The sequence below is a fragment of the Pectinophora gossypiella genome, chromosome 15, assembly GCF_024362695.1.
Source record: "Pectinophora gossypiella chromosome 15, ilPecGoss1.1, whole genome shotgun sequence".
NCBI classification, from domain to species: domain Eukaryota; kingdom Metazoa; phylum Arthropoda; class Insecta; order Lepidoptera; family Gelechiidae; genus Pectinophora; species Pectinophora gossypiella.
In genome coordinates, this window is record NC_065418.1 from 911600 (window position 1) to 974012 (window position 62413).

Genomic DNA, 62413 nt, shown 5'->3' on the forward strand with positions numbered 1-62413 from the left:
TGATACGAAGTCCTAAGATGGATATGATGAACCTTATGGTGATAAGGGATCAGCCTATCGCCCATAACATTAGTCCATCATGTTAGAGGACGCAATCCCTCTGTCGGTTTTTACGAAAAGTCTAACAACAAATAAAAAACCATTAAATAGGAAACTGACCAGGCTGTATGGATTTTAGTCCCTTGCCTTCCGCAAATGAGACAAACGAAAAAAAAAAACAATATCTCGCGAGATCTTCGCCTACAACTATCATAGAGCAACACGGACCTCCGCGGATATTGCTCTTTGTCGCCTATCTACCAAACTATAGGTCTACCAGAATCTGATGGCATAAAAAAGTAAAAAAAATATTGATTGTAATATTTTTTTTTTTTTTGTTTTCCCCGAAGGGTAAGGCAAAGGGAACTATGCCCATACAGCCATGTCTTACGTATTTTTTTTCTTGATGATTAATGAAATGATGAAAGGTGATGATGATGAAACCTAAGCCCCCACCCTCGGAGTAGACTCCTACTCCGAACCCCAAACGAATTAACTCAAAAGTCCGCATAAACTTTTGAGTTATGAAGCGGCTTCCTGGCACGAAGCGAAAATAGGCAGATACACTTTGTTTATTGAATACTCCAATATAATAACACTCGCGAATGTCTTCCGACTAACTTAATGCGATCATTAACCACAAAACACCACTTCGTATTAATTATTTAGATTATTCAATGAAGAAAGCAACTGTCCCGTTCCCGTTTCCCGCCAAAAAGCCTTGTAATATTAAACTGTCCCCTGTCAAGTCAAAGTACATGTTTTGTCAAAATAAATACATTAAATCTTTTTGTCAGGAAACTTCTTGATGAAATGTCATGTAGCAAAGTCATTCCACGTAAAATCTAACACGCGATGGACTTTACATATTTTATATAATATAATTTTTAATATTTCGATTATTTACATGTAATACATGTCTGGCTCCGAAGAAAAAGAAGATTACTTCAAAGACGAACGTGATTTAACGGACTTATTGGTAATTGACGAGAAAATGAGTCTTCTAGATGACTTTCCGGTTTTCGAGACGCTCCTAGGGATCGATCTTCGGAGCGCAGTATTTATAATAGCTGCTCTTGGCATTGTGAGTATCAACAAATACAAACTGTGGCATAAATATTATATCCTGCCTCCGGATTTTCGGAAAACAAAATATATACATCAGCAGGGACGCTAACACCTTGCCCCCCGTGCCCTGATACCTGTACGCGAGAGGAGCTGATGAATGCCACCGAAAATTCTGTCCGAGTGGCAAACTACTTGGGCTGAAAAAATCTGAATGCTATCGAAACGACAAGAAGAAGCAAGGACGCTGATTTTGAATCGTGAAAAGATTTCCGTCCAACCGTTTATTTAAATTTCAAAAAATCTGGACGCAGGATTTTAAACCCCAGCCCAAAATTAGCCCGGGGGGGGGGGTGTTTAAAATGTCACATCGAACTAATTCATCTATGTAAGCAATACTGCAATTTGACATTTGCGCATATAGAAGTAAGTGAGCAATGCAAACAAATGTCAAAAAGCAATATTGCTTTCTTAGATGAATTGGTTCAATGTGGTAATGTTAACTCCCCTGAAATTTTTAGCAGGGTAGGCAGAGCTAGAAGTCACCAGCATTTGGTAGCTTTTGGTAGTTGGTACGGAAACACGTCGACGTATCGTCATACAAGGTCAAGGAACTTGCAATGGATCGACAAATCTGGAAAGAGCTCCACCCACAGGAACCCTAGCTTTTAAATTAAGAACCAATTAAATATTGAACTAATTACTTCGGTCTTACTAGTTTCCATTCGTTCGTGTGAAACTTTACTATTTAAACAATACAAGTTTCATAGAAACTTTGCCACCCCTTTTTACTTTGTTAGGGGTTGAATTTCACAAAATCCTAAGTGAGCACTTTCGTCCTAAAAGAAACCCCTATACAAAATTTGAGACTTGTAGTTTCTGAGATTTCGTGATGATTAAGTCAGTAAGTCATTGACCTTTCGCTTTTGTATGTACGTATAGATAGATAGTTTACCTATCTCTGGAATGTTCTAATTTTAAATAGCCCTTGCCGTTGTTTTCAGGTGCACCCGTTGTTTTGTGGCTGTACATGCTTCATGCCGCTCACCTACCTGATGGTCACGTTGTGGGTCCTAGTGGCCTTATTCGCTGGAGCCAGCGTCATGCTCCTATTTGGAGTAGTAAGGGTAGGCTTTAATTCCATCAAGTTGCTTAAGTCTCTGCGGTCCTGTGGTTTACCGTTTCTGTCAAAGCCACGGGGCCCAGGACCCTCAGTCTTGGGGGGTCCCGAAAGACCGAAAATTTCTCCTACACATTTTATTTCCAAAAAATGTCGGTCACATTAATGATTCATGTAGCGACTACGTACTTACATACATTCATACATGAACTCACGCCTATTTCTCACGACTATAGGATTCCATTTGCTTCGTTCCTGACATACTTCTCTTGCTTCCTCCACTTCATCGTTTCATACACGCACGCTGGTTTAGAATAGATCTTACTGAGCCTTTTCTAAGGACATCTCCAATTTGGTCAATGTACGTACTTACATCAGCAAGTAACAACCGGGACCAACAGCTCAAGTGCCTTCAAATCAGCTTACTTTCGGACAATCGGGTGATCAGCCTGCAGTGTCCTAACCAAACTATTACGGATAGACGGCGATACGGCTACCAACCGCAGCGGTGGCGGCAGTCACCTATCATCATCATCATCATCAGCCGTACGACGCCCACTGCTGGGCATAGGCCTCCCCCAATGATCTCCACGACGATCGGTCCTGCGCTGCCCGCATCCACCGTAGTCACCTATCACGTTGGTCTAATAGAAAGCTCGGTGAGGTTTAGGTACTGAGTTCATCTTGCGATGGATGTACCTCTTAATACCCCAACTGTGATATATAGTGAGTTTGTTTATGTTAATTTGTGGTTCCAGGAAGACTCCCAACTTATCCAGATATGGATTTGGATTGCGCTCGTGTATGTTGTGCTTATGCTCTTCATCATGCTCATCTCACTTATAGTTTTCTTAGTAAGTTGTCACTTTGACAGAGTGATATGTGTCACTATCTGCATTCTTTGGTATGTTTGTAAGTATCGAAATTTATTATGTTATTAGTATAATAATAGTACGGGAGGTGATTACATTACTCAATCCACCTAGACCGATGCATCAAGGTCACATCGAGCCTGGGAAAATAGCTGCTATTAGACTAGCTCGAGATCGTGGTTACCATGGTTACGCCCGACCAATTTGCACACGATCCTGATCGCCGATCGCCGCCGCCGTAGCCGTGGTAGCCCAGCTGGTAGAACACTTGCCTCACACTTTGAGTTGGCAGGTTCGAATCCAGCACTGGACTAAAACAATGGTTGTCGAATTTGTTTCCAAATTCATGTTTGGATCTTAAATGATTGTCACGTGCTCATTGGTGAAGGAAAACATGGTGAGGAAACCCACATTCCTGAGAAATGCATTTTCGGAGGTTTGTGACCTAACCTGAATTGGGCTGGTTTTGATAAAAAGATAAGGAGTAAAGAGCGCGCAGACTGTCTCGCACACAGTTTACGCGTAAGGGTTGAGATTTTTGTGTAGAGTGTTCGGGGTGTGGTCTGATTTCTATGATTTTTTTTCCATTCCAGTGCTCCTGTATTTCATATTCATTGTGAACAGTTACCGAAAGAAATTAGGACAAGTAAAAACTCTTTCTGATTATGTAAGCGAAGATATGGATTTCCAGCGAATAAAAGATGACATTAATATTAGGTAAATATTATTTTTATTGCTTCGAACATTAAGTATAATATTCCATTAAAATTTGGAACGCGATCATAGTTTTGAAGTTACTCCACTAACTCGCAATGGAGCAGCGTGGTGGATGTGTGGTATCCCTTCTGGTTGATTGAGGGGAGGCCTGTGTTTAGCAGTGGGCCATATAGGGGTTGTTTATATTAGGTTATGATAGGATTATTAGGGGAGTTAAAAAGGCCGCATCGAGGCAATTCATCTATGAAAGCAATATTGCTATTTGCATGTAAAAGTAAATGCGCCATGCAAATGTCATATAGCAATATTTCTTTTGGCCAGTTTAACCCCCTAAATGTCAAAACCCTAGAAACTATGACTGCATCCTTGTTATTTTTCCCCTCTTGGTCGTTCGTTTTATTTATCCTTACAATACTTGGCACTGACCCCTTTTCCGTGGAGTATATAGAGCGTACTCCACCACGCTACTCCATTGATGGTCAGAAAAATACCCAGACCCACCAGTCAATTTACATTACCTAAAGACCAGATCGAGAATCGAACTCAGCCCCCGCGGCACAGCAACCGCACCGACGTGAATTTAGTCGAAGGTTTCGACCAATAGCTGTACGATGTATATCTGCGTACCTAGATAGTACTCGCTGCGTCTACTGGTCGAAATCGTTGATTCTTCCGCGGGGGCTGGTATAGAAAGTTTTCCACCTAGTACGTCAAAGGTCATGACAGTAAACTAAACTTTTTAATAGTAAAGATACTGGCTGTTGTTTTTTTTTTTTTTTTCAAATTGTTATTTCTTGTGTTTTTGAGATAGGAATATTTATGAAATGTAGGGCTCTTTTTACAATACTTTTCCGCCACTTTACTTGTCACTCTGGGAATATTCCCAGGGACGGCACAGGGCCTTGACTAAAAAAAATCTGTTTTGATTTTAGTGCCCGACACATTCTCGTTGACAACAGTGATATCTAAGCTTGGATGGTGCCTGGTTCCAAATAGTTTGGATTCCATTATGATCGCGTTCGTCATAAAACATAGAGACTACAGAAGAAGTATGTACCTGCTTAATTTTTTAAAATTACCTTAACTAAGTTATATCTATCATGAAGGAGGCTTTGTTTAGCTCTAGTTGTTGGATCGATTGAAAGAAAAAAAGAAGAAAACTAATAAAAAACATTTCTGCACCTCAAATGGTGAGCTATCTTCTGTATTCTCAGTGTTTTGTGAGTTCATGACTTCATGACACAACATCCAGTAATGGTCTTTCTTTGTCATGACTTATCGTAGTTTTGCCTCCAACGGCATTCACTACTTGGCCGGACAAATGGGGACCGCTGACGGCTTTCACGCGGTACAAAATTTAAGACAAACCTGAAGGTGAAGAACGCGAAGACATCGTCTAAAAGGATTATGTTTGATGGGCCGATAGCGATAAGTTTTGAACGAGGGAAAACTTCGACCACGCCGGCAGGGTCGATACCAGTCAGTAAATAATTAAATATCCCAGCGGTAGATTAGTGGCGGCTACAGCTTAGGACGTGACTCCTCGCTCCGAGTTTCTGCGCTCATCTCGTGCTCGTATCTTCTGTTTCAGTTCACGCCAATACCCAAACACAACGAGCAGTCCATACGACAGAATACCTACAACAAGACTTCCGTCAACAAAGGTATGGTTACCTCAATCATAGTGCATACAGGATGTTAGTGATATCGTAACGAATACTGAGGGGAGTGATTCAGATCATGATTCTGAGTAAATATCAAGTGGAATTTTCCGTCGCAAAATTCATGATTTCTTTTTAGTTTTTTAAAATTATTTTCAATTCGATGGAAAATTCCACTTGATATTAACTCGGAATAATAAATTCAAATATCCCTCTCAGTATTCGAGTATTATATGATCTGTGGTATTCGTTACGATGTCATTTACACCCCGTACAAATACGTACTTACAGGTAGCCATACGAGTAAGTATGGGTATTAGTGACACCGTAACGAATACTGAGGGGGATGATTCAGACCATGAATCTGAGTTGATGTCAAGTGGAATTTCCTGTCGGAAAATTCATGAAAGTTTTATACATTTTTTTATTATTAGGTATCAGTTCCATACTTTTGCGACGCAAAATTCTACTTGATATCAACTCAGAATCATGGTCTGAATCATCCCTTAAAGTTTTCGTTACGATGTCACTAAAACCCTGTATACATATTATGGCTTAGCATCATAACCAGTCATGTCCCGTTCCAAGGAATGTTCCCGTTGTAAATACTTTTTTTATTTTATTTACTTTTTAATAGTGAGAACACTGGCTGCTTTTTTTTTCAAATTGTTCTTGTATTGGTTAACTGATAAAGCTTTTTACATAATTTCTTTTTACTGTCGGGAACATTCCCAAAATGGGAAAATTCCCAGAAACGACACATCACTGATCATACTATTACATCACGCGTGTGTATAGTATATACACCCACTTCTCGCCAGCTATGTTCAAATTGTTCAAGTCCCATGTAATAAGGTGCGAGCCTATTGCCGTTAACAGGGCGCAAATCCTGGAAACCACGTGATTATTAATGGTCCATAATCCAAATATGAATTAGTCATGAAGTCGAAATCAGTGGTTTATAGCCAAAGCCGGGAATCGAATCCGTAACACTACGACGTAAGCTGGGTGAGGTGTGGATACTTAGTTCATCTTGCGATGGATGTATTTCTTTGATGTCAAGGCAATTTTATTAATATATTTTTCCCACTTACGCAGTTTCACGCGGTGGTTAATGAAAATAATATCCCAACAAAAACATTTTTATGTAAAATGTTGCCAAGACGAAATCATATCGATCACAAAGTCAAAAAGTCATATCTCATGTAGCGCCAAGTTTCTAACTCTACACGTCCTAATTACGTATATACTAACTATAAGTTCACAAACTCTACACGTTAGGTAAAATATGTCGCTTGGCCATTTCGCTACCATCACATGAACTTAAGGTGAAAAAACTATTTCGCTATCGCCATCATAAGTAACAAATTTATTGACTGTTCATTGCCATTCTGTTTTAACGTGCTTCTTATAGTAACGTGTAAAGAAATAATGTCTAGGCAATTTTATTAATACATTTTTTTCCACTTACGCAGTTTCGCGCGGTGGTTGATGAAAATAACATTGAAGATGATGATGACGATTAAATATATATTATACTTATATTAATTTACGTTTTGTCTTTTATTTTCGTAATAAATAACGTATACAGGTGTTAGTGACTTGTGTGGTTCTACTTGATATCAACTCAGAATCATGTTCTGAATCATCCCCCTGAGTACCTGTTCCTTATGGTGTCACTAACAAACAACCATACGTACTCGTATGGCTACCTGTACGTGCTTGTACGGGGTGTAAGTGATATCGTAACGAATACTGAGGGGGATGATTCAGCTACCAACCTACTCTGAGTTATGAACCACATGTGAGGCAATTTTGATGTCCCATATGTGGGGCACATTTTTTCTTGCCATAGTGTGTAAATAAATTCTAATGTACGTATTTGTCGATAAATAACAAAGCACGTGACCGGCGATATGTAATTTTCAGCTACACAGTGTACGTGTTAAAATATCAAGCTGCTCAGCTGAAGCCGAGTCGAGTGGATGCCATAGCTTTTTTTTAGACGTTACTTATTGTAGATTTGCCGCAGATGGAATTAACTACTTGGCCGGATAAATGAGGAGCGCTGAAGGCTTTCACCCGGTACAACGTAAGACAACAGGCCTGAGGGTGCCCAGATGGGCGCGAACCTCGGCTCAAGGCGTCGTCTGAGAGGAAAGAATTAATCGCTGATTGAGGGAAATCGTCGACCACGCCGGCGGGGTCGGTATCGGCGTGAGGAAGTCAGCATATGGCTGTTACTCTGAGTAAAATACTTGCACGGTAAAATAAGTTTTCTTACCAATAAAAATAAGGCATATGATTAGTGTCACGATCCAAACCCAAGATTCGACTTTAGGGGCGTAAACAGCAGTAAGTATAATCAACATTATGAAGGTCTCAACCACCCAAATGGTCATCATCACCAGCCATACCAGAACGATGTTAGATCTCCGCTGAAAGTACAACACATGTAACAAACACTTTATAGGGTATTAGTGACATCGTAACGAATAATACTGAGGGGGATGATTCAAACCATGATTCTGAGTTAATATCAAGTGGAATTTTCCGTCGCAAAATTCATTATTTATTTTTAGTTTTTTTTATATATTTTCAATTCTGTACTTTTGCAACGGAAAATTCCACTTGATATTAACTCAGAATAATGAACTGAATCATTCCTCTCAGTATTAATTACCAATTATCTATTTCTCCCATCAGGTGTCGCTACTGTTGAGTGTTCTTAAATTATGTCAGTTCCCCATACTAATTGAATAAAGAAACATTAAAGTTTTGGTTATATTTTTACACTATAACCCTTTTCGCAGCGTTTAACTGCGAAATCATCAAAAAGATCGGAAAAATTATAATTAGAAAAACTTTTTTCAACCATAACTGTCTTTTTCCAACGGATGGCTGGTTTTCTTTTTCGTAACCCATCCTTCAGACGGGATAGACTCCACGTTGCTTCGCAATTTATCACGAATTTTAACTGGACAGTATGGGGAACTGTCAAAATTTTCGAACATTCAACAGTGCTGCCTACATTTGAGCTTCTATATAGTTTTTATCCTCATTAAAAAGGTACGTACATAGCCGAGTTTCAGTGCTGTCACGGCCCATATGAACGCGACACATAATAGAGCCATAAATATTAAGTACAGGAGCGAGAGAATTGAAACGGCAAACAAATTTTTATCATCATCATTCAATAAATAGTTGTCGTGTTTAGTTACAGTTCCCACTTTGGCACCAGCGAAGAAGACGCTAACTATCATGATGATCTGAAACCAAACATATTATAATCTATGTTATATATTTATGTTAAACAGAGTGTTAGTGACACAGTAACAAGTACTGAGGGGGATGATTCAGACCATGATTCTGAGTTAATATCAAGTGGAATATTCCGTCGCAAAATTCATATATTTTTTTATGTTTTTTAAGTTATTTTCAATTCCGCCAAACCTTCATTGTTATTTTTTTTTTGTTTTCGATTTGTGTGGTAAATAAATAAATATGTACTGATGATTACAAAAGCTTCTTTCCCTAAGTAAGTAATGACGGTTAAACTAGGTATTGTAATTGGCAGCCTTCAGACGCCTTCAAAATGTAATCAGCCAGACTTAATATTTAATTTAAAACACGTTGTTGTTGTTTAAATTCGCCTTAAGTAAGACAGGCAAAGATCTGTGGATCATACAGCCTTAACTTTAGTAAATTATTCATTCTTCGAAGAACACGTTCAAATAGGCCTAAGCCTGGTCTTCAGTTTTCAAGGTCCGTTTTTCCGCGTCTCTAAGCGTTGATTCCCTAGTGGGTGACTCTCTATGATATTGATGTACTTAAGTATAATAATATATGTGGCAGCCCAGTCGGAAGAACGCTTGATTCTTTGAGGCCGCAGGTTTGATTCCCAGTTCTGGCCTAAACTAAAGATCGTTTGGATCATAAATCAGCGGTGACGGAAAACATCGTAAGGAAATAGAAATTACCAAGAAATGTGTTTCGGAGCTATGTGGTTTTCTGTTCGGGTTTGAAAGTCAGACAGGCAGTCGCTTTTGTTATAAACTGGACATGTCAAACCTTTAGTGTAGGTAAACGGACCTTGTGAAAACGAAATAACGCTAGGGCCAATGAGTGGCTTGACGTCGTATCGGTGTTCGACGTCAACGAAAAAGTTTGCCGCCTTTACAATTATATCTCCGGGGATTACATAAAAAAAGTGGAAAACTCTAGCCTTCTCACCGGAGTTAACTTTGAGTGAAACCTTGAATCCCCAAACGATAGCTAAGAACATTATTTCAGTTTCAGCGTTAGCCGCAGACGGTGCAAAGATTACCTTTTACTGTGACTATGCAACTGTGTGGTCGAAGTGCGGTAAAAGGGTCCTAACAGCCAAAAGAAATTCAACTGGTTTATACATTGTCCTAATTTCTTTATTTATTGCAGAACAACATGCGCTAGTGGTAGGTATATATATATAATGAGTTGGAAAAACAGATTAGGGCAGGCAGTTTCAATCCTTCGCTGTTCGCATCAAAAAGAAAGCGGCGCACTATGGATCGAAAAATGGCTTTCATAGACATAGGGATTTCAAATTTTAAGTGGCGCACAGTGGATCGAAAATCGAGTTTCATAGACATAGCCCCTTATTTAGAAAAAGGTCTTCGTTTTTGCTGGAAACCAACATAAAACCCTTAGATAAGCCCTAATAATGTCATATTTATTCATCTGTTACGATATAGACACAAAAATATTTTTTTCAAAAAAAAAAATGTATGGGAGAAAACACAAAGTATTTTTTTTCTCCGCTTTCGAGCGAGTGCCCGTTATATCCTCTGGCATGATTAATGTCCTATTTTTTTACTACCCTCCCACATATTTCAGACATGGGGCACGCGATGGACTTCTAGTGAAAAAAAATAAAATACATATTTTTATTATTATTCGTGCTTATTCATCATTTAAAGTATAACCATGTATTAAAAACTTTAAAAACATAACTAAAATATATCCAATACAAAATTACTTTTAGAAAAGAGGTAATACAACGGACTATCGTGGTCATGGCTTTAATAAATAAATTATATTTCTCGGAAATCTTAATTTATTGACAATGTGTTACTTTTAAAAATTATTTTACCACAATTTATTACAAACAAACCAAAAATCTCGAAGTTACACATAATATGTATCTACAACATACAATTTACAAAGTTAAAACAATCGATAATGACATTATTCATCAATTTCGTAATCTGTATCCAGATCTGAATTATCAGAGTCAATGTTACTTACATCGCAGAATTCGATGTCATGCTGCTCGGAATTTACAATTATTAGCTCTAAAGCTTCGTTACTTATTTTTTTCTTATAAGCTCCACTAAGTGTTTGTCTAGTAGAAGAAATGTATGGGTCTGATGACAGAAGCAGCATATTAAGTATGTCTTCATTGTTATTAACTCTACTTGTCTTCCGAGCATGAGATGGCCGGTATCTGCGAAAATCCTTATTCCTAGCTTCTGAGGCTTCTTCAGAAAGCTTTCTGATGGGTACAATCGATGCATTGACTATGTCAGCACCATGAATAAGAACCAACTGCACAGCTCGATATACCTCTCCACAGTTTTTTTCTTTGAAGTGTACCTTCATTTAGTTAAATGATCGCATTTCTTTCAATTAAGGTTTCCGAGACATATTACTTCTTTATTTAACTACGATTTACGCTATAACTTATAATCACGATCACTATGATGGTTTTTGTTTTCTCCCCTTTGTAAATGTAAAAAGTTTATCGCATGTATTTAATATATTATACCCTTTATTATATACTTTTAATTAAGTACTGGCACTTTAAATGATGAATAAGCACGAATAATAATAAAAATATGTAATTTTTTTTTTCACTAGAAGTCCATCGCGTGCCCCATGTCTGAAATATGTGGGAGGGTAGTAAAAAAATAGGACATTAATCATGCCAGAGGATATAACGGGCACTCGCTCGAAAGCGGAGAAAAAAAATACTTTGTGTTTTCTCCCATACATTTTTTTTTTGAAAAAAATATTTTTGTGTCTATATCGTAACAGATGAATAAATATGACATTATTAGGGCTTATCTAAGGCTTTTTTGTCGGTTTCCAACAAAACCGAAGATGTTTTTCTAAATAAGGGGCTATGTCTATGAAACTCGATTTTCGATCCACTGTGTGGCGGTTTTTTTGCTAGATATAGCTTCTATTGTCTATTACTATATAGGAAAATGATACCCGAGTTGATTCTGTGCAAAAGCGGATGAATTATATTTTTTTTTATTTGTCAACACATAAAAATATTATAATTCATCCGCTTAAAATTTGAAATCCCCATGTCTATGAAAGCCATTTTTCGATCCGTAGTGCGGCGAAACGTTTAGTGCAGATTGGTGGTATATCCACACAACATAAGGATGAAATGCCCACAGACGCCTAGTCCGTAGATGGAATGGAGTGGATGGAATTAATACTTTGAATACAAACTTACAAGGTATATAATTGCCCAGATAATTGATCCTTTTTTCAAACGCAAACAACCACAACAAGTTTTTGGAGTCCACATATTTATTTATATAGTTTTATGTTCAAGGTTATATAGATTTAGCTATTTTGGCTAACGAGTCAACAATATGACAAAGATCGTGGCATGGCCTTGTGGATTCGCAATTACTCGTTCCAATCATAAAGTATTCGGTTTAGGTTCCTTAGTAACCGGGTTGGCCACCTGATACGACACGATTCATTTATAATAAAACATTATAGAAGGAAAAATTGAAGGGAAGAGAGGAAGGGGTAGACTTAGAAGAATATTTATGAAACAAATAAAAGAGAAGGTGCAGGTCGTGTCGTATCGGGAGGTGAAGGATTTGGCGGGAAGAAGAGAGGAATGGCGGTTACTCCACCGACAAGAGCGCAGCTCTTAAATAGAGAGAGAGTAACCCGAGAGAGGTCCCCATTTGTCTGGCCAAGTAATGAATGCCTAAGGAAAATTTACAATAATTCAAGTACATTTTTTTTTCTATAGCTTGCCTTGCCCTCTGACGCACAGATCGGTCTGATTTGATCAGTCCTAACCGGGATTCGAACCTGAGACCTCCGGATCGTGAGCCCAACATTTAGCTACTCGACCACGGCCATTACGAATGAGTAAACAACATAAGCCCGCGACTATATCCCAATTGTAAAAGCCCGAGGTACAGTCATGAGCAATATAATGTACCCACTTTAGGACTCTGTCGTACTAACATATTTGACATTTAGTGAGACTTACAGTTCAATTTGTCAAAAAAGTTAATGTGACATGGTACCAAAGTGTATACATATTAATGCTCGTGACTGTACATCCCTCGCAAGATGAACTATGTACCCACACCTCACCGAGCTTTCTGATAGACCAACGTGATTAGTAATGAGCCGTATCGCCATCTATAATGGTTGAGCCAACTGTGTTAGTGAAAACTGCATTTAAGATAAATTTATAACTCATTGGTGCAAGTACGGTACCGGGGTTCGAACCGGCACAGGGCCACAAAATTAATGGTAATTAAATCGGGGAGGAGCTCGGTGGCGCAGCGGTAAACGCGCTCGGTCTGCGATTGTTGAAGTTAAGCAACTTTCGCAAAGGCCGGTCATAGGATGGGTGACCACAAAAAAAAAAGTTTTCATCTCGAGCTCCTCCGTGCTTCGGAAGGCACGTTAAGCCGTTGGTCCCGGCTGCATTAGCAGTCGTTAATAACCATCAATCCGCACTGGGCCCGCGTGATGGTTTAAGGCCCGATCTCCCTATCCATCCATAGGGAAGGCCCGTGCCCCAGCAGTGGGGACGTTAATGGGCTGATGATGATGAAATCGGTAAATACTTCTTCTTCTATCATGTGGGTTGTGAGGTGGATTACCAACCCATCAACCCTGGTGTCAGGGATACTATTGAGCCGCCAAAAGCCCCTCACATGACTCATGTAACGACTACTAACTTACATCAGTAAGTAGTAACCGGGACCAACAGCTTAACGTGCCTTCCGAATACGGTAAATACTTACTCTTTATTTTTTCTCAGTCAGTGTAGGAGGCTGTTCAGAAGGGTTCAGTCTTTGTGATTCTCTTCTTTTGTCTTTCAGTTCATACCAATATGCTAGAACAATCACCAAGCCGTACGCCAAACAAACTGCAACAAAATGTTCGAAGACGAAATACTTATGTATTTGGGTTTAAGTGACATCGTAACGAAAACTTTGCGGGATGATTCAGACCATGATTCTGAGTTGATATCAAGTGGAATTTTCCGTCGCAAAATTCCAATGTTTGTTCGAACTGACGAGGTCGATATTGAAGTTGATTTATTTTTGATTTTTTTGACGTGACTTATTGTAGATTTGCCGCAGATGCCATTAACTACTTGGCCGGCCAAATGGGAAGCGCTGAAGGCTCTCACCCGGTACAACGTTTAAGACAACAGGCCTGAGGGTGCCCAGTTGGGTGCGAACCTCGGCTTAGGGCGTCGTCTGAGAGGAAAAATATTTGAAAGAATTAATCGACCCTAGTGGGTCGATAGCGATAAGCGCTGATTGAGGGAAGTCGTCGACCACGCCGGCGGGGTCGGTATCGGGGTCCTGAAGTGTTTGGTGTCGCGAGCTGATTGGCTACCTCTATGGCTAGAGTAATCGGGTCGTCGGGATCGTATATTACGTCCTTTGATATTGAAGTTGTAGAAGCTGCTACGTTATACATATTTATGATGTAAGTATGTTAGAATTAAAAAAAAACATTTACGTACAAATAGTAAGAAGTCCGAAGATGAAGCAGAAGACAAAACTGACGAGGTCAACGTCGAAGCTGTAGAGGCAGACGAGCACAAACAGCAGGCAGCAGACTTCAGACAGCCACATGGCGTAGATCACCAGCCATGACAGGATTACGTTGGACTTCTCCTGCAACCATACACAAAGACAACTTGCAGCCACTGTTGATTATGCCCAAAAATACGCTGCCCTGCAAAACTAAATAAGACAAGTCCGGGATAGATGGTCTTTAAGGAGCAATAGCTAATCGAAAAACATCATAGAACTGTTGACCAGCTAACATGCGTACCGTGATAAAATTATCGATCGATTAAATAAATTTTGTCGAAATCGATAACTTTGTTTTTCCCCTAACATGCTAAATCTACAGTTGTTGTGAAATGGCTCCGAGAAAGTCATAAGGGGGGTTAAAATTGCCACATCGAAGCAATTCATCTAAGAAAGCAATATTGCTATTTGACATTTGTTTGTATTGCGCACTTACTTTTTACACATAGCAATATTGCTTTCTTAGATGAATTGCTTCGATGTGGCCATTTTAACCCCCCAGCACACTGTGCAATATGGCGCACAAAAGACTGATGATCAAACTCCATCTTGCCCCAACAAGGTCATATAGTTTACCATCTGAACACCCCAGAAGAACCATAGGCAGACTGCCAGCATGAAGATACAGTAGAGCAGCTGAACGATGGTAATCCCGTAGGCATTTCTTCCGACAAATTCCTTCACTGACCACTTCGCGTTCGCCATCATTGCCACCTGGACTGTCGCCACCACCAGACATATTAATGTCACGATCTGAAGCAACGACATTCCGTCACCATTGTCTTCTTTTATCGTATGGGTTGTGAAATGAAAGGCCAACCTCATCAACCACCATCTATCTCTAAATTCAAATGTATTTATTGCATTGCTACAGGTCAAGAAGGTTTTAAACAATATTACATACATCCACTGCAACATACCAGTCTAGGTGTAAAATTTTTAATTCAGATATATTTAAATTACTAGCATTATCCCGCTTGATTCAGACCATAATTCTCAGTTAATATCAAGTGGATTTTCCTGTTTTTTAATTATCAATCAATCAATCAATAATACTTTATTGCACAACAACAAAACAAAGGACATAAACATACGAATAAAACATAAGCACAATAGGCGGCCAATTATATTAGGCGGTAATTATTTTCCGTACCATACATTTGCGTCGGAAAATTCCACTTGATATCAACTCAGAATCATTGCCTGAATCATGCCTCAAAGTTTTTGTTACGATATCAGAAACATCCTGTATTTCTTTTTTGAGAATATTGAGTATTCGATACACTTACAGCCATTACTGCTCCTACGATTTTAGATCCCAATTTAAGATTGCGTCCGAAAAATGTCTTCGGCCACCACATGTTGTAAATGTTTGTATTTAGACCTTACTATAAATCTTCTTCTATCGTGTGGGTTGTGAGGTGGAGTACCAACCTCATCAACTCACTACAAAAAACAACTTTAATCAATGTAAATAATCAAACTTCAAAAATCACGGCCCTTTGGATTTTAATGGTGCATAAAAGGACCCATGTAGGGAATTTTCCCAATTTGGGAACGTCTCCGTCAGTAAAAAACACGCAAAACTTATGGAAGAGCTTTATTATCTAACTTTTAGGTAAATAAGAAGAAGAAGTACAAGAAAGAACAATTTAAGGAAGAAAAGAAACCTATGGCTCCGATTCCTGCAGACATATCCTAACTTTATTTTAAGTTATACCTGTCATATTCTTATCCATTGAAAAGGAAAGGGACGGATGATTGACAACCTATTAGTTCAAAAAATGAATGACCGTCGAAGATGTGTATCATATCCTGGTGGAGTGCGTCCGGAACGAATCTTTTAGGAGACAAATTTATAATAATAATTTATTTTTGGAGGTAGGAGGCTGCAATTGTGCTCTGGCAGATCCGCTTAGCGAGGACGCCAGATCACTTTACAAATTGGTAAAATTAGGTATTGGAAGTAGAATAGCTAGATAGCTACTGAATAAATTGTCAATTATATTAATAAGCCAATGTAAAATAATTCCTATTTACTGTTTAATTACGAGGACGACATGGTCGTAATTCTTGTACCAAGTCCTTTATTAAATAAAAGATTAAAAAAAATGAATGAACAACCCGGGCGAATAAAATAAGTATCTCGCTCATATGCAACACGTTTGACGTGTGTTAACTTAATTATGTCGGGTTATCGGCCAATATAAATTTTGGAAGGGTTTTTTAAATTTCAGCTTAAAATTGACGTGTGTTCCATAAGTTTTATGCCTGTCGATTACCCGTCCCTTTCTCAGCGGATAAGAAAATGACAGGTCCATATAAACTTAAATCACATGGTGTGTACAGGAATTAGCTCCATTATATGATTATTTTATCTATTTTTTTTTCAGCCCTTTCTTTTTCAGCGGATAAGAAAATGACAGGTATAACTTAAAATAAAATTAGATGGTGTGTACGGTCACGAGCATTAATATCTATACACTTTGGTACCATGTCACATTAACTTTTTTGACAAATTGAACTGTAAGTCTCACTAAATGTCAAATATGTCAGTGCGACAGAGTCCTAAAGTGGGTACATTATATTGCTCATGACTGCACAGGAATCAGCGCTAGTGTTCTTACTATTGAAGAGTTCTTACAACGGGAACATTCCCACTTTGGGAAAATTCCCGAGAACGGCATATCATTGAATAGGATGTTGTTGGCAACACCAGTACAATATATTAAAAAAATATATAAACTCTGCTATTGTCGAAGTCCGTGCCGTGCTTCGGAGGGCACGTTAAGCAGTTGGTCCCGGCTATTAGCCGTAAAAATACCTCCACCAACCCGCATTGGAGCAGCGTGGTGGAGTATGCTCCATACCCCCTCCGGTTGATTGCGGAGAGGCCTGTGCCCAGCGGTGGGACGTATATAGGCTGTTTATGTATGTTATGTATTGTCGAAGTCACTACCTGTAACATTCGTTACGATATAAACTGAACGCTCTCTTTGCTGGTCCGCGTCTTTCCACTTTTTTTTCACGTGACTTATTGTTATTGTCAATTTGCCGCAGATGGCATTAACTACTTGGCCAGACGACGTCTTTCCACAAAAAAAAAAATGGGGTGTTAACAAGGCCACATTGAAGCAATTCAACTAAGAAAGCAATATTTCAATTTGACATTTGCGCATATGAAAGTAAATGCGCAATGCAAACAAATGTGCTTTCTTAGATGAATTGCTTCGATGTGGCCATTTTAACGCCCCTGAATTAAATTGCGAGGAAAATGTGGCTAAACTTGCGGCACGCTAGGTGGTGAGGATATGGTATCCCGACGTGCCGGCAGAGTAGGGGAATGATTGGTGATGACGGTGATAAATTAGAAGCAAGCAGCAAGCAGGAATATATACAGTTTATTAAAAACACTTCACAAACAGGATAGAATATACATAGTTCACAATATACACACTTGACAAAAGAATCAAGACTTAGGTATTAGAGGGCACGGCCCTAAACAGTATAATACACTTGTTGTTTTTATGAAGGTCGGGGATGCAGTGAGACAAAAGAGAGTAAAATGAAAGGAAATGCGAATGGAATGGAATGAGAATTTCGTAATTTAAAATGATGATGGTCAGAACAAAAGGCCAGTATGTGCAGAGTTTGTACTCTGCTACAAACTACTAAAACTTCGACATACCGCTGAGCACGTGATAATCATTTATGAATTTTATGATCAAAACATGAATTCGAAAACTCGGTATTCGTTACGATGTCACTAACACCCTGTATTCTATGGCTAAAGTTACAAAGATGGCTGCCATCGATAAATCTCCTGCAAACCTGTAATTTATCATGCAATCTAGAACCGCCTTATTGTTCACGGAGTGGAGATTCAAGCCTCATTTTGTATTTGAGTGGTTGAGAGAACTCTAGTGTTGCGAGATGACTGTCGATAATATTTTCCCTACTAGGCCAGTGGTGAAGCGTTGGGCACAAAATTCAGAGGTTCCAGGTTCTTATACCGGTAAGGACAGATCATAAAAATCACTTACTTAAAACAAATTCGACAATCGTTGTTTTAGGCCTGTGCTGGATTCGAACCTGCGACCTCAAAGTGAGAGGCAAGCGTTCTACCAACTGGGCCACCACGGCTCGCATTAAAAGTGTTTGCAGATCATTCTTAGATTGCTTGTGGCTGATATGCGCAAGTTTATGTACTTATCTTTTTAAGTTATCAACGGCCTCTGTGGTCCAGCGGTTGAGCGTTGGGCTTACCATCTGGAGGCCTCGGGTTCGAATCCCGGTGGGGACATAATCACAAAAATCACTTTGTGATCCCTGGTTTGGTTAGGACATTACAGGCTGCTCACCTAATTGACCGAAAGTAAGATGATCCGTGCTTCGGAAGGTACGTTAAGCTGTTGGTCCCGGTTACTACTTACTGATGTAAATGAGTAATCGTTACATGAGCTATGTCAGTGGCCTTTGGCGGGGTAATAACCCTGACACCAGGGTTGATGAGGTTGGTATTCCACTTCACAATCCACACGATAAGAAGAAGGGGATTATCGTGAGAAAAAATAACTACACTAACTTTTTTTTTACGTGACTTATTGTAGATTTGCCGTTGATGCCATGAACTACTTGGCCGGAACTACACTAGCGTTATCGATGAAACAAGAGGAGATATTTTCCACCTTCTTCCTTTTTCTTTTTTCTCGTTCTTTTGTTGGAAACATCCCTGCATCTGAGAGTGATCGGCTTAAGGCCGGCATTCGAGGTGAATACGGCCATTGTTTTTAAGCCTGAGACTCTGGTCCCATCGTAGACAGTGAGCGATAAGCGATAATGCTTAAATCTTGATGTGTTTCATGATCCGCTTCTCTTCTTATCGAGTGGGTTGTGAGGTGGAATATCAACCTCATCAACCCTGGTGCCAGGGTTATTACTGAGCCGCCAAAGGCATGACATGGCTCATGTAACGACTACATACTTACATCAGTAAGTAGTAACCGGGACCAACGGCTTAACGTGCCTTCCGAAGCACGGATCATCTTTCTTTCGGACAATCAGGTGATCAGCCTGTAATGTCCTAACCAAACTAGAGATCACAAAGTGATTTTTGTGATATGTCTCCACCGGGGTTCGAACCTGGGGCCTCCGGATCGTGAGCCTAACGCTCAGACCACTGGACCACGGAGGCCATTATCCGCTGAATATATATAATGAGAAATATTCTAGATTATAATTATGAAGCTCAACAGATGTTAATTACTTATACTTTTTACCTAATATTTTTCAAATTTATAATTTTTAAATTTGCTGTGTAATTTTAATATTACTTTATTTTTAAATACCCTTAATTTTATAAGTTATGTACGCCGTAATTGTCATAATATATTTGTCATAATACCGTAACCTTCTAAATATAAAAATGTTTATAATTATAATGTGATTTGGCTGTACTTTATAAATATTTATTTATTTATCCACGCTTCAGAACCATCTTTACAGGACAGATCCCAACAAAACAGTTCACCAGAAATATACATAATATACAAATCCCAAAGTAAGAACAGTTAATTCTATATTACATAAAATGTAACATTGAGGTGACCCCTTGGATTTGCAACTACGTTACGTTATGTTAGTGGGCTCTGTTTTCCGCATTTAGACTCCAAGAAGACCCATTATGCGTGCTATTGTTGACTACGTAAATCGACCTAACTCCTTCCAGAAGCTCAGATGCTTTCTAAGGTTTATCGCTTAGCGGATTTTTTTTTGACTTGACTTATTGTAGATTTGCCGCAGATGGCATTAACTACTTGGCCGGACAAACGTTTAAGACAACAGGCCTGAGGGTGCCCATTTGGGTGCGAACCTCTGCTCAGGGCGTCGTCTGAGAGGAAAAATATTTGAAAGAGTTAATCGACCCTAGTGGGTCTATAGCGATTAGCGCTGATTGAACGAATGCGTCGACTATGCCGGCGGAGTCGGTATCCGGGTCTATAAGTGTTTGGTGTCGCGAGCTGATTGGCTGCCTCTATGAATCAGAATCAGAATCATTTATTCAACGTAATTATCATAAATAAACTTGTTGAAGGTCAGTGTAACAATTTGAATTTACGTCATTTCGCAAGGTGTTATGGCTGAGGAGAAGAAATGACAAGAAACTGCAACAGCAACACATCTTTTAAATCAATGAGGGTACATTACAAGTTATTTAATAACTAGAGGAACACATTTAATACCAGACATGTTTATCATTTAGGTAATCATTAATCTTATAATAAGCTTTTTTACATAAAGTAAATAGTTTACATAAAGTCACGTGAGCTTTAAATTTATTCTCTGACAAATTTAAAATACATATTATCTGGTATTTTATTGTAAAAACGTATACATAACCCCAAAAAAGATGAATTTAATTTACTTAATCTAGAATTTTGAACAACAATTTTATTTTTATTCCTAGAGCTAGTTTAATCGGGTCGTCGGGATCGTATATTACGTCCTTCGGACGCCAATACTTTTCAGTACCGTCCCTGAGCGGGATGTATTCGGAAGCCGCAACTACTAGGGGATTTGGGTGAGCGGGGGCCATCCGAAGCAACCAAGCGAGTAGAGTGATACGGTATTTGGGCTCGCCCCTTTTATATGGGAATTAAACTTAGCAGGCGAGGTGTGGGTGTATATTATACACCTCAGGGGATACATGTCTATGTTGTATATACATTATACTTGTATAATAAGAAAGCAATTTACTTACTCGTTGAATTTTAATAACATTTTCGAATCATTATCTTGCAATAATATTACGTTTAAAACAGGCCTTAATAATGTTTTCTTAATTTGCGCGTGTTTGCGTTACTTCAACATTATATTACTTTATAAGAACGAGCTCTTATTAACTCAGTGTAGTAGTTCATAGAAGTCTAAGCGGGTTATAAGAATTACTTTGTAATTCAATGTATAAATTATATCAAATAAAAATTCAAACTCAAAAATTATAACTCAATTGATAATTAGAAATATAACTTAGGTACATTTTCATAAACATTTTTAGTTATCTGCGAATTTTGGGACGTTTTTCATAGAAACAGTTTTTGATCCTTTCCAGGAAATTTTACAGATTTTATACATTATTATTAAATTGTTACAGATTCATAATTATTTAAAAATACATTAAATAGACATATTTTTTAATAAATGTGACGGAGTTTTCTCATATAATGTCACTGCCCTGTATAAAAAACAGGGTGTTAGTGACACCGTAACTAAACCTTCAGGGGATGATTTAGACCATGATTCTGAGTTGATATCAACACGAAATTTCGTGTTAGAAAATTATTAAAAAATAATTAAAATTATTTTCATATCCATAGGTACTTTTGCGACGGAAAATTCCACTTAATATCAACTCAGAATCATAGTCTGAATATTCATCTTTTATAAAGTTTCATAAAAAAAGTACATAAACCGTTTTGTGTGATAAAATCGCACTTTAAAAGGTATCTTCAGTGAAAAACCCGGCGCTGTCGCACTAGATATTGAAAATGAACGCCACATTCATTGTAGCGTCGGTGTACCATTGTGATTACCTGACGAAGGTCAAACCTGACCCCATCTGGAGGACTACAGATCTTGGCTGCAAGATACTAGAGGTCTTGCAGGAGATGTATCATTTTCAGTAAGTTTTTATATAATACGTACATGAGAATTTTGCGTATTTCCCGCAGGCAGAGGTCACGGAGTTCCACTTACTACAATCCTCTAACCTCATCAACCCTGGTGCCAGGGTTACTATTGAACTGCCAAAGGCCCCTGACATGACTCATGTAACGACTACTTATTTACATAAACAAGTAGTAACCGGGACCAACGGCTTAACGTGCCTTCCGAAGCACGTATCATCTTACTTTCAGACAATCAGGTGGTCAGCCTGTAATGTCTTAACCAAAGTAGGGATCACAAAGTAATTTTTGTGGTAACTCCCCACCGGGTTTCGAACCCGGAACCTCCGGATCGTGACCCCAACGCGCGCTGAGGGCTCTTACCCGGTACAAAATTTAAGACAACAGGCCTGAGGATGCCCAGTTGGGCGCGATCAGGGCGTTGTCTTAGAGGAAGAATATTTAAAAAAAATTTTCGACCCTAGTGGGTTGATAGCGATAAGCGCTGAATGAGGGAAATCATCGACCACGCCGGCGGTGTCCGTATCGGGGTTCTGAAGTATTTATGTCGCGAGCGGATTGGCCGCCTTTATGGCTAGAGTTATAGGGTCGTCGGGGTCGTATATCACGTCCTTCGGACGCCGATACTTTTCAGTACCGTCCCTGAGCGGTATGTTAGTAATAGTATTTAAGTTGAGTAAAAACCAAAGTAAATTTCGCACAAATTTCGCAGAACGGCCTCTGTGGTCCAGTGGTTGAGCGTTGGACTCACGATCCGGAGGCCCCGGGTTCGAATCCCGGTGGGGACATATCACAAAAATCACTTTGTGATCCCTAGTTTGGTTAGGACATTACAGGCTGATCACCTGATTGTCCGAAAGTAAGATGATCCGTGCTTCGGAAGGCACGTTAAGCCGTTGGTCCCGGTTACTACTTACTGATGTAAGTAAGTAGTCGTTACATGAGTCATGTCAGGGGCCTTTGGCGGCTCAATAGTAACCCTGACACCAGGGTTGATGAGGTTGGTACGTCACCTCACAACCCACACGATAAGAAGAAGAAGAATTTCGCACAAATCTAATCTTGTATGTAGCAAGAATACTGAATTATGTATGTCCGAGGATTTATGATCCCGGTAAAATTATGAATCATCGCACCACGCCCTTAGGGAGATCGGCAGCCCGCGCGCAGTACAAGCTACATTCATTTAAAATTTATTCTTGCTTTCACGCAGTAACTGTGGTATTTACATGATGTAAGCTCATGACTATATTCCTTAATGGGGTAGTCAGAGGTACATTCATCTCACGATGAACTACGATGCACCTAAGCAACTACGATTCACATGCGCTTTCTGTTAGACCAACGTGTTAAGTGAGACGTATCCCCGTATAGGTGGAATTTCCTATCGGAAAATTCATGAAAATTTTGGTGTTTTTGTAAATTATTTTCCGTTCCATACTTTTGCGACGGAAAATTCCACTTGATATCATCTCAGAATCATGGTCTGAATCACCCCCTCAGCTTTATATGAGGCATACCTTCGATACTAAGCACGTTCGCTGTAGTGACCTTTCGATGCAAAGTGTTCGATGTTACGACCATCGATGTTTTTACTTACGATTTTATAATCTGGACCCGTATTCGTTATGGTGTCATACCCCGGACACTTACATAGAACAACCTCGTTTTACACAGACACTACACATTGACATTATCGTACACGCGCATCAGTGTGTGTGACGTCTGACGTCATACGATTCAAGTCTAAACTATGTTCAAGAGGGGGTGAGATAAATCTAGCTCAGCCGCTGGTGGGGAGCGGAGAGTTGCCGTTCTATACGTAGTATTGTTCCTTATTCTATGCCACAGCATACGACCATGCCTATCTACTAAACATCACTATTCGGAAAAATTTCAGAGAAATATACCTATTTTCTTGTTTCATACTTTTTTGATTCCAAGGTGTCATATTACCTATTCATCATCATCAGCCCATTAACGTCCCCACTGCGGGGGCACGAGCTTTCCCTATGGATGGATAGGGAGATCGGGCCTTAAACCATCACGCGACTATCGTTGTTAACGACTGCTAATGCAGCCGGGACCAACGGCATAACGTGCCTTCCGAAGTACGGAGGAGCTCGAGATGAAAACTTTTTTTTTGTGGTCACCCATCCTACGACTGGCCTTTGCGAAAGTTGCTTAACTTCAACAATCGCAGACCGAGCGCGTTTACCGCTGCGCCACCGAGCTCCTCAATATATGTATATTACCTATTATGAACCGTCAATGACCCATGATCTCTGTCAGTAAAAGGGTTAATTATTTATCTTCTCTTCCAGGAGGACGTATACCTACGGGTACATGCTTTACAACGACAACGGGACATTCGGGACATACCAGGACCCTCCAGACATCTACGCAAGACCTCTGCCCTTCCACGCTGGAGCCCTGGACTACGCTTACCCCATCGAACTTATCACCGATAGAAGGTAACTTACTCCGACAACGACCCCGCTGACGAGGTCGACTATTTCCTTCAGTGCTTATCGCCATCAGCCCACAAGCATCGATCAATTCTTTCAAATGTAATCCTTTCACACGACGCCCTGAGTTGGGTACCCTCAGGCCTGTTGTCTTAACTTTTTTACTTGGTGAGAGCCCTCAGCACTCATTTGTCCGGTCAAGTAGTTAATGTCATATGCGACAAATCTACAATAAGTTAAAAATTCGCCAAGTACCTAGTCTAAACCGGCGAGCATGCATGCAAATTTTAATGAAAGTGGTAGAAGCAAAAGAGAGCATCGTGAGGAAACCCACATTCTGAGAAATGCGTTTTCGGAGGTATGTGACCGGATTAGAAGGTCAGACAGTTAGTCGCTTTTGTAAAAAAAACGGACCTGTCAAATTTCCAGGTTAGATAATCAGACCCTGTGAAAAAGGGATAATGCTAGGGTGATGATGATAGAAGCGACGGTGTATTTATATGTCAGATTGTCGGAAGTGAAATTCCGCTGTCTTTGCCTTCCCTGGAAATAAGCGTCTTTTTTGCAGATATGGGTTCCTTCTTCGTCGTATAGAAGCTCCGGAGTTCCGTACATTCTTCAGCCTACCTTTCACGAAAGACTCCTGGGGTTTTCTACTGATAACGACCCTGATGCTGAGTTTGGTACTTCACCTCCTGAGCTGGTGGGAGAAGCGGGTTCTGCGCTCCAGGAGTCAAGAGTACTCCTTCTCCTTTGAGCTGCTTGTCGTTCTTGGAGCCTGTTGCCAACATAGTACGGATAAATACTGCGTATATACTTAATACATACAGGGTGTTAGTGGCATCTTAACGAATACTCAGGGGGATGAATCAGACCGGGCTAATGTATACGTTTTTACAATTAGATTCCCATTGACATTCAGAGGAGCTCGGTGGCGCAGCGGTAAACGCGCTCGGTCTGCGATTGTTGAAGTAAAGCAACTTTGCGTCGAGCTCCTCCGTGCTTCGGAAGGCACGTTAAGCTGTTGGTCCCGGCTGCATTAGCAGTCGTTAATAACCACCAATCCGCACTGGGCCCGTGTGGTGATTTAAGGCCCGATCTCCCTATCCATCCATAGAGAAGGCCCGTGCCCCAGCAGTGGGGACGTTAATGGGGTGGTGATGATGACATTCAGAATTTGCCTTTCAACTGTTTTAAGATAGTAGTTAAACACTTTGCAAAAAAGGTTAGTATAAGGTTAGTGATTATTTAGAAGTTATGAATGCATGGGATAAACTGTCTGAGATCTGATATTAGGCAGCTAAATTACTCGATTGTATAACAATATTTTATGTCTTTTTTTTAAAAAAAAAGAACGTCTGGGGCCCTGTGCCGAGGTTTTTCTTGCAGCTTCTTTTCCCCGGCTGTACAGGTTGTGAGAAGCTGCAGTAGTTTAAAGCGGATGAGACGTTCGTTATGTAAAAAATGACGATTCAAAGTGTAACTATGTTTGCTATTGAATAATGGTATTTTTGAATTTGATTTTGATTTTGGCCATGATTTTGAGTCGTTAGTTAAGTTGACTAAAGTTTTTACCTCTTCTTTTTGACACGTATAGTAAAGGACTGGTGTATGGGACATACCTAATAGTCTACCATTTATGGCCAGTCACATCTCTAGCGCGAATAAACCAACGCGTCTCAATGTTTGCATCTAATTCTTACACAGATCATCTTACTTTCGGACAATCAGGTGGTCAGCCTGTAATGTCCTAACCAAACTAGGGGTCACAAAGTGATTTTTGTGATATGTCCTCACCGGGAATCTAAACTACATACTTACTATGTGTTAGTTGTAATTCGACTGCTTACCGTGCCTATCGAAGCATGGATCATCTTACGTCCCAGCCAAAATACGGGTCAAAAAGTGATTTCTATGTTTATGTCCCCACCGGGATTCGATCTCGGGACCTCCGGGTCGTGAGCGTGACGCTCAACCACTCGACCGCAAGGCGTGAGCCTTAATGATATTATTTTTGCAGTACCCCCGGTGTCACCAATCCTGCTATCTCGCAGAACTGCGTACTTCACGTTGTTCTGCTTTGCCTATCTCGTTTACTCCTTCTACACGTCCAATCTTCTGTCTCACCTGGTGAATGATAAGCAGAAACCGATGACCCTCACACAGCTGGTGGAAAGTGACTACGAGTTCATCACGTTGAATAATGTTCAGCTTAAAGCCAGTCAGCAGCTCACGTCGCATTATACTGTAAGTTATGCATAGCATCACGCCTGTATCCCCAGAAGGGTAGGCAGAAGAAGTGAGTAGTGTAGTATACAGGGTGTTAGTGACATCGTAACGAATACTGAGGGGCATGATTCGGACCATGATTCTGAGTTGATATCAAGTGGAATTTTCCGTCGTAAAATTAATGTTTTTTTTTCATTGTTTTCATTTCTTTACTTTTGCGATGGAAAATTCCACTTGATATTAACTCAGAATAATGAGCTGAATCATCCCTCTCAGTATTCGTTACGATGTCACTTACACCTACTGAAGACTTCAGCAGAACACACAATAAAAACTATCATAATAATTTATTCGATTTATTTAGTTAAGATATACTTAAAAACAAAAAATTAAAAAAAAAAAAACATTAAACAAGCAAGTCGCCAGTATGTCGGTATTCTACAGACTGCACTTCGGGGAGTGTGCCCGCGATCTACACGAGCTCATTCCACCATCCCTCTTTTATCTTCGGACTTCCAGACGTACGGTCAGGTTCCATCCCTATTTGGTGGATACCCCAACCAACTATTCGCACAAAGCATTTCGCATCGTCCATCATTATGCGCACTGCTAGGGAGTGGAATTCTTTGCCGTCTTCTGTATTTCCGAATGCATATAACCCGGGTGCTTTCAAGAGTTTCAAGGTCAGAGTGAATAGGCACCTTCTGGGCGAGCTCGCTCCATCTTAGGCCAAGAGTAAACCCATCAAAGGTAAACAAAAATATAAATATGAAAATATTGCGATGAAACACTCATAACTAGGGAATATGTGTGATGTATGTGACTTGACCTGTAAATGAGCAGGTTCTAACTTCCAGTTGGGTAGTAGATCAGATAGGCATCCGAAAGGTCAATTAATTGAAGTCAGCGAAAGTTTTAAAACAATATGTTCCATGCAGATACCCATCGAAAGAATTGATCTTCTTGAGGAGAAGATTGGGTCTATGAAGTATTTGAACGTAACAGCCGCCCTTCAACAAGTGGGGGAAGAAAGAGTGGCTTTACTCTCCGACTTCATCACTGTCTACCCTCATATTGCAGGTGAGTATGTATGATGTATTTTATTCTATATTAGTCTAAAGAGCCAGCGGCCGAGTGTCGGTCAGAAGCCATCTTCGGGCGCATCGGCGTCGTGCCCACTAGGAGTCGAAGTGGTCGCCATGGCTGAAATCGGTCGGAGATCATCATCATCATCATTTATATAAATAATATAGTTTAGATATTATTAAGGTTTAAGGTTGCCGCGATTCTGCAGCGCTTCGGCGATGTTCGCGCAGGCGCAAACCGATGATTTCTATGCGATCATCCGGAAGCGGAGCGACTCACTGCTAGAGCGGTTTCGTAGCAGCACTAACGGTATCCTGAGCGCATTGTCGGAGAGGTGGGACTCGCCGAAGCTGGAGAGATGGATAAGACTGCATGCCAGCTCATCACCTTTCTTGCAATGAAAATGTTATCATAGGGGACAGTTCGAGCAACCACCGAACTAATTTTGACTTGGTTTGACAGGACTAAAATTTGCTCTATCCCTTTCTTGCACTTATTGTAAGTGCAGGACGGCACTCATTTGGGAGCTGTCGAACTGAAATTGGGTTGGGTTTGTGTGCACCCGAATGGGCACCAATGTATTTTATTTTATTTCGTGTAATTTCATTTTTATTAATAATATTAATTTTATTTGATTTTATATATAATTTAATTTTAATTTATCTAAACTAATCTGATGTACTTATACTTATAATTATGGATATTAATCTGAAATAAATAATTTGAATTTGAAAATTTGAATTATCCCATGCGTGTGTCCTTTTGAGGCGAGACTAATTACTTACTTACTAATATTATTTTCTTTTAGCTTTGGACAACGATGTAATATGCAGCCTGACAGAAATCAACCTATTTACCAAAATAAAGGAATATCTTTTCACATCGAAGACATTTTCATTAAAGAAACAGTTTAAAATTGGGTAAGTAACTTTTAAAATTTTATCACAAAAAGAAAAGATGGAAAACAGGCTCAGACTTGAAACTGCTGCTCTTGTCAAATCGAAACGCAAAATAATGACTACTACGTATTATAGAACGGTTTTCATCTCGAGCTCCTCCATGCTTTGGAAGGCACGTTAAGCTGTTGGTCCCGGCTGCATTAGCAGTCGTTAATAACCATCAATCCGCACTGGGCCCGCGTGGTGGTTTGAGGCCTGATCTCCCTATCCATAGGGAAGGCCCGTGCCCCAGCAGTGTGGACGTTAATGGGCTGATGATGATGAATTCTCCGCCCCGCACCAATTCGTATCGGGCGCCGACCGTACCCCCTAAATATATTCGTAAGGACTAAGGAATAAGAGGGAGAAAGCTCGAACTTTGTCTCGCTCGCACTTACGGATTAGGTAAGAATGAAATTTTTGTATGGAGGTGTGTTACGCCTTTGGTGCCTCAAGCGGTAACAGTTATCGGGGGTGGGGTGCGGGGAAGAGAGTGTACGTATAGACGTACCTAGTATTTTATATTTTGTTCTATGCACTTCTTCCGTCGGGTCCACGTCCATGGGATTCAGAATTTTCTGTTCATTTAGCTTTGTGAGTTTATCCAATGTTTTAAAAATCATTTCGTTCACCATCTTCACTTACCATTAGGTGACAGCAAACTTATTTTTAATAATAATAACCCTCCTCTTTGCTTCGCCTCCGTCGGGTAAACATCAACATCTACTTACCTATACATGTATCTATTTACTTTTAATTTTTCCAATATACTTTGCAGCACTGCTAAAAACAAAATCATCTATCTATAACTATATCTACGTGCTTAGGGTTGTATAATCTTTCCAGCATACTCCGCATGAAAGAGACGGGCGTCCTACAGAAGATAAAGATGGACATAGTGTACCAGGCTCCGAAGTGCCTGCAGAGCCCGCAGACCTTCACTTGTCTTCTGCAAGTGCTGTTCCCCTTCTTGGTGCTTGGATGCGGGTGCTTTGCGTCTGTCTGCGTGTTGCTGGTGGAGCATTGGCACTGCCGCAGTACCAAGGTCTGGCCGTACGTCCACTAGATACAACTAGTTTCTATCCGGCCAAGTAGTTAATGCCATCTGCGGCAACTCTACAATAAGTCACGTCAAAAAACAAAAAACGTCTACGGTTTCTCTTTCTATTTTCAATTTCTATTTCCAAATTCAAATTATTGTTTTTATAATTAGAATTCAATTTCTCTCTCTCTCTATTTAAGAGCTGCGCTCTTGTCGGTGGAGTAACCGCCATTCCTCTCTTCTTCCCGCCAAAACCTTCACCTCCCGATACGACACGACCTGCACCTTCTCTTTTATTTGTTCAATTCAAATTAAGAATTCAATTTATCTTTTTGAAAATGTTTATGGCCTAGAAAAAAGTCCTTTTAGTCAAATCTTCATTTTTGGAATTGTTTAATAAAGTATTGATTAATAAAAGGATTGTTTTTATTTTGTTTTAATGAATTGGTATGTAGTTGGACTAAGATAAGACTAAGAGTATCGTCATTAAGCCGTCGCCGGCGCCGGTTGCTCTTTGATTTGTTCCATGTAAGATCTTCCACAGGGGTTAAAAAAAAACATATCGAAGTGATTCATCTTCTTCTTGTGTCGTGTGGGTTGTGAGGTGAATTACCAACCCCATCAACCCTGGTGTCAGGGTTACTATAGAGTCGCCAAAGGCCCCTGACATGGCTCATGTAACGACTACTTACTTACATCAGTAAGTAGCAACCGGGACCAACGGCTTGACGTGCCTTCCGAAACACGGATCGTCTTACTTTCGGACAATTTGGTGATCAGCCAGTAATGTCCTTACCAAACTAGGGACCACAAAGTAATTTTTTGTGATATGTCCTCACCGGGAATCGAACCCGGGACCTCCGGGTCCTCCGGATCGTGAGCGCAACTCTCAACCACTGTACCACGGAGGTCGTTAGAGGGCATGGCTGTAATTATATCTAATACTTTCATTCGCGGTTTTATGCCTACTTCAAATTTTTACCTGAATTGAAAGTACTTAGGTAAAAAATAAAAAATTGCAGGTTTTGTTAACAAAAAATGTACCGAATGTGAATTTTCAAAAGGGCTCTTAAGTACGTAAGTAGTTTTCGTTATACGATATATTTTTAATAACATTGAGTTTACGTAAACGAAGCAATGTTAAAGTCCGCAGCAATTTTGTCCGCATCTAAAATAACCATTGTTTCTTAAACACAAATGTAACTTTTTGTTTTCTAAAGACTTTAAAGGGTATTAACCCACGTGATGTTGGCCATGTTTCAAAATTACTGCACGGGTTATACCACACATCAAAGAAATAAGGAAGATATGCCCAGAAGTAAACTACACAAGTCCGCATGTCGCCTGTTACCTCATGTCGGTGTGTAAAGCGGCCACACTAAGGTCTCAAACTGAATGACAGCGGCAGCGGCGCGGCAGCGATAGCGGCGCGGCAGCGATAGCGGCGCGGCAGCGATAGCGGCGCGGGGAGCGGCGCGGCGGCCGCTGTTCCGTTCTCGATGCCAGCGGCCAGATCGCGCGGTGTTGCGGCGGTATAGGGATGTGTCTCAAATGAACACGATGTCGAAATGACGACAACACATTTTCGATTGTAGTTCTTTTGTTTCGTACGATTTATTATGGGCAAAAGAAGATTTGAATCCCTATAATGAACAAAGGAAACAAAAAGGCGAGTTTCAACGAAATTACCACGACCAAAGACAACATCCAGACAAGTTCTATTGCACGAATGACTGTGGAGACTTGATTATATTTTGGAAGCTATAAATTCCGATTTAGAATCTAGTTACAATCAAAAGCTTCTATATTCCTTCTATATTTAATTCGTTTTTAATTTCTTCCCATAACTGATTAATGATTCTTCTATTTTTATGATTAACGTCTTTGCTATTCCATATTGGTGATCTGTCAAAAATTGCGGAAATTATTTCCTCCACTGACACCTCAAACGCAGAGACACCGCTCGTACCCCGCTCCCCGCGCCGCTGCCATCGAGAACACTTCAATGTAAGTCTTAGCATTTGAACGCGCCGCTCCCCGCACCGAAATAGGGGGGGGGGGGGGGGGCAATCATGACTGGTTCACCCGGGCCGCAAACTAAAACTTAGATTTCGGCCGGTTAGATTGCGGCCACATAAAAACTCATACCAGGTGGCCGTAAACAACATCTTTAAAAGATTTGAATAGGTAAATATCGGTGGCCGTTCTTTGTAATACTTTATATACTTAGATAATGTTATGTTAATAACCATAATCCTAAAGGTGGCGGTCTGTAGGGCTATCTTGCGCAACGTGATAAAATTTTATGAATTAATAATAAAATTATGATTAATGTTAATCATCTGTTATTGGTAGAAAAATAAATACTTTACTTACTTATGTTCCTGGTTGGACCACTAGATCGATTTACCCGCCGTTCATTGCGTAGTAATACGAGCACAAGTTGTAGTTGCACGATACCAAAGAAGCAACGAATGATGTAGAGAGTTTTTTAATACGAGCTTTGCCTCATAATAATAATATGCTCATTTTGTGCATATTACGGTCACACCAGCTCTGCTCCCGCGGCATCTCTCTTTAATGAACTTCGTGGATTCTAATAACTCCTTTTCACTGTTTCGCAAAACAAAAAACATAATGAAACCATATAAATAAAACTTTACCTTTTTTCTCAAAATAGGTACAGTTTTGAAAAGTGATTGGACGTGCGTGAGTTGGTTTTATCGAAAGGGGTTCCGCATGAAATATCTTTTCATAAAAGCCTATTGGAAAAACCAACTTCATAAACTGTTTACAAAAAAGAAAGGAAGGAATATTATTTATAGATTAGTATGATAATGTAATGTCGTAGAAATCTTACATTTTGTGGCTAACTTTGCAAACTGTCCTATCTGCAATTTTTTGCTACATTAATTTGTGTCTAGTTGACAATAACAAAAGTTGCGAATTCTTACGAAGACTTATAAGACTTCCAAATGTAGAGGTTCGTTCTCTGACAACTCTACCCGCCCCAACAGGAATGACTTGAACGGGTCATGTACGGTCACGAGCATTAATATGTATACACTTTGGTACCATGTCACATTAACTTTTTTGACAAATTGAACTGTAAGTCTCACTAAATGTCAAATATGTTAGTGCGACAGAGTCCTAAAGTGGGTACATGATATTGTTCATGACTGTACTATGTTTGCGTCTAACGGTATTCTGAAAATATTTTCTTTCAACACGACTTGTTTACAATGGTTACTTTGAAACAATTTTCTATAAAAATAAAATAAAGTGAAGCCAGTAAAGATTTGTTTCGTCGCCATGTTACGAGGGGTGGTTTTTTTTTTGTCGCATATATAAAAGGTTTATGGGGAGCCGTGGTAGCTCAATTGGTAGAACGCTTGACTCTCAATTTGAGGTCGCAGGTTCAAATCCCAGCATAGGCCTAAACCAATTGAAAGCACGAAGTACGATGTGGAAGTGTGGTTACTTATGATTGCAATGTCGACTTAATTATATATATAAAAAAAATTTGGAATATTAACTATCCGTGATAACCCTGTTCGGAGATCACGTGATTTACCCGTGGTCACGGGTTCGAATCGTAGTGTAGCGGACCCAACTAGTTGGCCACCTAGTTCCGCTCACATGCAACAGATGGCGCCACATTCAATAATGCAGTCTTCAAGCGGTCGTGAAACGCGGTATCGAAGTTTACACGGCAAGACGCATATATACAACTTCCAACACAACACTGTTGGATCGTCGATCCCTAGTCACACTACCAACTTGTGGCTAGTGGGGTACTATGCTCAGTTCGGTACCCCGAAAACATCCTTTAGCGGCAGCACATCCTTTCCGCCAAACGTAGTTCGAGTTCTAAACCATTGAATTCGACTTAATGAGTTTGAATTGATATTTGTGCCCGGATGGCAATAGTGGTTACATGGGACTTAAACATAGCTGGCGAGGAGTATTGGAGGAGTACATACTATACACCTCTGCCTACCCCTACGGGGGCATCCCCCCGCCTGTATAGGCGTGATGTTACGTACTGATAATATTCGCGAAGAATTAAGCGAAGGCATAACTTGGAAGTGGTTTTCTTATTCTCCTTATATGTATTATATTGTATTGGCTATTTGTATGTATGTTTATGTATGTGTGTATATATATGTGTGTATGTTTATTATATTATACTATATTTTTGTATTTTTTATATAATTTCTTTAGATAAGTATATATTACTGATTATTCTTTGTTTAGTTATGTTGGTATCACTATAAATATGTTTGTTGCACCAGCCCGTGCTCCAATGCATAATCTTCTTTCACCCTAAGGTTGCCTGGCAGAAATTGCTGTTTAGCAATAAGGCCGCCTATTGTGCTTATGTTTTATTCGTATGTTTATGTCCTTTGTATATTATGTTGTTGTGCAATAAAGTATTATTGATTGATTGAAGAATTATAGGTAATTGGTCTATATTTTATTTGTTCTATCCGCTCCCCGAAACTCCTATACCATAAGGCGGCGCTGACGCAGTAGCAAAGAAGTAGCTCCCCGGAGAAGGCTGGTCGGAGTTCAACCCCAGGAATGCCACTTCGTTCTTGGCACACAATCCGTTCTGGAACATCGTCCAATTTTCGCATTTGCGAGCTGGAAAAATTGCCATAGTTATCAGTAAGTATGAAGGAAGTAAAGTGCGTCTTGACGACTGCTGCTCTAGACCAGAGGTCTTAGCCAATTTGCAAACGATTATGACAACTATGGCCATACATTTTTATCAATGTCACTGTCAATTATCCTTTCCGGCCAAGTAGTTAATGCCATCTGCGGCAAATCTACAATAAGTCACGTCAAAAAAAATAACTGTCAATTATCATGTAATCATTAGCAACTTGTTCAAAGCCCCTGTTCTGTGAATTTCTAAGAAATAGAGTATATTCGCATTTTTTTTAACTGTAGAAAACGTAAGTTAAACATGTTTAGTTTTTTTTTTTATTTTTTTTTTTTTTGACGTGACTTATTGTAGATTTGCCGCAGATGGCATTAACTACTTGGCCGGACAAATGGGGAGCGCTGAAGGCTCTCACCCGGACATGTTTAGTGTTAGCGCGAACTTATCTTCCAGTACGGCTAACAAGCGCAACGTGATAACATTTTGTCACGGTAATTTTATCGATTCTGACGATATAATTATGTCGTCAAACCAAATAAGTCATGTCGTTCTGTCAAAATAAGAACAGAAGAACGCATGTTAGGGTAAAACAAACTTATCGATCGCGACAAAATTTATTGAATCGCTCGATAATTTATCACGTTGTGCATATCATGTTAGCTCTGATATCAGGTCGTAAAAACCGACAAAGGGATTACGATCGTTCTAACATATTGGATCACAAAACTACACCATAAGTTTGATCACATCCAGTTTAGGACTTCTTCACAAAATGGGATTGGGCCGGATATGTTTATTGTATGACCCTGAGCGGTGGACACGGATCATTACGCATTCGATGCCTTAAGACGGGTACAGGCGTCGTGGTAGACCTCAAAAGAGATGGCGTGACGACTTGGATGCTTGCCGGAGGGACTGGCCGGATTACGCACAGGACCGCGAAAAATGGAAGAAGGGGAGGCCTTTTCCCAGCAGTGGGATCTTGTAGACTAGATTAGATTAGATAACAAAAGGAGCTGCAAAATGTCTTCCCATAACTTGTGGCTCTTCTAACCAAGGGTTTCCTACTTGAGTTGGAAAGTCTTTTGATGGGTTTCATTTTCGCAAACACGATGATCAATAGATAGCTTGGCTTCTGTGTGTGTGTGTGGATGTATAAACATCTTACCTGGAAAGTGATGGGGCGTGATGATGGCCTCAGCCAGGAGTTCCCAGGCGCGGCTGTGGGAGCACGTCGCCAGGTAGCATCCGGGCTGTGACGCACCGCCGTTGGGGTACCAGTCGGTATGACCTGACGGGAAATACATAGGGTTTAATGACACCGTTACGAATACTGAGGAAGATGATTCAGCTCAGACGATTTTCCCGTCGCAAAATTTATGAGTTCTTTTTACTTCATTTAATTTTTTTCTTTTCTTTTACTTTCTTCTGTCAATTAGTGTAAGGTACAATTTACGAACATTGTTATATGGAAGAACGGAGTCACCTAATACAAGCATATCTATGCTTAAAAGGTGGTTCCAAACCCAGTATAAACTATGTACTTACCAAAAGATACTGCAATAAACTTTTTTTTTTATTATTTTCAGATGCATACTTATGCGACGAAAAATTCCACTTGATATTGAAGTCAGAATCATGAGATGAATCGTCCCTTTAGTATTCGGTATTTTGTCCTTATTATCCTGTATAAACTGACAATAGCCTTACGATGAGGATGTGGAAGTGGTAGAGTCGGAAGAAGGCCTAGGCGAATATAGAGCATTAAGTTTGGTTAAGACGATGCAGGCTGCAATCATCTAAATGTTGCGAAAAGTAAGATGTTCTGTGCTTCGAAAGCCATTCATAATAAGCCTGCTATTTTCCCGATTACTACACTAAAGGTACTTAGAAAAGTACGTGAGTAATATCAGATGCCTTTGATGACTCAATAATAACCCTGGCATCAGGATTGGCATGATTGGTCGACGACCTCATAACCCTCAAAGAAGAAGGAAAAAATAAAATAGTTTCCCTTTTACCTACAGGCTCACTGAGTCCCAGCATCCCAGAGTTGGTGTGGACGACCATGACGTATTCTGCATCAGAGTGAGCAAGTCTACCGCCGGCGCCGACGTTGCCAAAGCATGGGGCCGCGGGGTCCAGGGCGATGAGACGCCCGACTGTCTGGTTGGTCATCTGAGAGACCCGTTTGCCTGCGATGCCCGCAATGTGGGCTCCAAGACTGTGCCCAATGAGCACCAGTTTTGAGGGATCTTGGCCATCTGCAAAACAAATACTTAGTTAACATTAAAATCTACAAATATAATCTCACATAATGGGTGCTAAGCAGTCGATGCCGGCTACTATTTACTTCAGTAAGTATGTAGTCGTTACATCATGAACCATATCAGGAGTTTTCGGCTCAATAGTAACTCTGACACCTGGTTTGATGCGGTAGACCATCTCACTTCCCACACGACACTTTTGTTACGCAGTCCTAAGGTAGATATGATGAAGCATGTGGTGTCAGGTGATCAACCTTAGAAATAACACAACATCTCTGTCAGTTTTTTATAGGATGCCCGGGAAAATAAGCAGCTGAACGCGTTTAGTTACGCGTCCGAACGCATACGCGTGCGCTATATTTTTTATTCTCACCGAGTCCAGAATGGAAGTCGTCAAAAACTAATATCCATTTGAAATCAACTCAAACAGTTCATCACATTGGAGAAAACGTGACGTTGGTGACTTTCCCAGGACGATAGACATCTGAAAGAACACGAAATGAGGCTAGACTCACGCAAAACTTACTCTGAATCAAATCGCCCAGAAACGCTCCAAGTCGCTCCCCCATAAACCTGGCATAGGTTGACGACCTGAAGTACTCTAAGTTGATTAGCCTCCGTCCATCCAAAGCCAAAACCTTCAAGTTTTGCTGCTTCAGAAGACCTGGCGAAAGTCCGTTGACCATCAGGCCATCTGAGCTCTCCATGAACCCGTGGACTAGGATAACTATAGTCTTTGCGTCAGCCATGAGTCTACTGAGACGTTTGTTTACTGTTAGGTTCTGCTTAATGTTGCCAGTTTTGGTGATCAGGTCTATGTCCAGTGCCTCATGGAAGTTTGTAGAGTTCTTCTCCTGCATTTGCTCGTAAGTGAGACCAAATATGCTCTTTAAGGTTTCGCCTGGAAAAGTGAGAAAGCAATGTTTCCAGACATTATTGTTGCGAATGAAATTCCTAAAAATATACTAATAATTATTATAAACGCGAAAGTAACTCTGTTTGTTACGCTTTCACACCAAAACTACTATACCGATTTTAATGAAATTTCGTCGTCCCTTTGCAAAGTCAGCCACGATTTGATGTCGTCCACCTTATTTCGTCAATTCACCTAGTATGTAAGTTTTTGTTACTAACCCTATGGATCTTATGTTGTTCGAAAAAACAATTTTTGAATTTGAATTTTGACAGGATTGTTTTTATATCACCTAGGGGTGAATTAAAGGTGTCGCGCGATAAACTAAATTCTGTGTTCGATTTATTCAGAAATCCTGCTACTAAAGTGACTTATGCCGAAAAAGAAGGCATCGAGGTAATTTAGGAAGTGTTATACTTCAATAAATAAATTAAATTAAAAATTTAAAATCCCCCGACCAAGAAAAAGTACTCAATTATTATGACAAAAGGTTAAAAAAGCTAAACTCTATAAAAAGCAAGAAATAACTTTATCCCACATGTAAGCATATTGAATTGAATACCTTTCAAACAAAAAAAAAAACGCATTAAAATCGGATCATCCGTTTGGAAGCTACGATGCCACAGACATGTCAAACTTAACACCCCGTCGTTTTTGCGTCGGGGGTTAAAAAATAATCCACGCAGACGGAGTCGCGGGCAAATAGCTAGTTAGAAATAAGTAATTGGAAGACATGTACGCACTGCACAATAAGGTATTCTCGTATTGTCAAAGTTGAAAGATGTTGACATGAATCCTTTAAATCGAAAATCGAGATAGTAAAGTAATATTTGCTAGAGGATTTTGCTGCCTACACTTTCATCATTTTTTATTATTACTACCCACATTTTGTCCTTGAGTTTAACGATCTGAAGGTCAGAATATTACAATATTGCTTCACGCCTGTATTCCCGAAGTGGTAGGCAGTAGTGTATAGTATACAAGGTGTACGGTCACGAGCATTAATATGTATACACTTTGGTACCATGTCACATTAACTTTTTTGACAAATTGAACTGTAAGTCTAACTAAATGTCAAATATGTTAGTGCGACAGAGTCCTAAAGATGTACGATTGAGACTATGATTCTAAGTTGATATCGAGTGGTATTTCCTGTCTGGGAATTCGTGACAATTTTAGTGTTTTTTTAAATGTCAATTCCATATTTTAGCAACGGAAAATTCCACTTGATATCACTCAGAACCATGGTCTGAATCATCCCTCAAAATTTTCGTTACGATGTTACTAACAACCTGTATATATCCATTTTTCGCCAACATATTGCTACGATTAACTTGACTCAACTTCTAATTACTTACTTATAATTTTATGGATAATAAAAGCATATTACATTTTTTGATTTGATTTTGATGACTATTTCCCGGTGGAGTAGCCAAACACCACGGAATTCCACTAAACAAAAAAAGGTAAACTTACATTTATCAGTGCCAGCATTAGCAAATGGCTTATTTGGCAGTATTGAATCCAGGAGAGAACTGAAGCTGAACTTCCCAGGGTCATGATGAGGCAGACTGGCGGCGTATAGACCTACCACGAACACGACCTTGCATACATACAGCAGCTCTATGTGGAATGCTGTAATGAACAAAACAATATATTCAAATGTGATCGCAATTCAGCCTATAGTGCATTTTCTTTATTACCTACTTGAGTAGGTAATAAAGAAAATGCACTATAAATTATATAAAATACGGGGGTAATGGGGAAAAAAAAATGGGGGTTAAGGGGAAGTGGGTACTCTTAAAATTGTCAACCAATAAAGAAACACCTGAAGGTTAAAAAGGCCACATCGAAGCAATTCATCTCTAGCCATAGAGGCAGCCAATCAGCTCGCGACACCAAACACTTCAGGTCCCCGATACCGACCCCGCCGGCGTGGTCGACGATTTCCCTCATTCAGCGCTTATCGCTATTGACCCACTAGGGTCGATTAAATATTCAAATATTTTCAAACGACGCCCTGAGCCGAGGTTCGCGCCCAACTGGGCACCCTCAGGCCTGTTGTCTTAAACATTGTACCGGGTGAGAGCCTTCAGCGCTCCCCATTTGTCCGGCCAAGTAGTTAATGCCATCTGCGGCAAATCTACAATAAGTCACGTCAAAAAAAAAAAAAAGAAAAAGCAATTCATCTAAAAAAGCAATAGTGCAATTTGACATAAATATAAAAGTAAGTCCGCATGCAAACAAATGTCAAATAGCAATATTGCTTTTTAGATGAATTGCTTCAATGTGGCCTTTTTAACCCCTGTTTCATAGAACTTATAATTTTGAATTACGTACTACGACAATTCACTGCGTCACCGCACTGGGCACTCCCGCGCCCTCAGATGTAGTGGGTTATGTTGGTTAAGTTTCCTTTGACTTTCAAAAAAAAAATACGTAAGACTACCATTTCCCGTTGGGGTAGAGAGTAGAGAGTTCCACTTACTACGACCCTGACACATCATTTTCGCTTGTTCCCCTCTCATCAAAGAAAAAAAACAAATACGAAAATAGTTTAGTTTCCAACTAGTCAAATCAGTCACTTTTTACTTAACATCAAAATACGAAATCACTATGGAATTTGTTTAAAAAAGCAACCTGTGACGTCATAGAAAAACGTGACAAAATGTCGCACTTATTATTACATACACATACATACATAAACTCACGCCCGTAATCCCTAATGGGGTGGGCAGAGCCACAAGTAATCAAAGACAACTTGCAGCCACTGTTGATACGAAGTCCAAAGATGGATATGATGAACCTTATGGTGATAAGGGATCAGCCTATCGCCCATAACATTAGTCCATCATGTTAGAGGACACAATCCCTCTGTCGGTTATTACTCATTATTACATTTCTCTTTATTAAAATTAATTTATAATAAGTTCATCATCATCATCAGCCCATTAACGTCCCCACTGCTGGGGCACTGGCATTCCCTATGGATGGATAGGGAGATCGGGCGTTAAACCATCACGCGGGCCCAGTGCGGATTGATGGTTATTAACGACTGCTAATGCAGCCGGGACCTACATCTTAACGTGCCTTCCGAAGCACGGAGGAGCTCGAGATGAAAACTTTATTTTTTTGTGGTCACCCATCCTATGACCGGCCTTTGCGAATGTTGCTTAACTTCAACAATCGCAGACCGAGCGCGTTTACCGCTGCGCTACCGAGCTCCTCCATATAATAAGTTAAATGGAAAAAAAGAATACGTTATTTTGTCACCTTTAGATCTGTCTTTATTTAGTAAGCAGAATGGGCTAGTTACCAACTAGTCAAATCAGTCACTTGTACTAAACATCAAAACACGAAATTACTAAGTATGAAATTTGTTTGAATAAGCAACCTGTTAGTTAGTAGTCGTTTACATGAGCCATGTCAGGGGTCTTTGGCGGTTCAATAGTAACCCTGACACCAGGGTTGATGGGGTTGGTAATCCACCTCACATCCCACACGATAGAAGAAGAAGAGCAACCTGTGACGTCATAAAAACGTGACAAAATGTCGCACTTATTATTACATTTTTCTTTATTAATAATTCATTTAAAATAAGTTACTTAAATAGAAAACGCTATTTGTCACATTTAGACCTTTTTTTTAACGTTGGGAAATGCGATACGCATACCACGCCGCCCGGGGGGACAACGTGGTTATGTGGGACTCCCCGGGTGTCACTACCCGGTATACCCACTAAAACCCAACGGTGTTCCTCCTTGCCGCCGTGTGGCGGGGATACGGGAACGCAATTGCACACAACCGCGTCCCCGCCGGCGGTGCCCTTGCGGGCCCAGCGCCCATGGGATCACCTTTAGACCTGTCTTTAGTAATCAGAATTTCATAATTTATCTTTAATTTAGGAAACTATATACTACTCACAGTTGGTCATTGCACAGCATAGAACACAGTACTGGCCGCAGTGACATTAATATCTTTTGTTATTTAATAAAACATGGACAATACAGGCAGTCACCATTGTCACTATTACAGCCATACTTTTCAAATAGTTTGCACAAGGCCGTTCCGTTATTACATACAAACAATATACAAGACCATATCCCGTGGATTTGCTTACGTGAAAGCTGATATTTTTCTTCATGATATCAACGCAATGTTTGTGGTTTTTTTGGGTAATTCGTGGCTGATAAAAAAACAAAAATTATTGAAGGTAGGTACCCCCGAAGGGGTAGCCAAAGGTGTTTAGTAAATACACCCACTCCACATTTTATTTTTTTGACATGACTTATTGTAGATTTGCCGCAGATGGCATTAACTACTTGGCCGGACAAATGGGGAGCACTGAAGGCTCTCACCCGGTACAACGTTTATGACAACAGGCCTGAGGGTGCCCAGTTGGGCGGGAACTTCGACTCAGGGCGTCGCCTGAGAGGAAAAATATTTGAAAACCCACTCCACGCCAGTTACGCTTATTGAACAAATAAACGCGTGAGTCCGTTGTATCCCGGTACGGGGAATGCGTGATTTACATCGTAATGTCTCAAGTCCCGGGTTGGTGTAAACCACTGAATTCGACTTAATGAGTTTAAATTCATGTTTGCCAATGCGTATGTTGTAGGCCCCCCTATTGCATGGCACTTCAATATTACTTAGTGAAGTTCGGATCCGTGAGTAAAAAAAATAGTGAAAAGTTCAAGAAAATCAGTTCTAGGAGTTTACTTTTCCTCGGCTATTACAGGTTGTAAGCTGCAATAGTTTTAAGCGGATGAAACGTTCGACCAAAAATATAAGTAAGTATTTGTGTATTTTACGATTCAAAGTTTACAAGTGTTCAAGTGTGTGTGTGTGTGTGTGTGTGTGTGTGTGTGTGTGTGTGTGTGTGTGTGTGTGTGTGTGCGCGTGCGTGCGTGCGTGCGTGGGTGCGTGCGTGCGTGCGTGCGTGTGATTTACCTAATGAATAAATATACTGCCGAGTTTGAGTTTGAATTCCTTCAAGTGCATTGCGGAGTTGTTCTGCCCATCCCGTTAGCAAATAAAAGCGTGATTTATATACGTATGTACTTAATACGTTTCACATCTCATATACATAGTTACGGCGAATACAGTACGTAAACAGATCTATATCTGTGTTGAAATACTATAGTTTGTTCCGCTATAACCGTGTATTGATCTAATCAGAATTTTGAAATCATACGTGTACTTAAATAGTCTCCGTGGTCCAGTGGTTAGAGCGTATGACACACGATGTATACCGCGTTCGATACCCGGTGGGGACATTAACAAAGAACACTTTGTATGACTGTTCCTTGTTTAGGTAGAATATTACAGGCTGAATCAAACATTCTGATTGTCTCAAAAGTAAGATGATCCGTGCTTCGGAGAACACAATAAGCAGTTGGTCCCGGCTATTATTAACTTATGTAAGCATAACTAAACATGTAGTCGTTATATGAGCAATGTCGATACGCCGCGCGGTCTACTGGACGCGCAGGTCCACTGGACGCGGAGGTCCATTTGACGCGCAGGTCCACTGGACGCGGAGGTCCACTTGACGCGCAGGTCCACTGGACGCGGAGGTCCATTTAACGCGCAGACACTTAGCCGTGGTGAAATTTTACTCCGTTACAACGTGACAATAAACACGTGTTTATATCGTGAGTCGTGATAGATATTTTATTTTACAATCCAACTTTTATTTGTTTTACATAAAGCCACAAGTAATCAAAGACAACTTGCATCCACTTTTGGTAAGAAGTTCTAATATGAATATACTTCTTCTTCTTATCGTGTGGGTTGTGAGGTGGAATACTAGCCTCATCAACCCTGGTGTCAGGGTTACTATTGAGCCGCCAAAGGCCCCTGACATGGCTCATGTAACGACTACTTACTTACTTACATTAGTAAGTAGTAACCGGGACCAACGGCTTAACGTGCCTTCCGAAGCACGGATCATCTTACTTTCGGACAATCAGGTGATCAGCCTGTAATGTCCTAACCAAACTAGGGATCACAAAGTGAATTTTGTGGTATATGTCCCCACCGGGATTCGAACCCGGGGCCTCCGGATCGTGAGTCTAACGCTCAACCACTGGACCACAGAGGCCGTAATGAATATACTAACAGTCTCAACTACGGTTGTGGTTTGGCGATAGTATTAAAGTGTATATTGGCCCCGATTCCTGCAGACACCGCCTAATTTTATTTTAAGTTATATCCGTCATTTTCATATACGTCGAAAAGGAAAGGGACGGATGATTCACAGCTCTTAATTTTAGGAAGAATGAGTAAATGAATGAATAACCCGGGCGAATCAAAAGGTACGTCGCTGGTATGCAATCCGTTTGACGTGCTGTCTACTTAACTGTGTCGGGTTATTGACGGATGTAAAATTTTTAGACGGTTGGTTTAGATTTGTGCTTAAAATTGACGTGTGTTCCATAAATTTTATGCTTGTCGATTACCCGTCCTTTTCCTTTTCGGCGGATAAGAAAATGACAGATATAACTTAAAATAAAATTAGATGGTATTTACAGGAATTAGCACCATTATGTACCTATGCAATTTTGTTTATAAATAAAATAAAAAAGAGCCCTCAGCGCTCCCCATTTGTCCGGCCAAGTATCTTTAAAAAAAAGTTCCATACCATCTCATTTCCTACACCCATAGAAAGAAGAAAAGAATGAAAGAAAAAGAAAAATATTGATTCGGCCTAAACTAAATTAACATAACTCCATCACTAATTTCAGAGCCACGCTCTTGTCGGTGTAGCAATGAAGGATTTCATGCTACTTTTTAGGAAAAAATAGTGCAGTGAGTAACATAACTTACTTAGAAGTAATTAACATACATACATACATAAACTCACGCCCGTAATCCCAAATGGGGTGGGTAGAGCCACAAGTACTCAAAGACAACTTGCAGCCACTATCCGACAGAGGGATTGTGTCCTCTAAATGACGGGCTAATGTTATGGGCGATAGGCTGATCCCTTATCACCATAAGGTTCATCATAATTCATCTTAGGACTTCGTATCAACAGTGGCTGCAAGTTGTCTTTGAGTAGAAGTAATTAAAATCACTTAATAATTAATATACTTAATGTCGAAACGGCTTCAGCTCAGCAAATGCCACAGCCTAGCAGTAGCTACACTATGACGCTGATTTTCAGCTGCAGCCGTTTGGCGTAAAAAAAGACAGGGAAACAAAAAACTGGGCTCTAAAATCTAAGCACATAATTATGTACCTATTTTTTTTTCGTTTTGGTTTTCCCCGAAGGGCAAGGCAAAGGGAACTATGCCCATACAGCCATGTCTTAAGTATTTTTTTTTCTTAATGATGATTAATGAAATGATGAAAGGTAATGACGATGAATTATGAAACCTAAGCTCCACCCTCGGACCAGACCCCTACTCCGAACCCCAAACGAATTAACTCAAAAGTCCGCATAAACTTTCCGAGTTATAAAGCGGCTTGTTAGCACGAAGCGAAAATAGACGGGTACACTTTGTTTATTGAATATTCAGATATAATACACTATCGCGTATATTTTCCGACTAACCTAATGTGATCAGTAATCGCAAAACACCACTTCGTATTAATTATTTAGATTATTCAATGAAGAAAGCAACCGTCCCGTTCCCGCCAAAAAGTCTTAAACCTAACCTAACCTAACCTAACCTATACCGTAATGAATCGAACTATTTGAGAAAAAAGAGGACTAACAGAAACTATGTATACCTAACACCGTGCTAATACCTACGACAGTGCATAATGAGATAAAAATCACAATAATTTACACCCATTATTGGATTATCCGCAATGGCGGGATAATTTGCTGACAAGTTGACATCCGGGCTGTCACATTGTGTTGGCCCAATCACGCGAAATTACCGAACAACAGATTATTCTGGGATGAAATAAAAAATGTATCTCGAAAAACTTCAAAAACTAGTTAACATGTTTGTTTCCACAGACTTTTTGACGTGACTTAACGGCCGTATCGCCATGATTGTTAAAATGTGTGTAGATTGATTCATACTCAGTGGTTGCACGCACGCAGTGGTTGAGAAAAAAAAACACTTTTATGATTATTTACGGATGCCAAAACTAATATTTGACGAACTATTACAATTGATTGTGTTGTGCATTGTACTTGTTCGCAAAAAACATTGCAATGGCGGCGTAGGGCGCTGCGGCTATGCGACGCCTGCGCCGCGCACGCTCGGCGTTCGCCAGCAAACCAGCGCTGGCGTCGCGTCGCTGCGGCGGCGTCGACGTCACGTAGACGTTGCGTTGACGCTGGCACGAACACAACGCTTGAGAGGCACTAGTGTGGGGGGTCTCTTAACTATAATTTTGTTGTCTGTTCTGAGATAATTACATTCTTTTTTGCAGTTATGGTAATTCCAGATCCTTAATTCACAGTACGATTCACACTTGCCTAGATTTGATTGTTTGGTGTTTTATTTATAACTAGATATGTTAAAACAAACAACTATTAGTTTTGCACGTTATTTATTCCAAATTCGTATTACACAACTCTGGACACGCGTTGTCCGCTCAATAGTCTAAAAAGAACTGTATAACTTACCGCCTTTTTCTGATACGTCAAACACTTGTCATTTATTGCCGATGGTGGCGCCACAAGCATCCGAGACGAGTATTTTATACAAATCGATTAACTGATCGATAAAATAGAATCGCTAACATTCGGCCATTCTGACAAATGTCTGACCTCAGACAAAGAATCGGTTTCAAAAAACACTGTATTATGTTTCTAAAATATCATAATTAAGTATTTAATTCAATTTAAGTCTTTTCTAAATGTAATTCGGCCATCCTGTGTGTAGAATGTCCTCATTCCTGTTCGTTTTAGTCATTTCTTCAAACATGTAGATATTTTAACTTCTCTAGCTTTTCCTAATACTCCCAATGCTCTATTTTAAAAATCTTGTCATCAGCAGTCGGGAGCATGCTCAGTCCCTGATTTATCCAGCAATTGCGATGGCAGTAGGCTTACCCCATCGTCTAATGCAACAATGCAATTATCGGCAGCACGCTCGCCCCGAAGGTTTGCAATTTGTCATCAGTTCGACGTGATGCAGCTTTCGGCAGCGCGCTCGCTCCGAAAGTTTGCATTCCGTGTTCAGATTTTGGTGACAGCTATCGGCAGCACGCTCGCCCCGAAGGTCTGCACCTTGAACAATAAGATAACTCCGAAGAAACATCTATTCGTATACTAAAGGCTTATTTTCATTAGTGTAATTACAGAATTAAGAACAGAATTAGACGAAATAAGTATGGCAAGAGAAAAGGTTTGGACAAGAAAACAAACTTCTACAATTATAACAGACCCAGATTTTTAATATCGTATTGATGGATTACTAACGATTAACATTTGCATAAAGTGCCAAAATCTAAAAATTATAACATATTCAATCATAATTATAACCTAATTACATATCGGTATGATCATTAAGAACTTTCTGATATACTGTTTTAACTAAATTTATTTATTCTGAATTATTATTATTGACCGTGTCCCTATCCTCAGTATCGGAGCTTTTATCAGATTCTATCGACATATCCTCATTTTTATTAGAGTCTGAGAAACTTATCCATGGCTTGATTTTGTCCGCAGTGAATACGTTTCGGTATTTTCTTCTAGTATGTCCCTCAATACTACTGACCTCATATCTGTCATGACCCAATACTTTAGTTACCTTGTAAGGCCCACTATAACGCGGTAGAAGCTTATTGCTTTCGCCAGGGTTGTTAACCTGTTTTTGCACGAGAACAAGATCGCCTAACTCATACACTTTAGCTGAACATCTACTTCTATTGAACCTTTTTGCCATCTCAATCTGATTATCTTTTATTGTATTAGTTACTTCTTGCCTAATCTTATCAACGGTTGCTTCTTCAACATTCGCGTCTTCATAAGTTAGGTCATGTAGATGTGACTCGGAGATGTTGATGGTCCGCTTTCCGAAAACAACTTCGGAAGGAGTCTTACCAATACCTTTATTTAAGGTGTTGTTCAAACTCCATTGAACCGTGTTAAGGTGAGAGTCCCAATCTTTGTCGTTTTCTCCATGTGTGAGAGCAGCCAGGGATGCCAAAATTGTACGATTGTACCTTTCTATTTGGCCATTGGCCCTAGGCATAGCTACGGCATTTTTTATATGCTTTATTTCCAAATCCAAAGCAAATTCAGCGAATTCGCTAGATGTAAAACTGGTACCTCGGTCTGATATGAGCAGCTTCGGTGCTCCAAATATGCCAAATACGTCCTTAAGAACGGCAATGGACGTTTTGCTTTTCGTGTTTCGAACAGCACGCAAAACAATAAATTTGGTGTAACCATCGATTATTCCTAAAATGTATGTATTGCCCAGCTTGCTCTTCACGAACGGACCTAAATGGTCAATGTGCACACTGTGGAATGGTACAGGAGTTTTTGGAATTGGGAATAAAAATCCTTCTTTCTTTCCTGCTGGCTGCTTGGCATAAGCGCACGGAATACACGAGCGTACATACTTTTTAACGAAAAATGTCATACCTGAAAACCAGTAAGTCTGCTTGATTTTGTCAAGTGTCTTTTCAAATGCCATATGTCCACACTCATCGTGGCACATGTGGCAAACTCTCCACCTGGCATCTGATGGAACAACCCATTTCAGAGACTCACCGACTCTCCTATAAATCTTACCGTCTTTTAGAGCATAGTCATTCTTCACCTGTTTCGCATCAGCGCAGTTATTATCTAATATGCATTTTAAATGTACCAAGCGGGGATCGGTGAGTTGTATATCATCCAGTGAAGAAGACTCTTTTGAAATCTTAAGCGTGTTGAATTCTGGCGTATTCTCTAAATTGGGTTTCTCCACAGGATTGCGGCTTAGCGCGTCCACGTGACTCATCTGCGTTCCAGGCCGATATTCTATAAAAAAATTAAACTCCTGCGCCTGTAACCACCATCTTGCAATACGTGGCACAAGATCTCGCTTGGTCCAGGTGAGACGGACTGCGTTACAATCAGTAACGACCTTAAATTCTACCCCAAGCAGATAGTTTCTGAATCTATTCAACGACGCCACAACCGCCAGTGTCTCAAGCTCGAATGAGTGAAAATGTCGTTCTTCAGCCGTGGTTTGTCTACTGAAATAGGCTACAGCACGACACGGAGACTTTTCATCAGGGCGTTGCATAAGTATTCCGCCGATGCCAATCTGACTGGCGTCTGTGTGCAATTCAGTCAAAGAATTCGGGTTGTATATAGCCAATATTGGACGAGAAACAAGTATCTCTTTAATTTTCTGGAAAGCTTCTTCCTGTTCATTTCCCCAAATCCATTTTTCGCTAGTTTTGGTAAGAGTCGTCAACGGGCGAGCTATAGATGCAAACCCTGGGACAAACCGTCGGAAGAAGCTAGCGAGGCCGATGAACTGCCTTACTTCATGGACGCTTGCAGGTCTTTTGAAAGACGCCACAGCGTCTATTTTCTTTTGTCCAGGTTTTACACCAAGATCTGAAATCTCATACCCTAAGTATTCTATGGACGTCCCAAAAAAGTGGCATTTGCTCAAATTAAGCGTAAGACCTGCTTCTCTAAGGGCAGCAAGGACTTCGTTCAATTTTGACATGCCTTCAGGAATGGTCTTAGATGCAATGACGATATCGTCCATATAGGCTAGGACCCCCGGAACTTTCCTGGCACTCAAAACTTTATTTATTAGTCGTTGGAATACGGCGGGCGCGTTGCATAACCCAAAGGGCATTCGATTGTACTCGTAATGCCCTTCTTGAGTAACAAACGCCGTTAAGTGTTTCGAACTCTCCGCAATAGGTACTTGGTAATACCCCGAGGCCAAATCGAGTGTAGTAAAATACTTTTGTCCACTCAGATTGTCTATTTGGTCCTCAATCAACGGCATAGGATATTTGTCTTTACAAGTCCTTTTATTCAAAGCGCGGTAATCAACGCATAATCGTAGTTCCCCGTTTTTCTTCGGTACTACAATGACTGGACTTGCGTATTCACTTTCAGATTCGCGTATTATCCCATTGGCACATAAGTCTTCGATCATGCTCTTAACTTTTTCACGTTCTGGACGTGAAAGGCGGTATGGTCTGTACGTAACAGGTGCGTCATCCTTTAATTTAATATGCATTTCAGTCAATGTAGTTTTTCCCAGCTCAGCAGTAGAAAACGCAAAACAGTCTTTGTTCTCATTTATTAAGTTACATAATTCTAATTTTATGCCGGCATCGAGTTCATTATCAGTCTTTATTTTGTCTACGCCTATCGTGATAGAAGCCTCTGAAAGCTGTTCGCAGACCGCCAGTTTGCAAACATTAAGGGTGTTCTCATCGCTTTTTGTAACGTCTCGTCCGTTAATTTTCCTTGAAAAAATAAATTCCGGTAACATCATTCCCCTAGCTATCAATAATCCTTGAGGCAACTTAACAGTCGTCGAACTCAGTCCTAAGATGATAACGTCTGCACACCCATCAACGAGATTGTAGACTCCTGGTAAGATGATGAACTCAGATCCCGGTTTTAAACAAGCTTCGGACGCAATGTACAAGCTTGATTGCAGCGGGCAGTCTTTGGCAACGACTGAAACAACAGTTACTCCTGTAACGTCAACTGGATCTTTAATGCTTATTTCTACTTTATCCAGTGCTTTAAAAAGGATTAATTCCGAATCAGTTTTATATATCCTTACATTTGGCAGTTCAGTAAGATTTTGCCCAACCAAAACCGAGGTGCCCTTCGGTAACAAAAAATCAGGAACCACAAAAGCATTAACAGTTTCAGTAATATTATCTATTTGTACCTGTATTTCAATTTGAGCGCTGGGCCTTATGGACCCATTGGCGAAACCTTTCAGTAGTGGCAAGTTACTAATATCACCAATTTGCTTATTTACGAGTTGAATTTTGTCGCTAATAAGTGTGCACTCACTTCCGAGATCGACAAAAGCTTTTGCAGCGTGGCCATTAATTATCACATCTTTAAAGTATTTGTCACCTAATGCCGTCTCCGATATTATTTTCATTACAGTCTTAGTGTCTTTCTTTTCCCCGGACTCCCTCGTCGAACCCGCTCCGAATTGATTTCTATCTAGGCTTACGGGAATCTTATCACACTTTGACGCATTATGGCCTATCCTCTTGCATTTGCCGCACCTAATTAAATCTTGTGGGCAGTTTTGCCAAAAATGTCCCTTGTCACTGCAATTAAAACAGATCTGGTCATAAGCTGTCTTTTTATGTTTTTCTTCCGTTGTCACACCAACCTGCGTGCGTGTCATCGGTACTAATGCAGAACGATTACGGGAAGTTACATTCACATTAGACTTAGGCGCCTCCTCGCGTTTCGTGGATATTTTCCGGAAATACGTTAGAACATCATCAGGGTCTTTGAAGCACAGTCCTTGTGCATTCATCCGAACATTATTATCAAAGATGCCGTGGGTTAAACAGTCAACCGCGTTGAGCCCGGTTATATTGCAGCGGTTAATGAGACGCATTTTATCGTAGTAGTATTCCTCTAGTGTCTCAAGCCTCCTACTCCTACGACTAAGCATCTCCGTTAGGAGATCGCCATAATTATCCTCGCAAGGGAAAGCTTTTAGCAGTTTTTCCTGCCACTCAACCCAAGTAAACTTCACACTAGTAAGACCATCATACCAGCGTTTGGCCAATCCGGTAAGACGCGGCAGTGAATAATAGATGGTTTGTTTCTCTGACCACCCGTAAACATCAGCACTTTCGTTTATTTTACACAGCCAATCCTTCATTGACTGGGCTTTAGCTTGTGGGTTAAATTCAGGGATTATATTTTGACCCGAATACCCTTGAGGAGCACGATTCTTACCTTCAATCGCTTTAACTAATTGCATAAGTACTGAATTATTGTCTGACGTTTTATAACCCGTATATATTCGTTCTTGGTTTCTACTAGAAGAGCATCGCGATTTTGAACGTTTACTAGAGCGAGTACGATCGGGTGATGAGGACGATGATGAACTTCGTTTGTTTCGTCGTCTCTTCATCTGTAAACTTCGTGATTTTCTATGTCTATCATCTGATTCGCTGCTTGTCGACGTTGACGCGGGGGTCGGGCTTCTAGTTCTCTTCTTCTTCGAACGTGGTCGTTCACGGTTTTCGTCATCCGACACGTGTAAATTTTTAGAACGTTTGCGTTTTTTATTTCTATGATTAAGCCGTACGTTCAGCGGTGGCGTACCTGGTTCAGACATTACTGTTTTGTCCCGAAAACAAAAGGAAAATACTATTATTAATGTCTACTTCGATTTTCAATTAACAACATATATTATTAATATTATTATTTCATATATATATATATCTTACAAACGTATAATTTAGGTACTAATATCTACAACTCAAATTATTAGCGATTTAAATTTATCGGTCTTCTTTTTTTTTACGATTTATTACATTACTTACGTAATGAAGCGCTTCTTATGTACATACGACACTATATACACAACATTATATAAGGAAATTAACTACACTAACGTTTCACGTTAAAAACTCGACATAATACCTACGTCAATCTGAGTATAAACTAGGAAGAACATTTATTACCGTTTCAATCGAAAACCGTTCGAATAAAACAATTTGAAAAAAAGAGAAAGTCAAATCACTTTATACTCTTGTCACACTTAATATAACAAAATGACCCGCTAAAATGACTTCTTATTTCTTATTCCTCAAAACACGGTGCCTAGTCCAGCACTCCGTGTTCTTAGTCAAGTTCGGGCTATGTAATTATATGATTCGGCTTGACACATCTCACTATTGATTATACTTTTAAACTTTTACACTCGTAGACAAAAAGGAAGAAAAAAAAACAAATCTCAAAGGCAAAATTTCAAGTTACTTGCGTAATACAGTCAAGTGCACAAGGTAATATCGCATTCTGTTTCTTCGAATCAGGTTCCTAATTGTACTATTTATAGGAACAATACTAATTGTGCACTCGGCCGTAAACGTAAATTTTTGTCATAAGAATTTAATCGAACTCACCAGATTTTTTTCGGTTACTGCACTGTGTAGTCGCGGTGTGATCCCACTTCTGAAATGTTAAAACAAACAACTATTAGTTTTGCACGTTATTTATTCCAAATTCGTATTACACAACTCTGGACACGCGTTGTCCGCTCAATAGTCTAAAAAGAACTGTATAACTTACCGCCTTTTTCTGATACGTCAAACACTTGTCATTTATTGCCGATGGTGGCGCCACAAGCATCCGAGACGAGTATTTTATACAAATCGATTAACTGATCGATAAAATAGAATCGCTAACAGATATAGTTACCAATTCCAACACGTTTTTGCATTTGGACAACTATTATTTTGGAATGATGACTTAAATAATTGCGGATGTGCATAAGTATATAGATTCCCTCGCAACATAACGCGACTCTGCAAGAAAAAACGGTTCTTGCAGTAAGAAACATTAATAATATTATACATTTGACGTCTATAAATAGTTTCAAATTCAAGGTTAGCATTTGATGGACACCGTGGGGTCTAGCTCATGAAGACAATTAGTTACCATCATCTCCCTAGCGTTATCCTGTTCGCACAGGGTCCGCATACCTAACCTAAAAAAATACAGGTCCGGTTGTTTACAGAAGCGACTGCCTGTCTGCCCTGCAACTCGCGAAGGGAAAACCAGCGGAACACAGGTTAGGTCGCTTACCTCCGAAACGCTTTTCTCGGGAATGTGGATTTGCTAACGATGTTTCTCTTCACCGCTGAGCACGTGATAATTATTTCTGATCCAACCATAAATTCGAAAACAAATTCCAAATTATTGGACTACCACGAGCCCACAATAAGCTCATAATCATCTCATTAGTCCCGTTTTTCCTAACTATTTGACAGGTCCAGTTTTTTACAGAAGCGTCTGACCTTCCAACCCGCGAAGGGAAAACCAGCCGAACACAGGTTATGTATCATACCTCATAAACGAATTTCTGGAGAATGTGTATTTCCTAACGATGCTTCTAGAAACAAAAAAATAAAAAGAAATTTGTAAAATTATTTTAGGCCCGTGCTGAGGTTTGAACCTGCTACTACACAGTGAGAGTCAAGCGTTCTTCCTATTGGATTACCACGGCTCCACAATAAGCTACGTCAAAAAATAAATGAGTCCGATTCACACTTATCCAGTTGTATAGAAGATGGACCCTATCCATGTGTGATAATAAATCGCTAATATGAAATAACGGCCTGTCAGACTTAATGTCTCAATTAAGACAAATGACATCGTTAGGGACGTCTCAAGGTGAAGGATTTTGTATGTCACGGTATTACGTATAATATACGCGACGTATAAACGTACCTAATAGAGTGATTATACGTAAATGCTTTGCAATAAGCTAGTTTCCAACTAGTCAAATCAGTTACTTTTTACTAAACGTCAAGACACGAAACTACTATGGAATTTGTATGAGAATGCCACATGTGACGTAGCAGAAAAACCTGTCAAAATGTTACATTTTTCTTCATTAGAATTTACAAGTTATTAAAAAAAACAGATAGATAGATAAAATACTTTATTGAGCACAATGGACACAAAATACAGAGATAAGGACAACATATACAGAAAAGCACAACAGGCGGCCTTATTGCAAATGTTTTTGTCACCGACCTGTCTTTATTTAGTAATCAGAATTTCATAATTTATCTTTCTTTCGACTGTGACAGTAATAAAATTGTATGGGTCTGACCTTATGTCAATCCCATACAAGGCCCCTGGACTGGGAGCGAATAAAAAACACATGATATTAATTACTATAGAAGGCCACGAAAAAGATGGAGCGAAGAGTTAGACCGCTTTTTGAAACGGTGGCACGAACAAGCTGGGGACAGGGAGGAGCGAAAGAAGGGAAGAGAGGCCTATGCCCTGCAGTGGGACATTGAGGGCTATTAATAATAATAATAAGTACTACTACTACTAATAATAGTAATAGATAATAATAGGTAATAGTAGTAGTAATACTTTTGTTAGTAGATATGGTAGTTTATAAGATTGTTTGTAGAAGAAGAAATAAGCGTTTTTTTTATTTTATTTTTTTACTTATCTGCCTGCCTATCTGGTTGCCTGGAAGAAATTGCTGCATGAGCAATAAGGCCGCCTGGTGTGCTTTTCTGTATATATGTTGTCCTTATCACCGTATTTTGCGTCCATTGTGCTCAATAAAGTATTTTATCTATCTATCTATGATCCAGACATTACGAATTCAAACTTAAATTCAAATTCAGTGATTGAAAGACCGAACCGGATTCGAATCCGAGACAGAACAATTATATAAGTAAGTTACTTGTTCTTGGAACAAGGCTATCACGGATTCCGTGGGCCTTAGCCAAGTGACAGTAGTAAAAACATTTGTCCGGCCAAGTAGTTAAAACAATACGCGGCGAATCTACAATAAGTCACACTGTCTGAGAACTGATATAAGGCAGCTAAATTACTCAATTGTATAGCAATATTTTATGTATATTTTTTTTTAAAAAGAACGTCTAGCGCCCTGTGCCGAGGTTTTTCTTGCAACTTCTTTTCCCCGGCTATACAGGTTGTGAGAAGCTGCAGTAGTTTTAGGCGGATGAGACGTTCGTTATGTAAAAATTACGATTCAAAGTGTAACTATGTTACCTACTGAATAAAGATATGTTTGAATTTGAATCAAAAATAAAGTAAAAATGTATGTCATTGACATGTCACTTTTATGTCAAATCCACGAAATAAAAGAAAGTGATTGAAAAAAATAATATTACGGGTAACCCTAAAGCCTTAACGCGCATTTTGTATGAGAACCGCTGTCGCCGGTTCAACCCTACACTCTTTTACTACTACTCCTGCAAACAAATAATACGACAGCTCTACTGCTTCTCAAATTCCATAGCCACTTTACCGGTAATGAATATTTTATGAGATAGGCTTCAATGTTATCATTGCTTTTCGTAATATACTACATAAGTACATACATACATACATACATAAATAGCCTATATACGTCCCACTGCTGGGCACAGGCCTCTCCTCAAGCACCACTACATAAGTACAAAAGCATTTTTATTTGATAGATAGCCGATCATACTAAGGGTTTTAGCTTTCCAGACGGCCTCCGTGGTCCAGTGGTTGAGCGTTGTGCTCACGATCCGGAGATCCTGGGTTCGATTCCCGGTGGGGACATATCACAAAAATTACTTTCTTGTCTCTAGTTTGGTTAGGACATTACAGGCTGATCACCTGATTGTCCGAAAGTAAGACGATCCGTGCTTCGGAAGGCACGTTACGCCGTTGGTCCCGGTTACTACTTACTTATGTAAGTACGTAGTCGTTATATGAGTCATGTCAGCTCTATAGTAACCCTGACACCAGGGTTGATGAGGTTGCTAATTCACCTCACAACCCACACGATAGAAGAAGAAGCTTTCCTGTCGTAAGGAGGGTTTTTTTGTATGGTAGTCGATATTTGAGTTATTTCACTGCAGATTATAATACACAAAACGACCTTTTAATATATTTACGCGGAGTTCCGTGTGTCGTAAAGTTTACGGACGAGTGGAGGGCAAATTTGAAGTGTGAACTATATTGCTCATACTTGTATGGCTGGTATATATGCATGCGCCGCCTCGCCGCCGTACCGATCAGCTGTACGCAGTAATAAACTAGCCTACTATTCAAACGGTCGTTTCATTCTAATACATAACAATTGACGACGAGGTGTTAAACGAATACCCACATTATTAAAGTAAAAGATGGCTTATGTCGGATTATTGCCTATTTTCGATTATAAAACATGTGAATGGGCGTTGTTTAAAGGCCGTTTAACGCAGTATTTAAAAGTGAATAACGTGAATGAAGAAAATAAGTGCGCGATCTTGATAACACACTTGTCCGATGACTCGTATAGGTTGGTGCGTAACCTTGCCTACCCAGATTCTGTGGATGAATATACTTATAAAAAGCTAGTCTTATTACTCGACAATCACTTCAAGCCCAAGAAGTGTACGTACGCGGATAGGGCGAAATTCTATGGAGCATCTAGGCATCCAGGCGAAAATCTAGGAGACTGGGCGGCACGACTTCGTGGTCTAGCAAGCTACTGCGAATTTGGATCTGCTCTGGATACGGTTTTGACCGATCGATTCATCCTCGGCTTGGGGCCAGGTCCCGAACGTGACAAGCTCTTTGAGCAAGGTCCTTCCATTCTCAAGATTGGGCAGGCATTAGAGATGGCAGAGCAGGCCGCCAGCGCGAGGGAGGCGAAGACGATGGTACTACCTAAGTTGGATTACAAAGAGGAGCCCATCTATCGAGCGTCGATGGGAACTGGTGGTGGGCGCGGCCTGAGCGCAGGCCAGGCGGGCGGCGGAACACACGCGCCACTTCGCGACCAGCGCACCGCTACTGGGGAGGGCTCACGATGTGCCGTATGCGGTTTGAAGAACCACTCGTCCAAGAATTGCCGATACAAAAACTATAAATGTCAAAATTGTGGTGTAAAGGGCCACTTAAAAAAGGTTTGCGGAAACAAAAATTCACGCGTTAATAACATAACGTGTGATGAACAAAGTGAAAGTGAGAATGAGGTTTTGTGTTGCCAGGAATGTCAAAATTTCAATTTAAGGTACGTTACGAATAAACCTTTAGAACTTAATCTTGTACTGGGAAAACGTGATATTACGATGGAGTTAGACTCGGGGTCGGGTACGTCAGTAATTTCAGAGCAGATGTATAGGGAATTATTTTCAGACTATAAGTTACAGTATTGTAACATTAGGATGTGTTTGTACAACGGACATAAAATCTCTCCGGAAGGGTATTTTAATATTGAGGCCACATTTAACAAGCAAAGTAAGAGGTTAAAAATCTTCGTCGTTAAAAATGGAGGCCCACCACTTCTTGGCCGCGATTTTATGTCCGCGTTTAATTTGGTCTTAACAACTAAAATAAATAGCATAAGTGATGTACATGATACTATAGATACATTATTGGAACAATATTCTGAATTGTGGTCTGACGAACTTGGCACATTTAATAGTTTTAAAATTAAATTACAGTTAAAAGAGGATGCTTATCCAAAGTTTTACAAGCCACGTAATGTACCTTTTGCTTTAAAAGATAAAGTGACAGCGGAATTGGATAGACTGGTAGGATTAGGTATATTGGTCCCAGTTAATCACTCTGATTATGCAACACCGATAGTTCCAGTTCTCAAAGAAAATGGGAAGGTAAGAATCGCTGGAGATTACTCAATTACACTAAATAAAGATTTAGTTATAGATAAATACCCCCTACCGAGGATCGAAGAAGTTTTTGCAAAACTTGGGGGCGGAAAATATTTTACTAAAATTGACTTAAAGAATGCGTACAATCAGTTTGTATTGGATGACTCATCACAAGATCTGACAACTATAAACACAATGAAGGGACTGTTCAAGTATACTCGTTTAGTATACGGTCTAGCTAACGCGCCAGCAATCTTTCAAAAATCAATGGAAACTATTTTAGCGGGACTCGAGGGTGTTAGTTGTTGGTTAGACGATATTTGCATTACAGGACCTGATGATGTTACCCATATGTCTCGGTTACGTGAAGTTTTACGCAGGTTGAGTGGGGCCGGATTACGGTTACGAAAGGAAAAATGCGAATTTTTCAAGAAAAGTGTAACTTATCTCGGTTACGTAATCGACGAAGCAGGGCTACATACTTGTCCCGACAAGGTAAGGGCTATTATCGACGCGCCGGAGCCAACAAACGTAACGGAGATAAAAAGATTTGTCGGTGTAGTTAATTACTACAGGAATTTCATTCCAAACGCGTCGGTTATAATGAGTCCGTTGTATGACTTACTTCGCGCCGACGTTAATTGGGAGTGGGGTGAGCGCCAGCGGAGCGCGGTGGCGGCCGTGAAGCGCGAGTTGTCATCGGAGCGCGTGCTGACTCATTTCACGCCGGGCGCGCAGCTGGTGCTGGAAGTGGATGCGGGGCCGGCCGGCCTCGGCGCAGTACTCTCGCAGCAGGCACCTGACGGTATCTTGCGTCCGCTGGCATTCGCGTCCAGGTCGTTGACGGCGAGCGAACGAAATTATAGCCAGATCCATAAAGAAGCCACGGCCGTTATATTTGGCGTTAAACGCTTTCATCAATATTTATTTGGAGTGCAAACACCTTTTATACTAAAAACAGATCATAGGCCATTGTTGACTATTTTCGGGAAAAAGAACGGAATTTCTGTAACTGCCGCTTTACGTTTACAAAGATACGCAATTATTCTTTCTGCGTATAATTATACGGTTCAATATATAACCAGTAAAAACAACGTGATTGCAGATTATTTTTCCAGAGCGCCGCTGCCGTCAATGGACAACGAGAGCGAACGAGATAGTGGTCATTCTTTTCTTTTCCTTGACGCAAATATTAAACCAGTTTCCTATGACGACATAAAACAGGCTACCGCTAGCGATAAGGTGTTATGTACGGTGATTAAATATATGAGTCACGGTTGGCCGCGCAAAATAAGTTGCGCTTCAATAAAATCTTACTATCATTGTAAATTAGATTTAGAATTTCATGAGGGTTGTTTGTTTAGAGGGCATAGGGTGGTAATCCCGGAAATTTTCAGGGAGCGTATGTTAGAGGAGTTGCACTCGGCACATTTTGGCATCGTTAAGACCAAAAGCGCGGCACGCGGACGTATGTGGTGGCCGGGCATCGACGGCGACATCGAGCGCTGGGTGGCATCGTGCGGCGCCTGCGCAGCCTTGCGGGCCGCGCCGCCTCGCGCTTCCCCCGCGCCCTGGCCGCGCCCGCCGCGCGCATGGTACCGACTGCATATTGATTACCTATCTATTGGGTCGAGCGTATACCTAATCATTATCGATGCTTATAGCAAATGGTTAGAATGTCTGTATATGGATCGAGGCACGAGTACGCAAGCTTTAATTACACAACTAAAAAAAGTATTCTCAAGTTTTGGTATACCAATTCAAATTGTCTCAGATAATGACATTAAAATTTGTTCCTCCGAATTCCATGAATTTTGTTCCAATAATGGTATACAATATTTAAACTCGCCAATCTATCACCCATCGAGCAACGGCCAAGCAGAAAATTCAGTAAAAACGTGTAAGAAAATGATCAAATGCATTATGTCGGGTGATAATTGTAATACTATTTCACAACAGAAACGAGACGAACTTTTACTGGGTTTCCTGTTTGATTATAGGAATAACGTCCATTGCACCACTGGCTGTACACCGGCTAAATTAATGTTTGGGAGGGATTTGAGATCCCGATTAGATTTAATTTTACCGATTAAAATAAATAAAACAGGTGTGCAGCAGGGGGAGCAAGGGACGAGTGATAGGTGCTTTGATGTTGGTGACGTTGTATGGGCAAAATGGTTTGTGGCAAGAAAGGGTAACTGGTCTAAGGGTAAGATTGTAAAAAAAATAGGCAATCGAATGTATGAAATATATTTCATTGATCATAATGTTATCAAAGTAAGGCATATAGACCAAATAATTAGAAAGGCTGAAATGGTGGATAATAGCTTGAACAAAACAAGACCAAGCACTTCTTTGAGCCAGCCGCCTATGTCAACACCGTCAATGTCAACCACTACGACCTCAGAGGTGTCACAACCTATCATTGCCGAAAATGAGGGTCAAGTGTCTGAGGACCAAAGAAACGCGAGAGAGGTTTTTGAGGATGCGGTAGAAGATACAGTAGAGGATGACTGCAATGAGGTATTATCAAATAATCCAGGAAGTTTGCGGGAGGCTACGCCTGTCGTTGCTTCACGTGACGTACAACCAATTACTGACAGTGTCGGGACACCCAAACGTTTTTTAAGGCCAAGAAATGTTATAGACTATAAGAAATACTTTTAATTTGCATTAGTGTAATGTATCTAAACTGTTGTCGACAGGTTTACAAATTAATGCGGGAGGAATGGTATATATGCATGCGCCGCCTCGCCGCCGTACCGATCAGCTGTACGCAGTAATAAACTAGCCTACTATTCAAACGGTCGTTTCATTCTAATACATAACAATGGCGCAGGTTTCGAGCTCACTTGGCTTTTCCAACCTCTTTCTTCTATTCCACGGTCAATCCTATACATCTTCATCACTGTCACTGACGCTATTTTTTTGGAGATGCCCTTAGAATAGATTCACTAAGATCCACTCTAAACCGGCGTGCGTATGAAATTCTTCTTCTTCTTATCGTGTGGGTTGTGAGGCGGATTACCAACCTCATCAACCCTGGTGTCAGGGTTATTATTGACCTGCCAAAGCCCCCTGACGTGGCTCATGTAACTACTACATACTTACATAAGTAAGTAGTGACCGGGACCAACGGCTTAACGTGCCTTCCAAAGCACGTATCGTCTTACTTTCGGACAATCAGGTGATCAGCCTATAATATCCTAACCAAACTAGGGATCACAAAGTTATTTTTGTGATATGTCCCCACCGGCATTCGAACCCGGGGCCTCCGGATCGTGAGATCAACGCTCAACCACTGGACCACAGAGGCCGTTATGAAATGATTTAATGTGAATGTGGAGGAATCAAGAGAAGTATGTCAGGATCGAAGCAAATGGGATTCCATAGTCTCTGCTTACCCCGGTGGGGAATAGGCGTGAGTTTATGTACGTATGTATGTATGCCTCTGACACTTTTCAAAATTGTGTGCAACTTGGCTAACTTATATTAAAACATAATCACAAACATGCGTTGTAAAAACCAACTTGTTAAAATGTAATCTTTTGTGACCTTAATGTGACCCTTTATTTTTGGTGTTTTGGACTAACTCTGCCAATTTGTCAAGACCGAGGTTCTGTTTTGGGTTTAGGATAAGGAAAAGAGCTGAATGATAAACACTGCACCGTAAGGCATTGCCCTACTGACAGCGATAACACATATTTAAAGAAAAAGAATATCTTGTTTGAAGCTCTATTTTCATTTTTCTTCTCTCGTGTGGGCTTGACGCGGATGACGTGGAGGGTCAGGGTTATTATTGAGCCGCGGCCTATCCCTAACATGACTCATGTAACGACTACGCACTTAAGTAACCGGGACCTACGGCTTAACGTGCCTTCCAAAGCACGGATCGTCTTACTTTTGGTCAATCAGGTGATCAACGTGTAATGTTATACTAACCATTTTAGAGATCACAAAGTAATTTTTGTGATATTTCCCCACCGGGATTCGAACCTGAATTTTCCGAGTGTTTTAATAGCCCAACAATAGGATCAACGGCTTAACGTGCCCTCCGAAGCACGGAATCATTTAACTATTTCGGACAATAAGGTGATTCAAGCCTGAAAAGTCCTTACCAAACAAAGGACAGTCTCACAAAGTGATTTCGACGATGTCCCCATCGGGAATCGAACCCGGACCTCCAGATCGTGAGCCTAACGCTCTAACCACTAGACCACGGAGGCTGTATACAATGCGTGTATGTATCTTATATTTTTTAAACGCTCTCAGTCCGTATATACCGAAGAACGTAATATACGATCCCGACGACCCGATTACTCTAGCCATAAAGGCAGCCAATCAGCTCGCGACACCAAACACTTCAGGACCCCGATACCGACCCCGCCGGCGTGGTCGACGACTTCCCTCAATCAGCGCTTATCGCTATCGACCCACTAGGGTCGATTAATTCTTTCAAATATTTTTCCTCTCAGACGACGCCCTGGGT

The 62413-nt window shown here is 40.3% G+C and overlaps 3 protein-coding genes across 6 annotated transcripts; 1 reads left to right on the plus strand and 2 right to left on the minus strand.

The window, feature by feature from the left end:
• Positions 1–14260: 14260 nt before the first annotated feature.
• On the minus strand, positions 14261–15109 carry LOC126373430 (uncharacterized). The gene is made up of 2 exons (XM_050019587.1): positions 14918–15109; positions 14261–14422 (listed from the first exon to the last, which is right to left on the minus strand). The coding sequence occupies exons 1-2, from the start codon at positions 15107–15109 to the stop codon at positions 14261–14263; spliced, it is 354 nt and encodes a 117-aa protein (XP_049875544.1).
• A 19166-nt stretch (positions 15110–34275) lies between these two features.
• On the minus strand, positions 34276–41664 carry LOC126373164 (phospholipase A1-like). Of its 2 annotated transcripts, none has more exons than XM_050019197.1 (6): positions 41563–41664; positions 39115–39273; positions 37252–37626; positions 36480–36722; positions 35627–35749; positions 34276–34436 (listed from the first exon to the last, which is right to left on the minus strand). In XM_050019197.1, exons 1-6 carry the CDS (start codon positions 41570–41572, stop codon positions 34276–34278), a joined length of 1071 nt encoding a protein of 356 aa, XP_049875154.1. In that variant the 5' UTR covers positions 41573–41664. The 2 variants fall into 2 exon arrangements, with proteins under 2 accessions (XP_049875154.1, XP_049875155.1); XM_050019198.1 differs by having other exon boundaries at positions 34278–34436; positions 36484–36722.
• A 14646-nt stretch (positions 41665–56310) lies between these two features.
• LOC126373062 (uncharacterized protein K02A2.6-like) lies at positions 56311–60728 on the plus strand. 3 transcript variants are annotated; one of them, XM_050019023.1, is made up of 2 exons: positions 56311–59519; positions 60630–60728. In XM_050019023.1, the coding sequence occupies exons 1-2, from the start codon at positions 56452–56454 to the stop codon at positions 60640–60642; spliced, it is 3081 nt and encodes a 1026-aa protein (XP_049874980.1). In that variant the 5' UTR covers positions 56311–56451; the 3' UTR covers positions 60643–60728. The 3 variants fall into 3 exon arrangements, with proteins under 3 accessions (XP_049874980.1, XP_049874982.1, XP_049874981.1); XM_050019025.1 differs by having other exon boundaries at positions 56311–57323; XM_050019024.1 differs by lacking the exon at positions 60630–60728 and having other exon boundaries at positions 56311–57927; positions 59322–59458.
• Positions 60729–62413: the final 1685 nt, after the last annotated feature.

Excerpts from the sequence above, each read along its gene's own strand:
- LOC126373430 (XM_050019587.1), bottom strand. The coding sequence starts at position 15,109 with ATGTCGTTGCTTCAGATCGTGACATTAATATGTCTGGTGGTGGCGACA. Across the intron at positions 14,423-14,917 it reads TCTTCTGGGGTGTTCAGATG|GAGAAGTCCAACGTAATCCT; the intron begins GTAAACTATATG and ends GTATGGTTGCAG.
- LOC126373164 (XM_050019197.1), bottom strand. Across the intron at positions 35,750-36,479 it reads GGGACTCAGTGAGCCTGTAG|GTCATACCGACTGGTACCCC; the intron begins GTAAAAGGGAAA and ends ATTTCCCGTCAG. Across the intron at positions 34,437-35,626 it reads CACGCCCCATCACTTTCCAG|CTCGCAAATGCGAAAATTGG; the intron begins GTAAGATGTTTA and ends CAATTTTTCCAG.
- LOC126373062 (XM_050019023.1), top strand. The coding sequence starts at position 56,452 with ATGGCTTATGTCGGATTATTGCCTATTTTCGATTATAAAACATGTGAA.